At 41.4% G+C, this 72,089-nt stretch overlaps 4 pseudogenes; 2 read left to right on the top strand and 2 right to left on the bottom strand.

Moving 5' to 3' along the window:
* Nucleotides 1-31,932: 31,932 nt before the first annotated feature.
* On the bottom strand, nucleotides 31,933-32,052 carry LOC135051461 (5S ribosomal RNA; annotated as a pseudogene).
* Nucleotides 32,053-32,158: 106 nt separating this feature from the next.
* Nucleotides 32,159-32,278, bottom strand: LOC135051402 (5S ribosomal RNA; annotated as a pseudogene).
* Nucleotides 32,279-36,269: 3,991 nt separating this feature from the next.
* Nucleotides 36,270-36,389, top strand: LOC135051401 (5S ribosomal RNA; annotated as a pseudogene).
* A 106-nt stretch (nucleotides 36,390-36,495) lies between these two features.
* Nucleotides 36,496-36,615, top strand: LOC135051460 (5S ribosomal RNA; annotated as a pseudogene).
* Nucleotides 36,616-72,089: the final 35,474 nt, after the last annotated feature.

The following is a 72,089-nucleotide window of genomic DNA, read 5'->3' as shown; positions in this document are numbered from 1 at the left end:
ACAGTCAGATGCATTTTGGCTCTGAATGCATGGGATGCACTTATCTTATCTAAAAAATGGCAGTATTTCTCATCCATTCATATGCATATATTCACACAGCACCACAGCATAGCGATGTGGATTCACAGTAGATTAATTGGCTTTTGACAAAAAAACAATATGAATACCAACTGTGTATGTGATCTACCGTATGTTATATAGATTGTAAGCTTGTATATGCATTAACAGTTAGTTATATAGCGCACACATATTACACAGAACATTATAGATAGTTTTTCCGAAACTCACACATGTCCCTGCCCAATAGTAAGTGCTAAAATGCCATCATTATGTGTTGCACCAGGCCTCCATTGCCTGTAGGTACTGTAGCTTCTAGTAAATGTAGTCAGGCATTTAAAAACAGCATAAGAACTTGTAAAATGGAAATTAAACAGAAAATGTAAATAAATTAAAGTAAACTGGCACCTATAGGAAAAAAATATGGGATAGTGATAATGCTTATAGTGCTTATGTGGAGATGTATTGTAAGAGCCAATATCCAGCTTTTTCTAAGTCCCGAGTAGTGTAGATCACTTTCCCTGCATTACCCCACTGCTGCGTGCTCCAGTTGCCTGTGTGCAGAGTCCTCTGAGTGTGCCTGGCCACATCTGGTCATTAGCAGTGACGTCACGTTGTGGTACAGCACACGTGTCCCTAGCGGTCAGGCTTAAGTCTCATTAAGCTGCATCTACAAGGGGCATCTTCCACTTCAACATACACATACTTTGGGTATGTATTTAAAGTACATCTGCCTCTTCTTCCACTTCAAAATACACATACTTTGGGTACATATTTAAAGTACATCTGCTGGTGTCTCTAAAAGTAAGGGACCTACAGTAACATCTAAGATACTCTCAAATCTAGGATGAACCTGAGACTTTAAAATAGATGACACATGAACGCTATTTTTTGCTTCCTTTGGGTGGATAAATTTATGGTATTATTGCATAAACTGCATACAACTATGTAAAGTCATACTGTTGTTTTCTTATATTTCTTATATGTTTCTGGTGACCTGCACATGTGCAGTAGACTCTGCCAGGGACGTTGAGGAGGGGTAAAAATTATTTGGTTTTGGGCTTCCTGGAGAGGCCCGGTGCCCCCCCCCATCCTTCCTCATGTGTCAGCTGGCAGCAGTCTCTCTCCGTCCCCAGCAGTCAGCATATGCCGCTGTGTACTGTGCTGCATGGGTTTGGGGAAGCTGTTGTGGCTGAATTACAGCAGTTCTCCTCTGCCTGTGGGAGGGGGGATGCAATCACAAAGATTGCACCCTCCCTGAATCAGCCCCTGGCTGAAGGTTCCATTTGCAGCATGAAAATATTCTTTTATATAAGAGAAGGGTTTGTTTAAAAAAGGGGACATGGCCACAACACCCATGATTAGGCCATGTCCCCTGCATTACATGGGCCGGGCCTCCCTCTCTATACCTTTGAACTCTGACACAGTGCCAGCGTCTACTCTGCACCTATAAGAGTGGGAAGGGTTGCACAGAGACACCCTCTTCTTCTAAAACACCCTTACTTGTAGCCATGCATTAGGGCTGTCTAAAGGCAGGTATGGAAACCATTGCTTTAAAAGAAAAAAAGAAAAATTACAAAATAAAACAATACAGTATTTAAAATCATGACACTAAACAATTATTAATCACTACAAAATAACAGTCTAAAACATTACACTATTCCCTTGCAACACATTTGTTTTATTATTTAATTTCATTTTGGAGCCATTGCTAAATAGTCAGACTAATAACAGTTGATACACAGGGCTAGATCAACAGTATTAAGTTTACATAAACAATTCTCTATACATTTGTAAAGTACTGTATAGGAAATTACTTTGCTGACAAAATAGAATAAAGCAAAATATTTCTAGATTGCAACTGAAAACAAAACAATTCATAATGTACTGTATATTAAAACTAGTGATGAGCGGGTTCGGTTCTTAGTTCTTCCGAACTTCACGCTCTGAGTCCTGCTCAGGTTTTCCCACCAGACTTGGAAACCAGAACGAGGCAAAACGTCATCATCCCACTGTCGAATTCTTGCTGATTTTGGATTCCATATAAGGAGCCACGTGTCGCCGACATTTTCACTCCAGTCCTGTAGAGTGTAGCGAGAGGATGTGTCTCCTCAGTGTCTGTGCGGAAAAAGTGGCGTGGCACATGGGGTGGTGACCTTCTCTTTTGTATCATTCCAGTGGTGCTCTCTTGTGCTGCATCAGTCCAGAGGTGGTGTCTTGTGCTGCCTCAGTCCAGTCACAGTGGTGGTGTCCTGTGCTGCCATGAGTCCAGTGCTGCTGTATAAGTCCAGTCTAGTGGTGCTGCCTTGTGCTGTATAAGACAGTGATGGTGTCCTGTACTGCCATAAATCCAGTGCAGCCATATAAGTCCAGTCCAGTGGTGATGTCTTGTGCTGCATCAGTCCAGTGATGGTGTCTAGTGCTGCATCAGTCCAGTAACTCCAGTGGTGGTGTCCTGTGCTGCCATAAGTCTAGTGGTGGTGTTCTATGCTGACATAAGTCCAGTGCTGTTGTATAAGTCCAGTCCAGTGGTGCTGTCTTGTGCTTCATCAGTCCAGTGGTGGTGTCTTGTGCTGCATCAGTCCAATCACTCCAGTGGTGGTGCCCTGTGCTGCTATAAGTCCAGTGGTGCTGCTGTATAAGTCCAGTCCAGTGGTGCTGTCTTGTGCTGCATCAGTCCAGTGATGGTGTCCTGTGCTGCCATAAGTCCAATGGTGGTGTCCTGTGCTGCCACAAGTCCAGTGGTGGTGCTGCTGTATAATTGCAGTCCAGTGGTGCTGCCATATAAGTCCAGTCCAGTGGTGCTACCATATAAGCCCAGTCCAGTGGTGCTGCCATATAAGTCCAGCGGTACTGCCATATAAGTTCAGATGTACTGTGGTAGAGGTCCAGTCCAGTGGTGCTGCCATATAAGTCCAGTCCAGTGATGCTGCCATAAAAGTCCAGTGCTACTGCTGTATAAATCCAGTAGTACTGTCGTATACGTCCAGCGGTACAGCTGTATAAGTCTAGGAGTACTGCCGTATGAGTACAGGGGTACTGCTGTATAATTCCAGTGGTACTGCCGTATAACTTCAGCGGTACTGCCATATAAGTCCAGAGGTGATATCCTGTGCTGTATATTATTTACTCCAAATAAAGGGGTTATTAATATTTAATCCAAATTATTTTTACAGGGTTTGCCCTGTGTGGTGTAGGGGTACGCTCTCCTGTGCTGCATATTATTATAATAACTCCAAATAACAGGGTTATTATTATCCAAACAATTTTAAGAGGCTTTGCCGTGAGTGTGTGGTTTAAAGGTATGCTCTCCTGTGCTGCATATTATTATAATAACTCAAAATAAAAGAGTATTATTATCCAAACAATTTTTACAGGTTTTGCCGTGTGTGTGGGTGGTGTAGGGTTATGCTCTCCTGTGCTGCATATTATTTTAATAACTCCAAATAAAAGGGTTATTATTATCCAAAAATTTTTTACAGGCTTTGCCATGTGTGTGTGGTTTAGGGGTATGCTCTCATGTGCCGCATATTATTATAATAACTCCAAATAAAAGGGTTATTATTATCCAAATCATTTTTACAGGGTTTGCCCTGTGTGGTGTAGGGGTACACTCTCCTGTGCCACTCATTGTTATATAACTCCAGAAAAATAATGGAGAACAAAAATTTGAAGATAAAATAGGGAAAGATCAAGAACCACTTCCTCCTAGTGCTGAAGCTGCTGCCTCTAGTCATGACCTAGATGATGAAATGCCATCAACGTTGTCTGCCAAGGCCAATGCCCAATGTCATAGTAGAGGGCATGTAAAATCCAAAAAGCTAAAGTTCAGTAAAATGACCCCAAAAAATAATTTTTTATCATCTAAGTAGAAATGTAAACTTGCCAAAATGCCATTTTCGACACAGAGTGGCAAGGAACGGCTAAGGCCCTGGCCAATGTTCATGACTAGTGGTTCTGCTTCACATGATGATGGAAGCCTTCATCCTCCCTCTAGAAAAATGAAGAGTGTTAAAATGGCAAAAGCACAGCAAAGAACTGTGCATTCTAAGATGGTATCACAAATCCCCAAGAGAGTCCAAGTGTGTTGGCGATTGCAAAGCCTGACCTTCCCAACACTGGACGGGAAGAGGTGGCTGGGGGTCATTCCGAGTTGATCGCTCGCTAGCAACTTTTTGTAGCACTGCGATCAGGTTAAAACTCGGCAAAACTGCACATGCATATGCTCCACAATGCGCAGTCGCATCATACGTGTACTGGGTGATGAATTTAACGAAGAATCCATTTGCACAGTCGATCGCAAAGTGATTTGCAGAAAGAGGGCATTTATGTGTGACAACTGACCATTTTCTGGGAGTGTTTGGGAAAATGCAGGTGTGTCCAAGCATTTGCAGGGCGGGTGTCTGACGTCAATTCTGGGACCAAAATACTGCAGCGATCGCAGCAGCTGTGTAAGTCCAGAGCTACTCAGAAACTGCACAAACTGTTTTTGTACCGCTCGTCTGCAAAGGTGTTCATACACTTGCAAAGCGAAAATACACTCCCCCATAGGCGGCGACTATCTGATCGCAGCGCTGCAAAAAGTTGCTAGCGAGCGATCAACTCAGAATGACCCCCATTGTGAGGTGTGAGGTGTTCAGAATAGAGTGGAAATTAATGTTATTAAGGTTAATAATACCATGGATCAAAATTACCCCCAAATTCTGTGATTTTAGCTGTTTTTACATTTCTCTCAAAAATCATCCAGATCCAAAACCAAAACCAGAAAGGGAGGTTTTGGCAAAACCAGTCCAGATCCAAAACATGAGCGGGGATCCAGATATAAAACCAAAACACAAAACACATCTCTATAAAAAAAAAAATTAATAAACCCATGGTTTCTCATACTGTGACAGAGGGCCTAATTCAGAGGGGGACGGAGGTACTGTAGAACACAAGCAATCAATGTATTGAATCTGTGACCGCACTGCCCAGTGGTTAGCTCTGGCAGATGCAAGTCAGAACTTCATGGTGAGACATGAAATTCTGACGGGAATTTCTAGGGGCTGGATTTCCTCAAACAGGCATGTCAAGGGTTTGCTGGTGGCAGGGGCTCTAATGTCCAATGGTGCTATTGATATCCACTCGATGGTGTGACTATTTGCACATTGCATAGAATTAGAGCCACATCCAATGGGCATCTTAGTACTCAGTTCATCAGCTATGGCATTAGCATACATTCACAGAAATGGCTGTGACAAAAATCACAGCCGCAGCTGCATTAGTGTCCACAATTGCACACACAATTACCCCTAAAATTAAATATCATTTTCACAAGTGTGTTTTCTCTAATAATGATTTCATCTGTTTAAAGAGTTTTATATTCATTCTTTTTTTTGCATAATGTATTGATTTTTTGCAAAATTATTTAAAAAAGGAAAGAGATATTGAAATAAAAAGGAAGGGAGGGGTATGGGAGCACTGCAAATATTGAACAGCAGTGAAATCAACAGATAGCATATAAGAGTGGACATCATTGTACAGAGAGTTACGAATCAATAAAAAGAAATGGGAATTATAAGGAACTGTTCAGAAAGTAAGACTGGAATTTGGTGCCAGGAGAGGGTGGGAGAAAACATGGGTGTGTTAGTACAGAGTAGTGTAGATCACTTTCCCTTCATTACCCTACTGCAGCGTGCTCCAGTTTTCTGTGTGCAGTCTCCTAGAGTTCTCTGAGTGTGCCTGGCCGCATCCGGCCATTAGCAGTGACGTCACTTTGTGGTATAGCACACATGTCCCCAGCGGTCAGGCTTCAGTCTCATTAAGCTGCATCTCCAAGGGGCATCTTCCACTTCAACACTCACATACTTTGGGTATGTATTTAAAATACATCTGCTAGCGTCTCTAAGAGTAAGGGACCTAACATCTAAGATACTCTCAAATCTAGGACGAAACTGAGACCTTAAAATAGATGACAAATGAATGCTATTTTCTGTTTCCTTCGGGTGGATAAACTTATGGTATTATTGGATAAACTACAGTACATGCAACTATGTAAAGTAGAGATGTGCGGCGGACACTTATCTGGTTTTGTGTTTTGGTTTTGGATCTGGATCTCCGTTCATGTTTTGGATTTGGATTGGTTTTGCCAAAACCACCCTTTCGGGTTTTGGTTTTAGATCTGGATTTAAAAACAAACATAAAAACAGCTTAAATCACAGAATTTGGGGGTATTTTTAATCCTACGGTATTACTAACCTTAATAACATTTATTTCCACTCATTTCCAGTCTATTCTGAACACCTCACAATATTGTTTTTAGGCCAAAATGTTGCACCAAGGTCGCTGGATGACTAAGCTACAGTAAGCGACAGAAGTGGGCGGCACAAACACCTGGCCCATCTAGGAGTGGCACTGCAGTGGCAGACAGGATAGCAGTTTTAAAAACTAGTCCCCAAAGAGCACATAATGCAGAGGGGAAAAAAGAGGTGCAAGATGGATTGTTCTTGTGACCTCCCAAACACCTTTATGTTGATTAAACAGGACATGCACAGTTTAATAAACCCATGATTTCAGCAACAGGTGGTCCCCCTGGAAAAAGCTCGCCAAGTTCTCCAAATCATAGCTAGCTACAAACATAACACCTCCATATTTGATGACTTTTCACATTATGAGAAAAAGTAAGTGGAAGAGGACAGTGTCAACAAGGTGATTAAAAATTAGAGAGGCATACGCAATCAGGAACAGCACACATGCTTTCACCTCCACTCCTATACTGGTGTGGAACTGAAAGGACTTCAACCAAGCAAATATTTAATTACCACATTACTGGACAAACTGAAAAACTAGGGGCCAAAGACTCCAAATTTGTACCCCCTTCTCCATGTTCAGGGATTCAGATAATCTCAGATTTAATGCTGGTATGCAAATAAACTGGTGTATACAACAGGATCAAGATTTTATATTTTTCCCTCCACGGAGTCTGTAGACGTATTTAGTAGAGATGAGCGGGTTCGGTTCCTCGGAATCCGAACCCGCCCGAACTTCATGTTTTTTTTCACGGGTCCGAGCGACTCGGATCTTCCCGCCTTGCTCGGTTAACCCGAGCGCGCCCGAACGTCATCATGACGCTGTCGGATTCTCGCGAGACTCGGATTCTATATAAGGAGCCGCGCGTCGCCGCCATTTTCACACGTGCATTGAGATTGATAGGGAGAGGACGTGGCTGGCGTCCTCTCCATTTAGATTAGAAGAGAGAGAGTGAGATTGATTTGAGACAGAGACACTTGATTTACTGGAGCTTAGGAGTACTGTAGAGAGTGCAGAGTTTAGTAGTGACTGACCACAGTGACCACCAGACAGTGCAGTTTTATTTAATATAATCCGTTCTCTGCCTGAAAAAAACGATACACAGTGACTCAGTCACATACCATATCTGTGTGCACTGCTCAGCCCAGTGTGCTGCATCATCTATGTATATATCTGACTGTGCTCACACAGCTTATAATTGTGGGGGAGACTGGGGAGCAGTGCCAGTTATAGGTTATAGCAGGAGCCAGGAGTACATATTATTAAAATTAAACAGTGCACACTTTTGCTGCAGGAGTGCCACTGCCAGTGTGACTGACCAGTGACCTGACCACACTGACCACCAGTATAGTTAGTAGTATACTATATTGTGATTGCCTGAAAAAGTTAAACACTCGTCGTGTGACTTGTGTGGTGTTTTTTTTTTATTCTATAAAAAACTCATTCTGCTGACAGACAGTGTCCAGCAGGTCCGTCATTATATAATATATACCTGTCCGGCTGCAGTAGTGATATATATATATTTTTTATATCATTATTTATCATCCAGTCGCAGCAGACACAGTACGGTAGTTCACGGCTGTAGCTACCTCTGTGTCGGCACTCGGCAGTCCATCCATAATTGTATACCACCTACCCGTGGTTTTTTTTTCTTTCTTCTTTATACATACATACTACATCTCTTTATCAACCAGTCTATATTAGCAGCAGACACAGTACAGTAGTCCACGGCTGTAGCTACCTCTGTGTCGGCACTCGGCAGTCCATCCATAATTGTATACCACCTACCCGTGGTTTTTTTTTCTTTCTTCTTTATACATACATACTACATCTCTTTATCAACCAGTCTATATTAGCAGCAGACACAGTACAGTACGGTAGTCCACGGCTGTAGCTACCTCTGTGTCGGCACTCGGCAGTCCGTCCATAATTGTATACCACCTACCCGTGGTTTTTTTTCTTTCTTCTTTATACATACATACTACATCTCTTTATCAACCAGTCTATATTAGCAGCAGACACAGTACAGTAGTCCACGGCTGTAGCTACCTCTGTGTCGGCACTCGGCAGTCCATCCATAATTGTATACCACCTACCCGTGGTTTTTTTTTCTTTCTTCTTTATACATACATACTACATCTCTTTATCAACCAGTCTATATTAGCAGCAGACACAGTACAGTACGGTAGTCCACGGCTGTAGCTACCTCTGTGTCGGCACTCGGCAGTCCGTCCATAATTGTATACCACCTACCCGTGTTTTTTTTTTCTTTCTTCTTTATACATACATACTACATCTCTTTATCAACCAGTCTATATTAGCAGCAGACACAGTACAGTAGTCCACGGCTGTAGCTACCTCTGTGTCGGCACTCGGCAGTCCATCCATAATTGTATATCACCTACCCGTGGTTTTCTTTTCTTTCTTCTTTATACATACATACTACATCTCTTTATCAACCAGTCTATATTAGCAGCAGACATAGTACAGTATGGTAGTCCACGGCTGTAGCTACCTCTGTGTCGGCACTCGGCAGTCCGTCCATAATTGTATACCACCTACCCGTGGTTTTTTTTTCTTTCTTCTTTATACATACTACATCTCATTATCATCCAGTCTATATTAGCAGCAGACACAGTACAGTACGGTAGTCCACGGCTGTAGCTACCTCTGTGTCGGCACTCGGCAGTCCGTCCATAATTGTATACCACCTACCCGTGGTTTTTTTTTTCTTTCTTCTTTATACATACTACATCTCATTATCAACCAGTCTATATTAGCAGCAGACACAGTACGGTAGTCCACGGCTGTAGCTACCTCTGTGTCGGCACTCGGCAGTCCATCCATAATTGTATACCACCTAACCGTGGTTTTTTTTTCTTTCTTCTTTATACATACATACCAGTCTATATTAGCAGCAGACACAGTACAGTACAATAGTCCACGGCTGTAGCTACCTCTGTGTCAGCACTCGGCAGTCCATCCATAATTGTATACTAGTATCCATCCATCTCCATTGTTTACCTGAGGTGCCTTTTAGTTGTGCCTATTAAAATATGGAGAACAAAAATGTTGAGGTTCCAAAATTAGGGAAAGATCAAGATCCACTTCCACCTCGTGCTGAAGCTGCTGCCACTAGTCATGGCCGAGACGATGAAATGCCAGCAACGTCGTCTGCCAAGGCCGATGCCCAATGTCATAGTACAGAGCATGTCAAATCCAAAACACCAAATATCAGTAAAAAAAGGACTCCAAAACCTAAAATAAAATTGTCGGAGGAGAAGCGTAAACTTGCCAATATGCCATTTACCACACGGAGTGGCAAGGAACGGCTGAGGCCCTGGCCTATGTTCATGGCTAGTGGTTCAGCTTCACATGAGGATGGAAGCACTCAGCCTCTCGCTAGAAAACTGAAAAGACTCAAGCTGGCAAAAGCACCGCAAAGAACTGTGCGTTCTTCGAAATCCCAAATCCACAAGGAGAGTCCAATTGTGTCGGTTGCGATGCCTGACCTTCCCAACACTGGACGTGAAGAGCATGCGCCTTCCACCATTTGCACGCCCCCTGCAAGTGCTGGAAGGAGCACCCGCAGTCCAGTTCCTGATAGTCAGATTGAAGATGTCAGTGTTGAAGTACACCAGGATGAGGAGGATATGGGTGTTGCTGGCGCTGGGGAGGAAATTGACCAGGAGGATTCTGATGGTGAGGTGGTTTGTTTAAGTCAGGCACCCGGGGAGACACCTGTTGTCCGTGGGAGGAATATGGCCGTTGACATGCCTGGTGAAAATACCAAAAAAATCAGCTCTTCGGTGTGGAAGTATTTCAACAGAAATGCGGACAACATTTGTCAAGCCGTGTGTTCCCTTTGTCAAGCTGTAATAAGTAGGGGTAAGGACGTTAACCACCTCGGAACATCCTCCCTTATACGTCACCTGCAGCGCATTCATAATAAGTCAGTGACAAGTTCAAAAACTTTGGGCGACAGCGGAAGCAGTCCACTGACCAGTAAATCCCTTCCTCTTGTAACCAAGCTCGCGCAAACCACCCCACCAACTCCCTCAGTGTCAATTTCCTCCTTCCCCAGGAATGCCAATAGTCCTGCAGGCCATGTCACTGGCAATTCTGACGAGTCCTCTCCTGCCTGGGATTCCTCCGATGCATCCTTGCGTGTAACGCCTACTGCTGCTGGCGCTGCTGTTGTTGCTGCTGGGAGTCGATGGTCATCCCAGAGGGGAAGTCGTAAGCCCACTTGTACTACTTCCAGTAAGCAATTGACTATCCAACAGTCCTTTGCGAGGAAGATGAAATATCACAGCAGTCATCCTGCTGCAAAGCGGATAACTGAGGCCTTGACAACTATGTTGGTGTTAGACGTGCGTCCGGTATCCGCCGTTAGTTCACAGGGAACTAGACAATTTATTGAGGCAGTGTGCCCCCGTTACCAAATACCATCTAGGTTCCACTTCTCTAGGCAGGCGATACCGAGAATGTACACGGACGTCAGAAAAAGACTCACCAGTGTCCTAAAAAATGCAGTTGTACCCAATGTCCACTTAACCACGGACATGTGGACAAGTGGAGCAGGGCAGGGTCAGGACTATATGACTGTGACAGCCCACTGGGTAGATGTATGGACTCCCGCCGCAAGAACAGCAGCGGCGGCACCAGTAGCAGCATCTCGCAAACGCCAACTCTTTCCTAGGCAGGCTACGCTTTGTATCACCGCTTTCCAGAATACGCACACAGCTAAAAACCTCTTACGGCAACTGAGGAAGATCATCGCGGAATGGCTTACCCCAATTGGACTCTCCTGTGGATTTGTGGCATCGGACAACGCCAGCAATATTGTGTGTGCATTAAATATGGGCAAATTCCAGCACGTCCCATGTTTTGCACATACCTTGAATTTGGTGGTGCAGAATTTTTTAAAAAACGACAGGGGCGTGCAAGAGATGCTGTCGGTGGCCAGAAGAATTGCGGGACACTTTCGGCGTACAGGCACCACGTACAGAAGACTGGAGCACCACCAAAAACTACTGAACCTGCCCTGCCATCATCTGAAGCAAGAAGTGGTAACGAGGTGGAATTCAACCCTCTATATGCTTCAGAGGTTGGAGGAGCAGCAAAAGGCCATTCAAGCCTATACAATTGAGCACGATATAGGAGGTGGAATGCACCTGTCTCAAGCGCAGTGGAGAATGATTTCAACGTTGTGCAAGGTTCTGATGCCCTTTGAACTTGCCACACGTTAAGTCAGTTCAGACACTGCCAGCCTGAGTCAGGTCATTCCCCTCATCAGGCTTTTGCAGAAGAAGCTGGAGACATTGAAGGAGGAGCTAACACGGAGCGATTCCGCTAGGCATGTGGGACTTGTGGATGGAGCCCTTAATTCGCTTAACAAGGATTCACGGGTGGTCAATCTGTTGAAATCAGAGCACTACATTTTGGCCACCGTGCTCGATCCTAGATTTAAAACCTACCTTGGATCTCTCTTTCCGGCAGACACAAGTCTGCTGGGGTTGAAAGACCTGCTGGTGAGAAAATTGTCAAGTCAAGCGGAACGCGACCTGTCAACATCTCCTCCTTCACATTCTCCCGCAACTGGGGGTGCGAGGAAAAGGCTCAGAATTCCGAGCCAACCCGCTTGCGGTGATGCAGGGCAGTCTGGAGCGACTGCTGATGCTGACATCTGGTCCGGACTGAAGGACCTGACAACGATTACGGACATGTCGTCTACTGTCACTGCATATGATTCTCTCAACATTGAAAGAATGGTGGAGGATTATATGAGTGACCGCATCCAAGTAGGCACGTCACACAGTCCGTACTTATACTGGCAGGAAAAAGAGGCAATTTGGAGGCCCTTGCACAAACTGGCTTTATTCTACCTAAGTTGCCCTCCCACAAGTGTGTACTCCGAAAGAGTGTTTAGTGCCGCCATTCCAGAAAATGTGGAGAAGATGATGTTCATTAAAATGAATTATAATCAATTCCTCCGCGGAGACATTGACCAGCAGCAATTGCCTCCACAAAGTACACAGGGAGCTGAGATGGTGGATTCCAGTGGGGACGAATTGATAACCTGTGAGGAGGGGGATGTACACCGTGATATATCGGAGGATGATGATGAGGTGGACATCTTGCCTCTGTAGAGCCAGTTTGTGCAAGGAGAGATTAATTGCTTCTTTTTTGGGGGGGGTTCAAACCAACCCGTCATATCAGTCACAGTCGTGTGGCAGACCCTGTCACTGAAATGATGGGTTGGTTAAAGTGTGCATGTCCTGTTTATACAACATAAGGGTGGGTGGGAGGGCCCAAGGACAATTCCATCTTGCACCTCTTTTTTCTTTTATTTTTCTTTGCGTCATGTGCTGTTTGGGGAGGGTTTTTTGGAAGGGCCATCCTGCGTGACACTGCAGTGCCACTCCTAGATGGGCCCGGTGTTTGTGTCGGCCACTAGGGTCGCTTATCTTACTCACACAGTCAGCTACCTCATTGCGCCTCTTTTTTTCTTTGCGTCATGTGCTGTTTGGGGAGGGTTTTTTGGAAGGGCCATCCTGCGTGACACTGCAGTGCCACTCCTAGATGGGCCCGGTGTTTGTGTCGGCCACTAGGGTCGCTTATCTTACTCACACAGTCAGCTACCTCATTGCGCCTCTTTTTTTCTTTGCGTCATGTGCTGTTTGGGGAGGGTTTTTTGGAAGGGCCATCCTGCGTGACACTGCAGTGCCACTCCTAGATGGGCCCGGTGTTTGTGTCGGCCACTAGGGTCGCTTATCTTACTCACACAGTCAGCTACCTCATTGCGCCTCTTTTTTTCTTTGCGTCATGTGCTGTTTGGGGAGGGTTTTTTTGGAAGGGACATCCTGCGTGACACTGCAGTGCCACTCCTAGATGGGCCCGGTGTTTGTGTCGGCCACTAGGGTCGCTTATCTTACTCACACAGTCAGCTACCTCATTGCGCCTCTTTTTTTCTTTGCGTCATGTGCTGTTTGGGGAGGGTTTTTTGGAAGGGACATCCTGCGTGACACTGCAGTGCCACTCCTAGATGGGCCCGGTGTTTGTGTCGGCCACTAGGGTCGCTTATCTTACTCACACAGCGACCTCGGTGCAAATTTTAGGACTAAAAATAATATTGTGAGGTGTGAGGTATTCAGAATAGACTGAAAATGAGTGTAAATTATGGTTTTTGAGGTTAATAATACTTTGGGATCAAAATGACCCCCAAATTCTATGATTTAAGCTGTTTTTTAGGGTTTTTTGAAAAAAACACCCGAATCCAAAACACACCCGAATCCGACAAAAAAAATTCGGTGAGGTTTTGCCAAAACGCGGTCGAACCCAAAACACGTCCGCGGATCCGAACCCAAAACCAAAACACAAAACCCGAAAAATTTCTGGCGCTCATCTCTAGTATTTAGTAAAAATCTCGTGGGTTTCTTTTTACCATTTTTAATTGAAATGTTATTTACATATTTTGTGTCCGATGCCTTTTTTTGTTTTTTTTACAGCTCCCAGTTACATGCATGTGAGCATACCTGTGTGACCCAGTTACACGCATATGAGCATACCTGTGTGTCTTGTTTATTTCTTTCATACTTAATTTTTAAATAAAGCAGCCCCTTAGATGTTTTAGCAGCCGTTCCTGAGCCACCACAGCAGCCCCGGATAGGGTAAATTGAGTTTGGTTTATTACAGTAAAGTACTAAGCAGGACTGTGCAGTGATTTTTTTTGTTATTGAGCCCATGCCCTAGTGGTGCTTACCACTCTACAGTCCAAGCTCATTTCATACTATAAGTAGGACTGTTGGAGGAAGCAATGCTAACCTCTGTGCCCACAGAATGCCTCACCTTGGCAAGCCACCACAAGACTCCATACTGGGCCTCATTCAGTATCTGATTGTGCCTCACAGGATTTCCTTGCCCATCTAGTGCTGCAGTGCAATGGAAAGCTGATGCAATGCAAGATCACTGAAACTCTGTTATTCTAACACCGCAAGGTCTTGCGATACCCTATGCAGCCCTTAGGAAAAGAACCCTCTACAACAAATGCACTTTTCATATATAATAAATAATCCCAAAATGTGGAAAATTTATAATAAATCAAAATTAAGGTTGACTAATTGGAGTTATTCAATTGAGAGAGTCCCTAACATGAAATAATTGAGAAGAACCTCTCTCTAATGCTCCGGCAGAAAATCTCTCTTTTACCTCTCCAGCAATTGTGCTAAATTATGATTCTGTCTCTTCTGAGTCTGACTGACTTTGGCCACAAATGTGGTCTCATTTTAAAACACTTTGTCAAAATTGCAATTTCCATTTCCACCTTTTTGCTATGTTTTCACAAATATGTTTGTGATGTTGAAACTCGACTCATATTCTGCTCAAGGCTTTAATTTAACCCTAGTATCAAGTACAGCAGCACCCATGGAATTATATGGCAGCACCCCTGGACTTATACAGCATAGGCAGCACCCCATGAGCATTACAAAGCTTAACAGACAGGCAACAGCACCCCTGGACTTAATCGGCTGTGGGGCAGCACCCCTGGACTGATAGGTCAGAGGGACAGTACCATATATAGGGCAGCACCCCTGGAATGATGTGACAAAGAAAAGACGTGCAAGATGGAATTGTCCTTTTTTCCCACTCTTATGTTGTATAAACAGGACTTGCACATTTATAGAAACCAATAATTTTAGCAACAGGGTCTGCCACACGACTGTGGCTGAAATGATTGGTTTATTTGGGCCCCCACCAAAAAAGAAGCAATTAATCTCTCCGTGCTCAAACTGGCTCTACAGAGGCAAGATGTCGTCCTCATCCTCAGATTTCCCCCTTAAGTGTTTACATCTTCATCCTCACAGACTAATAATATTTAAACAAACCACATAATTTAGGTGTCAGTGGACTGCTTATGCTATTACCCAAAGCTTCAGACCTTGACAATGACTTATGATGAATGGCTGCAGGTGGCATATAAAGGAGGATGTTCCTAGGTGGTTAACATCCTTACCCCTACTTATTACGGATTGACAAAGGCAACACACAGTTTGACATCTGTTGTCCGGATTTGTGGAGAAATAATTCCACACCGAAGAGGTAGCATTTTTGGTATTTTGCCCAGGCATGACAATGGGCTTTTTCATCCCATGGACAACAACTGTCTCCACTGGTGCTTTATTTAAACAAACCACATCACCATCAGAATCCTCATTGTCAACTTCCTCCTCCATGCCAGCTACACTAATATCCTCCTCATCCTGTTGTACTTTTACAGTGACATCCTCAATCTCAATATCATTAACTGGACTGTCGGTACTCATCACAGCACTTGCAGGGGGCATGTAAATGGTGGTAGGAGCCTCGTCTTCCCATACAGTATTGTAAAGATCAGGCCTAGACATCGCAACCACGGACACACTTGGAACTCTCCATGGGGATTTGTGATACCTCTAAATGTACAGTTGTTTTTTTCCTGTGCTTTAACGAGCCTTAATTTTTGTGATTTTTTGAATGAGGAGGGTTTCTATCTTCATGAGAAGCTGAACCACCAATCATGAACATAGGCCAAGGTCTTAGCCTTACCTTGCCACTTCGTGTTGTGGCTGGCATATTGCCAATTTTACATTTCTCATCAGATAATTTTTTTAGGGGGTTCTTATTTTTTGCTTCTTGGGTTTTACATGCCCTCTATGACATTGGGCATTGGCCTTAGCAGACAATGTTGATTGAATTGCATCATCAACGTCATGACTGGTGGCAGCAGCAGCTTCAACATTAGTACTAGGAAGTGTAAGTGGTTCCTGATCTTTCATTATGTTTTCCTCCAAATTTTAATTCTCCATTTCAAAGGACAGCATCCCTTTATTATTAGATTTATTTTCACAGTACCCCAGTATTTTTACAGCATACATGTCAGTACCAGCACCCCTGTATTTTACCAACACCACTGTAATTTTACAGCATACAAGAGAGGGCCAACACCCCTTTATATTCATAGCACACCAGTATTTAAACAGCATATAAAGCATACAGGACAAAGCCAGTGTATATTTATTTTTACAGCACCCCTGTATTTTTACAGCATACAGGACAGTGACAGTACCCCTGTACTTTCACAACACCCCTGTAATTTTAAAGCATACAAGAGCAGGGCCAGCACCCCTTTATATTCACAGCACCCCTGTATTTTACTGCATACAGGACAGGGCCAGTGTACATTTATTTTCACAGCACCCCTGTATGTTTAGAGCATACAGGACAGTGCCAGCATCCCTGTATTTTCACAACACTGCTGTATTTTTACAGCATACAAGACAGGGCCAGCACCCTTTTATATTCACAGCACCCCTGTATTTTACAACATACAAGACAGGCCAGTGTACATTTATTTTCTCTGCACCCCTGTATTTTTACAGCATATAAGACAGGGTCAGTGTACTTCTATTTTAACAACAGCACCCCTGTATTTTTACAGCATACAAGACAGGGCCAATGTACTTTTTTTTAACAACATAATTTTTACAGCCTACAAGACAGGGCCAGTGTACATTTATTTTAACAATATCACCCCTGAATTTTTACAGCATACAAGACAGGGCCAGTGTACATTTGTTTTCAATGCACCCCTGAAATATTACAGCATACAGGGCCAGTGTAAATTTATTTTCACTGCACCCCTGAATTTTTACAGCACACAAGAGAGTGCCAGTGTACATTTATTTTCATTGCACCCTTGAAATTTTACAGCATACAAGAAAGGGCCAGCACCCCTGTATTTTCACTGCATACAGGAGGACATTGCCCCTTTCCTCTGTACAACAAAGTAACAGCCAGGACAGCAACACCCATATAAAGCTGCAGCACTACTAACAGCACATGAAACAAAAGTGAAAGCTAGGACAGCACCTCTAACATCACAGGGACACCACAGTGACTGGACAGCACCCCTAGAGAGCACACACTGAACCCCCCTGACACCACCACTCACAGAGACTGACAGAGGTCTCTCTCCCTCACTCTCCAAGTCTAGAGTGAAAATGGCGATGATGCGTGGCTGTTTATATGGAATCCAAAACCCGCGAGAATCTGACAGTGTGATCAGAGCCGGTGGAACCTGCTCAGCAAAGGGATGCAAAGCAGGTAGGCACCAAGGCTGGAAAGGCACTCTCCCTGCTCTGTATTCTGTGCTCTGCTGCCAGCTTATGGAAGAAATGAGGACGGAAGTGATGCAGCCAGCGGGGGAGGAATATATGAACGAAAGGCGGAAGTCCATGAGCCAAATGGGTAAATGAGGCGGCAGAAAGGGTGGAAGTGATGTAGATGGAGGGCGGAAATGAGTATCCATCTCCATGGGAACCAGTAACAGAGGGAGCTATATAAGCAGGACACAAGGTGCATTCAGTTATCCTGATGAAGCCTGCTCAGACAGGTGAAACGAGTTGCTTGGAGAAAGATATACAGCGCTATATACTGGATAAAGACAATATAACTTCTTTATTATACAAAATAAAATATTTGGTTGCAACCATAAATATAATTAGAAAAAAATAAAATATATATATATATATATATATATATATATATAAAAAAGGGCAAACACAGCACAGCACTTCATTCGGTATATTACCACTTGTAGAGGCCACACACAGTCTCCTGTATAGAATCCTTTGGAAAATATTGCCACAGTCCAAGGGGTGTAGATATCACACATATCCACAAGAGGAGTTTGAGACCATGCTTTCAGTAGGACTATAATTGTCCACAATCAAGCTTCAAAGGCTCTCCATCCACTCCGTATGGACCCTACATTCCACAAGTGATATCTACACCCCTTGGACTGTGGCAATATTTTCCAAAGGATTCTATACAGGAGACTGTGTGTGGCCTCTACAAGTGTTAATATACCGAATGAAGTGCTGTGCTGTGTTTGCCCTTTTTTATATATATATATATATTATTATTTTTTTAATTTCTAATTATATTTATGGTTGCAACCAAATATTTTATTTTGTATAATAAAGAAGTTATATTGTCTTTATCCAGTATATAGCGCTGTATATCTTTCTCCAAGTATTTATTCTAAGGGACTAACTATCTCTGTCAACAGCTGCTTGGGTTAAACATCACATTTTGAAGCGCCGGGCTTATTACCTTGGTAATTTCTCCCCTGCAGGTGAAACTAGTTGATCTGAGAGCACCATACCACGTCTGCCAGCGGACACTTGATGCTTTGGTTTCCTCTGATAAACGGATTTACAAGTAAGCTGTGGTGATTCCCAACTTCCTAAAGTGACTTCTAACCCTTGTTCATTAATGACTTGGAATAATTTATGGACTTTTAAGAGTTTCATTTGATATAAGTTCAAAAAGGACACTTTAAGATATTTGGACATATATTCTACATTGTATAATGGATACAATTATCTGGCATTGAAAAATCTGTTGCCATTTATAGGTGAATAATTTGCTAAGGCGTTTCACCTACCATATTAACTATATGTTATATGTTGTTTTGTCTATATGTAGTATACCAGTATTAGGACTCACTATTTCATATACTTTTAATATTTTTTAAGATCATTTATGCAATTAATGAAATTTGTGCATATATATTTTTAACATTAAAAAATAAACAATTATTTATTACTACAAGGATGTGTAATTAATATATTTTTAGTATAAGTGTAACATCTGATAATCTAGCGCTTGGAGGTGATTTTGTTTTGTTATTCTATACCAATCTATCTCTATATATGTGGGAGTGGATTTCCATTATATGTATAAAACCTAGACAGATAATTGTGAGTGGGCACCCACTGTTGTTGGAAATGAATGCCACGGTGCCCTCCTTATGGATAATGTAGTCATGCAATGGTTCCCTGGGATGGAACTGGCATGTCACCTTGAGAAAAATGCCCTGCTCGGTGTTGAATTGTTGGTGCACAATGCCTTCTTTTGTATCATAATACACTAAAAATATCTTTAATCAAGACTGCTGAGTGCTGCCTGTTTTTTTCTACAAGGATATGCCAGGCAGATCCTAGGGAACCATTGCATGACTATATGTGTGTTTGTATGTATATATATATATATATATATATATATATATAGTGCTCAAAGTGGGGTGGTATACAGCAGTCACTTTGAGCACTGGCAGGTCACCTACAGCGGGAAGATTTTCTGTGGGGCCACTTGTCATCTGTAGCCCTATCCCCCTAAGCATGTTTTTGAATTACAGGCATCCTACTGGCACAGCTATTAGAGCGGTCCATCTATATTGTGAGAAGAGGCTCCAATTCCCTACACAGCAGAAAGGGAGCTGCAGCACACATACCAGTGATGCAGCACACATCGGAGGCAAAGTGGGTCAGCGTTTGGAAGAAAGGTAAGTTACATTAAGCACTGCACTCCCAGCTGCCACCTGCCACATTTGTTTTATTGTAGAGGGGATGGAGTGGAGACAATCGGGGTTGGCTGGGAGACAATCAGGGCTAGCCTGGGGAAAGACTAGACAACTGAGAGGGGTATTCAGTAGCAATTGCTATTAAGATGCGATCGCAACTCCCCTCTTTCTCCTGCAGTGCACACACACAGGACCCACTCTGTGCAGGTGGGGATATGCGATTGCATCTCAGTTATGCAAATGCCTCTGCATGATTGACAGGCAGAGGCATTTGCAGGGCGGTACAGGGCATCAGGGGAGGTGACGCGCATTTGGTCAGACATGGGAAATGGAGGCATGTTTGAGGCAGCTCTACGTCTGCCTTTGCTGCCTGGCTGCAGAGATAGGGGGCATCCACAAATCAGCCCGGTGTTGGGCAGCACTCAGGATGCGATTTTATCATTCGAAATTTTGAAATTGGTACTATTGTGTGGCATTGCCCCACCCATTTGCAGCGTGCAACTTTGGCGCGCACTGTCCCTTTACTGAGTATGGTAGGGAGGGTGCAAATTTATAGTTTGCAGGGGGGCTCCAAACACCCTTGCACTGGCCCAGAGCAGGATGATGAAATTTTGCCTCATTCTGGTATCCAAGTCTGTGGGAAGTCCCGAGCTGGGCATGGATCTACACTCGGCTTGTGAAGTTTGGTGGGGTTCAATACCCTGAGAACAGAACCCGCTAATCTATAAGTCATACTGTTGTTTTCTTAAATTTCTTATATGCTTCTGGAGACATGCACATGAGCAGTAGACTCTGGCAGAGGTGTTGATGGGGAGGTACAAATTATTTGGTCTCGGGCTTCCTGATAATGTCATCTGTTTAAAGAGTTTTATATTCATTATTTTTTAGCATAACATGTACTGATTTTTTGCAAAAACATTCAACATAGGAAAGAGATATTAAAATAAAAAGGGAGGGAGGGATATGGGAGCACTGCAAATATTAAACAACAGTGAAATCAACATATAGCATATATGAGTGGACATCATTGTACAGAGAGTTATGAATCAATAACGAGAAATGGGAATAATAAGGAACTGTTCAGAAAGTAAGACAGGAAATCGGGGCCAGAAGAGGGTGGGAGAAAGAATGGGTATATTAGTACAGGGTAGAAATGGGAGGAAGAGAGATTTCTAGAGTTATAAGGGACAAACTATAGGAAGGAAAGGAGTTATGTTATGAAAATAATTGGTGGTCCAAGTGGGCCAGCCAAGTATCCCTTATTATGGAAAATTAAGAGTGGCGGTCGTGGAGTACAGTAGTAATATGTTTGAATGTTGATTAATTTAATATGCATTCAACAGCAGAGTATCTAGGTAATGAATGACTGACTCCACTTTAAAAAAAAAAAATCATCATCATCATAATACAATAGTGTTATAATTTTTTCTCTGTGGTTCAATCAAAAGTTCCATTATCCAAATGCATTAAAATAGTGTTCCTGTAGGGGATATAACTAGGCAAGGGTGTGTTATCCTTAATTATTAGTAAACAAAAGCAGCATGGGAAGAAAGTAAATATTCAACAAGGGATTGCCAGGATTCCTGATACTGGTAGAGCCCTCACTCTGTCCCCTATCTGTAACACTCTCCCAAGCAGCACATCATGCTTAGACACTACATACCACACTTATCCTCTAGAAGGTAACACTGTGCTGTAAACTGGTACCAGTTTCATAATGGTGAGAGAATTGCTTATATATTTATTAGAGATTGGAACTATATTTGTGGCATAGATAAATGGGACATCTGTTTCCAGTGCACCCATTTCCTCTTTAGTGCTGCAATTATTATTATTACATGTATTATTGTCACAGGTTTTTAGATTATAATAGTTTCATATACTAAAGTAATCAGAACTGTATAGGTGTTTTCCCAGGCTTAAAGTTACTATAATATTAAATTGTATACAAGTACAGTATATATTAGCAATGAATTTGTAACCTGCTACACTGCTCATAAAATAGATCATTCCTTAAGTGGTGTTTTTCTTTTATATATGACTGTCAAAATGTGGTGTTGGATGCAAGGCTACTTTCATTGGAGAATTAGTAGTTTTTTTAACTTTACTAAACAGTATTTTAAAAATGAATACCACATTTGATCCAAATTTCTCTGATAAACAAAATTCAGTGCAACATCAATGTGTCATAATAAAGTCTTATTCTGTTTTGCCTTGATCTTTTGAAGCCAGATTCCAATAGTTAATCCACCATTAGATGTATTTGTTACAACTTGATTTGGTATCACCAGGAAGCAAAGCTTCTATTCTAACTTTCTTTTATGCATTCCAAGTTCTTTAAGTTCTGCTATCTTTAAAAAAAAGTTTTGATCTAAATCATAATCATAATTACAGAGGACAAGTTGCATTTCTAAAAAAATTCTAAAATGACTTTAGCCCATATTTAGGGGGAAATGTAATAAGGTGTGAGAATCAGGATGTGAGAGATTTTGTGAGAGCTATCTTGGTTTTTTAAAGTGGCAATCATTTATAGGTTGATTTTGCCATGTAAATGATTGCTACTTAAAAAAAAACAGGAACACTCTCACAAAACTTCTAACATCCTGATTCTCACACCCTATAACATTCCCCTCTTAGTCTTTCTTTATTGAATGTATCCTTAATGCTGTAAGTGGGTGGTATGGTTGGTATCTCTTGTGTGCTCTCCTCAGATGTCTCATCTCTGTAAGGATGGTCCGTCAGTTTAGTGTAGTATGGAAAGGAAAGAAAAGGACAAAATATCAAGGAGATCAGCAAGGTCCCTGCATGATACGGTGGGATCTCCTTACTTTAACAGGTGTAGTACCTTTAGAAGATGAGAAATTACACTTTTAGTTTCAGATTCCAAGTTTAACCTATGGGTGCTTGCACACGAGGTGGAAAGTGTAATCTTCCATGATTGCAAGGCTCACTAGTGCCTGCAAAGAAAGGTGATAGAAAAAAAGGAAACACAGACAGGTTTTCACCCCTAGATATTCTCTCAACTTGCCTAATTGTCTGTGGTGAAAGAGGGAGACACATACTCTGAGTTCACTACATCTGGACTATAGTACAACAATGCAGGCAACTTGTAACTATGTGCTTTTTACATTTCTCTCTGTATACCCTACCAGCTGACCCACTCTATTGTATAACCTGGAGCCTTCTTCTTTATATCTTATTGTTATTTTCAATTTTTTTGGGTGGGAACCTGAAGCACAGTATGGGATATTCAGTTAGCCCTCCACATCTATATTGCCAAATGAGCCTACTGCCCTACTTACTAATGGGGATTGGGCCTATTGCATGACATAACCAAAAGGCATAAGTTTACTTTGCATTACAACTTTGGAGAGCTGGCCTAGTGGTCTAGAGCCTCACTCTTCATCATGGATATAGGCATAAGCAGAGAGGCAGCATTTGCTGGATGGTGCACCCTGCTTTTCCACTCCCTACTACTACCTCATCTATATACTTATTCTATGCTCTCTTATTGTGATTGGTAATCTTGGGGACCCTTGCACTGATTTAACAAGGTGACCCAGAATATCACCACAAAAGCAGAAGCAATACACAAGGAACACGCTCACTCGCTGTACTAATGTCTAGCACACAGTGAGCAGCAGCTGTTCTGCTGGTACCAAAGACAGGTGTGTCTCCATGCTTATACCTGTACACTGGTAAACAGACATATGGGGTAAAATTGCAAGGAATGCCTGTTTTTCTTAATATTTACATACAACATTAATTCAATGAAAAGTTTTCTTTGCAAGGAGTGGGAGTGTTATACTGGATGGTGTATGAGACATGACAACAAAAGACATAATACAATAAGCATTTCCTCCTATACTAAATGGAGGAATTAATATTTTTTATTTTTCAAACCAATACTGATTTTTCTACTTTGCTGATACTCAAAGAGTTTCTCTGTACAGTTGTGATTTTTCTGCTCTGCATATCTGTATGATTACAGTGATATACATTATTGACAAATAACCAGACTTGTAAATCTGGTGATCTGCACTGCTGTCTATTTGCTACATAGCAAGGGTATATAACCAACTAAGATATTAATCTGATTAGTATAGGGTATCAGTAACCCACTTGATATTTAACATTATATAATAACAATTCGCTAAGCTTGCCATTCTGAGAACCATCTCATTTCTCAAACCTGCATATGAGCAATTATGTTTTTTACCTATATGTAATGTCTGTGTTTTTCTGTCTGTCATTTGATATACTCACCCCCCCTTTTTTTAACCAATCTAATAAAAGTTATTTTTTAAATATATCATACAACATAAGAGTGCCCCCAAAACCAGAGAGTTTATTTTTCTTTCCTTTGTGTCAATGGTCTAAAGATGCAACTGGGATGAGCAGGCAGCCATAGCGTGCAATTGCATGCCAAAGGTTAAACCTCCTTGCCCTTCGCACCATTGTTTGCAACCATTGACAATGATATTCCAGCTTCTCAGTGACTTGTCTTGTAGCTGCACTTCAATACTGCACTTCAATACTATCTTGGCTGCACTTCAATACTATCTTGGCTCTGCCATCTCTCCTGGGGCTCTCTATCCTGTCCATTGCTGTGGGTCACAGGCTGCATCAGCATATTCCTTCTTTTTGCTAAAAGTTTATTTCAAGGGGCAGAAACCTATGCATTTCTGACTGATACTGATTTATGCCCAGAATTTAACATTCTGCCAAAGGTACATAGCAATCAATAGGAAATATTCCCTGGTACAACTAATTTATTGGCTTATGTCACACCTGAGGGCTGAGGCTGACCTGGGGAGGCCTCAGGCATAGGATCTGGTGTGTATGTGAACCTGGGTAATAGTAGGGGGTTCCTGGACATACAGGGAACCCTTAGCACCAGCTCCCGAAAGCGTGACCAAGATGAAAATGTAATAAAAGTTAAGATCTTTATTAAGCACACAGTTCATTAATCACAACAGCAGTCAGATGCAAGAATTAATCCTCAGCAATTGGTAGTCACAGTATACATTTAGCAGCACAGTTCCTCAGATGTGGTGGTAATAAGTATGCTATTTTGTATGGTAAGAACTCGATATGGCACAGTATTGGAAGACAATAAGATGGTAAGTCCATAGAGATTACAGATAGCCACTGTACTGATGAGATGAACTGATACTGAACAGAAGATGACTCACTGGAAGCTGGAGTTGGTGACGAAGCACCAAGGAAGGCTGAGTTCTGGAGGACTGCCGAGGATGCTGGGTAGAACTGGCACAGATGGTGAGGATGCAATGGAACTCACCAATGGTGACAAAGTTGGATGTTGGATCACCGATGGTGAACTGGAGTTCGATGTGGGAACACCGCTGACGAATGGAAGTGATGTAGAAATACCACTGACAAATGGAAGCGATGTAGGAACACCGCTGATGACTGGAGATGGTGTAGAAATACTGCTGGTAACCGAAGGCAATGTGGAAGCACTGCTGATAGCTGGAAACGATGTGGGCTCACTGCTGAGTGCTAGAGACGGCGATGGAACAATGCTGGTAACAGAAGGCAATGTGGAAACACCGCTAGACTCAGGCAGCACCGCAGGATGGAAATAGGTGCAGTTTTCTTTATGTGGAGCAAGGTCACAGGAGCTGGAATAACTGGAGACAGCAACCAGGAACAAACACAGACTGCAGAGACATCAAACACTGGGTTAGACAACCATAGCACTGACAACAGGGAGCCTTGGTTCAGGATATTCATACCTGCTGGGAAGCAGGTATTGGCTGAGCAATCAGAGAGGATTTTGTGTATAGCAGATTGGCTGTGGAGTCATGTGAGTAGCCCAAACATGGCTGCACCCATGTTTGGCACTGGAGGGAAAATTCTCTTTGTAAATAACATGTGGGAGCTTGTAGCAATGGTGGCAGCAGCAGAGGCCGCGGAAATCAGGAGATGCCATCAGATAGGACAGGAGAAACATGCTGGATAGCTGACATGTTAGCGTCGCCGGGATCACTAGGGAGAGACTGTGGAGATGCCATGCAGTGTACTGCATGCAGAAAGCACAGATGGAATCCAGGCTTGGAGAAAAGGGACAATCTCAGAAGACAGTTGGATGGTAGGATGGTAGGTAAGCGTGTTTAGTCACCTGGATCATCACAGCACCCCACTTCTTAGGGGTGGCCCCATGACACCTCTTAGGCTTACTGGGAAACCTGGCGTGGAAAGCCTTGATCAACTTTGGAGCATGGACATCCGATGCATTTGTCCAGGATCGTTGTTCTGGCCCGTAACCTTTACAATCAATCAGACATTGAAGATGACCATACCAAAAGCGTGAGTCCAGAATCTTTGCCCCTTCGTGACAGCTTATAATTTCCCTTCTACTAAATACACTGCTTTTTCTTTCATCTGTGCATTTTAGACTTGTATACATATCATGTGACATCTCTACATGGTATAGTGTGAAAAGAGACACTATTGTATGAGGTAATGTCATTAATGGGCACTGCTGCAAGGTGTAATTTGAATTGGGGGTACTATTGTGTAGCCATACCCCTTCTTCCTAAGACCATGCCCCTTTTTTGGCATGTGCTCCTTAGCTTTTTCAAATATGGGTCACACCAGTCCCTTACTTTGGATCCCTAGATACACTCCTGGTGGTTAAGCTCCTCTGTGGTAGAAAAGTCACTTTTATAAATTGCCAACAAAAGATTCTACACTGGTTCTGAAACAAAGATAAGAAGAGTTTAAGTAAACAATTTTCAAGTTCTCACCCAAGACAGTATTTTCATCAGTAACTTATTTTTAAAAGAACTGGCCTCTAAAGCAGCCAGCATTTAATGTCTGTGTCTGTTTAACAAATAGACTATGCTTCTATTTATTTCTGATGGAGCTTGTAAGTTTTGTATCTCATATTAAACTGTGGTGTTTTTGTGCGGCTGCTTTATCGCTAAGTTTAGACAGCCAGCTCCCTGCAGCCTTTGGACAATATTGCTGAAAAATGAAAATATTTATTTCATTTATAAAATTAACTGTAATGATGATATTTGAACACAAATGATGTAAATAATGCAGGAACTAAAAATAATCTACAAATTACATGCTTTTCATGTTTTTGCCAATTTTGCTTAATATCCAAAACCAATATCAAAATCAAAACAAACAAGGAATTTTTGGCAAAGGCAAAACCAAATTCAAAATAGTTTTGGAGACAAAACCAATATTATTATTATTATTATTATTATTATTATATCAAGATGTTTTTAGGAACCTTTGTGCATTCATGTTTTTAGATTATTGTGTTTATACTGTATATCACATGCTTTTTTATTGGAATAGTATTATTTTACTACATTGACAAAATACTACACTTAGCACTGTTCATTTCTTCTTCTTGGGTTTATTGGAGGCTGGCACCCTCTTTGAACTAGCTGCTTCTTGACAGTGCTCTTATGCATATTGTGCAATGGAAAGATACAGCATAACCTGTATCTATTAGCATGGGCAGATAACGGGTCTTCAGTAGTTTGTCTGATGAAGAAAAATACAATGAACAAGTGGTGTCCAGGGAAGAGTATCCAAGGAGGAGTTGTAGAGTGCAGCTGGGGTGCAAGAGAAGTAGGTAAGGAGAACAGGAGGGATGAGGACCCTGCTCATCAAGCTCATATTCTATAAGGAAGGAGGGAGACAAATGGAATACATTACGAGTAAGCAAATGAAAAAGAGAGCTAAGGGCAGGAAGCAGACATGGGAGAGTTGGAGGGAGCAAGAGTTTAAGGGACTCTATGTTGAGACGTGGTTAAGTGTAGGATGGAAACCAAAATGAAAACCAAAACATGAGGGTCAGGATGCATCTCTAATTTTGAACCAAGGGTTTTAAAGGATGTTCTAGACTTATTTTTATGATGAATCTAAATAAGCAGATTTTCCTGTAAAGCTTAATTTTCTTGTTTTGGTATGGTTATTTTCCTTAATACAAAATGTATACAATCTAAGTTATTTTAATAATAAGCAGAATTTGCAGAATTAGTAATGCTGGCAGGATAAATTTGATCAGAGCAGCAGGCTACAGGTTGAACCCTATTACCTGTTCAAACTAGAGATGTGTGGCAGGCACTTTTCGTGTTTTGGTGTTTTGGTATTGGTTCTAATTCCCCTCTCGTGTTTTGGTTTTGGATTGGTTTTGCCAAAACGACCCTTTCATGTTTTGGTTTTGGATCTGGATGATATTTGAAAAAAAAAACATAAAAATGGCTACATCACAGAATTTGTGGGTAATGTTGATCCTACTGTATTATTAACCTCAATAACATTAATTTCCACTCATTTCCAGTCTATTCTGAACACCTCACAATATTGTTTTTAGGCCAAAAGGTTGCACCGATGTAGCTGTATGACTAAGCTAAGCGACACAAGTGTACGGCACAAACACCTTGCCCATCTAGGAGTGGCAGTGCAGTGGCAGACAGGATGGCACTTAAAAAAACTAGGCTCCAAACAGCACATCATGCAAAGAATAAAAAGAGGTGCAATGAGGTAGCTGTATGACTAAGCTAAGCGACACAAGTGTGTGGCACAAACACCTGGCCCATCTAGGAGTGGCACTGCAGTGGCAGACAGGATGGCAGATATAAAAAAGGCCCAAAACAGCACATAATGCAAAGATGTAAAAAGAGGTGCAATGAGGTAGTTGTATGACTAAGCTTATCGATACAAACAATTGGCCCATCAAGAAGTGGCACTGCAGTGTCAGACAGGATGGCACTTTAAAAAACTAGTGCTTAAACAGCACATGATGCAAAGAAGAAAAATAAGTGCACCGAGGTTGCTGTATGACTAAGCTAAGCGACACAACTACCTGGCCCATCTAGTAATGGCATGCAGTGGATGAATGTTGAAAGTGGCCTGCAATTTTTCAGTCCACAGACAGCATCTCCTGCACGCCCCTGTCATTTAAAAAAAAAATCTGCAATTGGTGACTTAAACGGAAGTACCCCTGGACAAATACAGCAGTACCCCTGGATTTATACGGCAGTGTCAGACAGGATGGCCCTTTAAAAAACCATGCCCCAAACAGCACATGATACAAAGATGAAAAATAGGTGCACCAAGGTTGCTGTATGACTAAGCTAAGCGACACAAGTGTGCGGCACAAACACCTGTTCCATCTAGGAGTGACAGTGCCGTGGTAGACAGAATGGCACTTAAAAAGTAGGCCCCAAATAGCACATAATGCAAAGAAGAAAAAGAGGTGTACGGCAGGATCACTGGATTTATACAGCAGTACCACTGGAAATATACGGCAGTATCACTGGACATATATGGCAGTATCACAGGACTGGACTTATACACCAGTACTACTGGAATTTTAAGGCAGGATCATTAGAATTATATGGCAGGATCACTGGACTTATATAGCAGGATCACAGCAATTATACGGCAAGATCACTGGAATTATACAGCAGGTTTACTGGATTTATATGCCAGTACCACTGGAATTATACTGCAGGATCACTGGATTTATACAGCTGTACCACTTGACATATATGGCAGTACCGCTGGACATATATGGCAGTATCAATGGATATTTACATCAGCATCACTGGACATATACGGCAGTATCACTGGACATATACGGCAGTATCACTGGACTGGATTTAACATCAGTACTACTGGAATTATATGGCAGGATCACTGGATTTATACACCAGTAACACTGGATTCTTACTGCAGGATCACTGGAATTATATGGCAGGATCACTGGAATTATACTGCAGGATCACTGGAATTATATTGCAGGATCACTGGATTTATACGGCAATACGCCTGGACATATACAGAGTATCAATGGACATATATGCCAGTATCTCTGGACTGGATTTATACGACAGTGGAATTACTGTATATGACAGGATCACTGGAATTATACGTCAGTATCAATGGTATTATACGGCATGATCACTGGATTTATACGCCAGTACCACTGGAATTATACGGCAGGATCACTGGAATTATACGACAGGATCACTGGATTTATATGGTAGGATCAGTGCAATTATACGGCAGGATCACTGAATTTATACGCCAGTACCGCTTCACATATATACGGCAGTACCGCTGGACATATACGGCGGTATCAATGGACATATATGGCAGTATCACTGGATTTATATGCCAGTATCACTGGAATTATATGGAAGGATCACTGCAATTATACAGCAGGATCACTGGATTTATACGGCAATACCGCTGGACATATATGGCAGTATTAATGGACATATACGGCAGTAAACCTGGACTGGACTTATACACCAGTACCACTGGAATTATACGGCAGGATCACTGGATTTATATGCCAGTACCACTGGAATTATACGGCAGGATCACTAGAATGATACGGCAGGATCACTGGACTTATACCACAAGATAACTGCAATTATACGGCAGGATCACTGGAATTATACGACAGAATCACTGAATTTATATGCCAGTACCACTGGAATTATACGGCAGGATCACAGGATTTATATGGCAGAACCGCTGGACATATACGGCAGTACCGCTGCACATTAATGACAATATCAATGGACATATATGGCAGTATCACTGGACATATATATATGGCAGTATCACTGGACTGGACTTATACGCCAGTACCACTGTAATTATATGGCAGGATCATTGGAATTATACGCCAGTACCACTGGACATATACGGCAGGATCACTGGACATGTACAGCAGTACCACTGGACATATACGGCAGCACAGGGACACCACCACTGGAATGATGCAGGACAACACAGCACCACTGCAATGGACTGGACTTATACAGCAGCACTGGACATATGGCATCAGAAGACATAACCAATGTGACTGGACTGATGCAGCACAACACAGCACCACTGGACTGGACTTATACAGCAGCACTGGACATGTGGCAGCAGAGAACACCACCATTGTGTCTGGACTGATGCAGCACAAGATACCACCACTGGACTGATGCAGCAAAACACAGCACCACTGGACTGTACTTATAAAGCAGCACTAGACATATGGCGGCAGAGGACACCACCACTGTGACTGGACAGATGCAGCACAAGACACAGACACTGAGGACATTGAGGGTGAAGATACATCCTCTCTCTACACTCTCCAATGCTGGAGTAAAAATGGCGGCGGCGCATGGCTCCTTATATGGAATCCAAAACCCGCGGGTATCCGACAGCGGGATGATGGCGTTTTGCCTCGTTCTGGTTTATGAGTCAGACGGGAAAACCCGAGCCTGACTCGGATCCGGGCTCGGTTGGTGAAGTTCGGGGGGGTTAGGTACTCTGAGAACCGAACCCGCTCATCTTTAGTTCAAACATGAGCCTAGTTTCTATGTGTACAACAGCTTCAACTCAGTCTGCTTGTAGTTTCCACAAAGTTACTAGCTAGTGAATTTTTGCTAATTTTACATCAGTGTTTTGTATATTTATATATGTGGTGAGCTACATTCCAGAAACCTAAATTTACACCATTACAAAAAAAAAAGAAAAAAGAAAAATATAAAACGTTATTTTGAATGTAAAGTGGGTGATCAATTGTTAAGGATGCAGGTAGGTTACAATAAACACTCTTGATTTTTATAAGTTTGACAGTAGGACACATAAAACCATTACAATCAGAAGGATTAGCCAAAACATACCTCATTTGTTCCGGGTAAGCTGTAACAGTAAATGTTGTAAATGGTTTACTTGTTGACCCTTATAAAGTACAGAAAAAAGTGTTTAGAAAGTAGACTCTTTTTTGGGAGCACTCTAATTCAGAGGGTAGAAATATAATTAATTAATTAATACTGGTAAAACCATTTTTATTAGATTATACATTAAAAAATATTTTTAGGAGTATTTGCGTGAAAAATTAGAAGCTTTGCGAAAATATAAAACACATTATAATTGGTACGTGATATCCGTATCACAGTGTATCGGTTGCCGGAAATTAATGACTGTGGTTACAGAGTTCATACATCATTGCACATTGAGATTTATGTAATGTATGACCATCATTTATTCAGCAAGTATCCATTGTGGATTACAGTAGATGCTGAGAATTAAATCATAGGTCATATGAAAGTCAGGTGCCCCGTAGTATGTATATATGTAATTATATATGGGTGACACTTTCTAGGGGAGTCAATTTATTGCAGTACCAGGGTGTTCAGAGGTGGTCTCCCATCCTAGTACTAACCCGGCCTTTCACTGCTTAGCTTCCAAGGTCAGAAGAGATTGGGCATCTCCAGTGATGTATGACCGCAAATATTGTACTCTCCCTCTAAGATCACCAAAAAATGTGCAGCCACTTTGTTATAGGAGTTCCAAAGTGCCCAATGTTTTGGGTGTGGATGGCAATATAGGGGAGTAAAATTGTTGCAGTACCTGGGTGTTCAAAGGTGGTCACCCATCCTTTTACTGACCCGGCCTTTCACTGCTTAGCTTCCAAGATCGGAAGAGATTGGGCATTTCCAGTGAGGTATGACCGCAAATATTATACTCACCCTCCTCAATCATCCAAAAAATTATATTTTGATTGTCAAAAAGTAGCAAGTTATATATACATAAGGTGCAATAAAAAATTGGGATAATATGTAGCCACCTGGCTTATTCACCCTGTAACAATCAGCCACAGGTAACAATATACACATGAGTGAAGGTCTATTGTGTGGGTATAATTTCTAAACACCACATAATGTCCACAATTAGGACTGGCCCATCACTCCATATATACATAAGGTGCAATAAAAAATTGGGATAATATGTAGCCACCTGGCTTATTCACCCTGTAACAATCAGCCACGGGTAACAGTATACACATGAGTGAGGGTCTATTGTGTGGGTATAATTTCTAAACACCACACAATATCCACAATTAGGACTGGCCCATCACTCCAGAAAAAGCCCTAAGAACGCCATAAACGGTCGGACCACAAATAATTTTATAGGTGCAGGATATAATTATGCTGCACAGAGATGGGTTAATTTGTGGTATACCCTATTCGCACTTGACCAAGCAATAGATTAGAGGTGCCTGATGCATAGAGCCTCTAATGAATACCTGCATGTATTGTGGAAAAGCAGGCTAGAAATAGGTGCTTATTATTCGTTTGCACATGTGTTGATGTGCTTGAGCATAATATGTTCAAAGTTCTGAGCATTTGCTGCAATTAGCCATTCTTATATTTCAAAAGGAAAAGAAAACAGTCAGTGATAATTGTAGAATTGATATCAGCTTGCTATTGATGTCTATAGCTAATGAGGAATTTCCCAATTGAAGGCCTTGATACTGGAGGTATACAATCCATATGGTATTGCTAATTGGGACAATTGATCCTATGTTGTTCTTTAGCATAGTATGATGATAAGACTGATAACTAAATTGTCACTTGTGGTAGCTGCTGTTAATTCACAGAAAGGAAGGAAGAAAGAAAAGAGAAGAGTGAAAAGAGAAACTTTTTTTGTTTGCTGACAGGCTCTTGTCAGTGCAGATTGCAGTGAAAAAAGGGCAGGGTATACGATACCAGCTCCGGACTGGGTAGTGTCCCTGTTGGACCCGACTCCTGCCGTGCCCGTGCTCCTAAGGTTTCAGGGGCTGCAATGGCGTGTGGTCGAGGTCTCCTCGTTCAGAGGACGGAGCTTGCGGCCGTTTCCATGGTGATCGTTCTCGGGATTCCGGCTAGTGCGATCACGTGTGCGCATCACGTGATCGCTGTACTTCCTCCTGACGTACGTTTCGCATTCAGTGCTTGATCACAGGATGTGCTGTATTAGCAGAGAGTTACAGTTTTTCCATCTTGATGGCTTATAGAGGTATATAGTGCCTCAACATCTAGCGATACCAGATATTGATTATCCTCTAATTTTAAATCGTATATTTTCCTTAAGATGTCAGTCGTGTCCTGGACATATGAGGGAAGATCCAATACAAAATGCCGAAGGTGTAAATCAAGGAAAATACTGGCTCTTTCTGTCAAACCCCCTATACCCGACACGATAGGTCTTCCTGGTGGGTTATGGATATTTTTGTGGATCTTAGGAAGCATGTAGAACGTTGGAATTTTGGGATTCTGGATTGATAAGTATTCATACTCCTGTTTGGTAATTATTCCTTGTGTTTGTGCTTGATTGATAATGTTGTCATAAATCATCTTATAATTCTGAAGTGGATTAAGTAGAATCCGTTTATAGCAGTTGGTGGTTTCCAGTTGTCGCCTTGCTTCCTTGATGTAGTCCGTTTGAGGCCAAATAACGATGTTGCCCCCTTTATCAGAGGGCTTAATGACCACATCATGCCATGTCTGAATTTCCTTAATTGCAGTTCTTTCTTGTCGGGTGAGGTTGGAGGATCCCAAGTATTTGTTTTTATTGATGTGAATTTGATCAAACTCTTTGGCTACTAGTTTCATAAAGACCTGTACTTCAGGGCAGATTTGTTCTTGAGGAAAATATGTTGATTTTTTCTTACAGATTGGTCTAGTATTGGAATCATCTTCTGTTTTTGAACCTTGTTCATCTTCCAGTTCTTGTAACGCTGAGAGTGCTTCTTGTTCTATCTGGAATAGACCTGGAGATAAAGTGTCCGATGTTGCTGCATCATTAGTCTCTACTTCCAATTGAGCCAATGGAGAGTGCGTCTCTTTGTTGGAATATAATTTAGTTAGTAGTAATTTTCTGCCAAAAAGTTTTAGGTCTGTTTCTCCTTTGAATCGATCAAAGTGTTGTGTAGGGGAAAAGGTTAGACCTTTTTGAAGTATGTGTTCTTGTACTTCTGTAAGTATATGCTCTGACAGATTAATAATCTTGAGTTTGGAGTCATTATTTTCAGTGGTTGGGGTTACCACCGGTCCGGTTGATGTTGTCTCCTGTATGTGTTGCGGGTCGTGGGGGGTGAGAAATCCCATTTTTGTGGTCCCTTTCTTCCTCTTGTTCCCCCGCCTTGTCTTCCTCCTCTTTGTCTGCCTCTTGCTCCCCGAGGGTCGCCTAAAAAAGATAAAGTTGAGTTTGGAGGATTGCTCGCTGTATCACTTCTAGTACTGGAGTATCTGTTGGTGGTGAAGTCAGGGGTTTCTTGCCATTTTATAAGGAACATCCATTATCCATAATCATGCAATCAAATGATCCTATGTGGGCTGACACAGAGCTAATTAACTACTGGTCCAATCAATCACCAACACTCTCGTTTAAAAACTGTAACTCTCTGCTAATACAGCACATCCTGTGATCAAGCACTGAATGCGAAACGTACGTCAGGAGGAAGTACAGCGATCACGTGATGCGCACACGTGATCGCACTAGCCGGAATCCCGAGAACGATCACCATGGAAACGGCCGCAAGCTCCGTCCTCTGAACGAGGAGACCTCGACCACACGCCATTGCAGCCCCTGAAACCTTAGGAGCACGGGCACGGCAGGAGTCGGGTCCAACAGGGACACTACCCAGTCCGGAGCTGGTATCGTATACCCTGCCCTTTTTTCACTGCAATCTGCACTGACAAGAGCCTGTCAGCAAACAAAAAAAGTTTCTCTTTTCACTCTTCTCTTTTCTTTCTTCCTTCCTTTCTGTGAATTAACAGCAGCTACCACAAGTGACAATTTAGTTATCAGTCTTATCATCATACTATGCTAAAGAACAACATAGGATCAATTGTCCCAATTAGCAATACCATATGGATTGTATACCTCCAGTATCAAGGCCTTCAATTGGGAAATTCCTCATTAGCTATAGACATCAATAGCAAGCTGATATCAATTCTACAATTATCACTGACTGTTTTCTTTTCCTTTTGAAATATAAGAATGGCTAATTGCAGCAAATGCTCAGAACTTTGAACATATTATGCTCAAGCACATCAACACATGTGCAAACGAATAATAAGCACCTATTTCTAGCCTGCTTTTCCACAATACATGCAGGTATTCATTAGAGGCTCTATGCATCAGGCACCTCTAATCTATTGCTTGGTCAAGTGCGAATAGGGTATACCACAAATTAACCCATCTCTGTGCAGCATAATTATATCCTGCACCTATAAAATTATTTGTGGTCCGACCGTTTATGGCGTTCTTAGGGCTTTTTCTGGAGTGATGGGCCAGTCCTAATTGTGGATATTGTGTGGTGTTTAGAAATTATACCCACACAATAGACCCTCACTCATGTGTATACTGTTACCCGTGGCTGATTGTTACAGGGTGAATAAGCCAGGTGGCTACATATTATCCCAATTTTTTATTGCACCTTATGTATATATGGAGTGATGGGCCAGTCCTAATTGTGGACATTATGTGGTGTTTAGAAATTATACCCACACAATAGACCTTCACTCATGTGTATATTGTTACCTGTGGCTGATTGTTACAGGGTGAATAAGCCAGGTGGCTACATATTATCCCAATTTTTTATTGCACCTTATGTATATATAACTTGCTACTTTTTGACAATCATAATATAATTTTTTGGATGATTGAGGAGGGTGAGTATAATATTTGCGGTCATACCTCACTGGAAATGCCCAATCTCTTCCGATCTTGGAAGCTAAGCAGTGAAAGGCCGGGTCAGTAAAAGGATGGGTGACCACCTTTGAACACCCAGGTACTGCAACAATTTTACTCCCCTATATTGCCATCCACACCCAAAACATTGGGCACTTTGGAACTCCTATAACAAAGTGGCTGCACATTTTTTGGTGATCTTAGAGGGAGAGTACAATATTTGCGGTCATACATCACTGGAGATGCCCAATCTCTTCTGACCTTGGAAGCTAAGCAGTGAAAGGCCGGGTTAGTACTAGGATGGGAGACCACCTCTGAACACCCTGGTACTGCAATAAATTGACTCCCCTAGAAAGTGTCACCCATATATAATTACATATATACATACTACGGGGCACCTGACTTTCATATGACCTATGATTTAATTCTCAGCATCTACTGTAATCCACAATGGATACTTGCTGAATAAATGATGGTCATACATTACATAAATCTCAATGTGCAATGATGTATGAACTCTGTAACCACAGTCATTAATTTCCGGCAACCGATACACTGTGATACGGATATCACGTACCAATTATAATGTGTTTTATATTTTCGCAAAGCTTCTAATTTTTCACGCAAATACTCCTAAAAATATTTTTTAATGTATAATCTAATAAAAATGGTTTTACCAGTATTAATTAATTAATTATATTTCTACCCTCTGAATTAGAGTGCTCCCAAAAAAGAGTCTACTTTCTAAACACTTTTTTCTGTACTGCCTTACATTGACTCTGTGGAGCACCACTGAAAGCAACAACCAGGTGGGGCCAAGATTGACTATCCATACCCCTTGTTGCTATATCTAGAAGCAATTCGAGATAATTCAGTTTTTCAGAGGCTACTAATTATACTACTAATCTATTTGAGGACTTGTGCGGTTCCCAAAAACTCCCCTTTTTTTCAAGACCCTTATAAAGTGCAAGCTGTGTTCACATACTTGAGAAATAAGTTTTCCTAGAACAGTGATGCAAAGATTAAAGAACATTTTTTAATAGGTCTAAAATCAGAGAAGAGTTAAAAGATGGGAGATATGAAGGAGAGTTTAATGAAGTTTAAATAGTTGTGTGTCAGAGTTTCAAAAGTGTCTGCACAAACATTTTGGTGAATCACAAAGCTAAAAATAATTCTGAAATAATGGAGACCTACTTAAATATTGCATAGGAATGGGGTGCAATACTGTATATCATTAAAGGCACATTTCTAAGATTCTCACCTTGCAGTGAACGGAGCACATGGTGAGCATTCTCATTAGTGCATTTCTAACAGGGAAAGGTATTACTGAGACAAGTGGTTCCCCATGTAAATATTGTAAGTATGTAAATATTTAGCTTTTTCAAAATGAATTACATGCCATTCAAAACCTAACATAATAAATAAATTATACATATTATTATTATTAATAATAATAATAATAATTATTACTATTATTATTATTACTACACATTATTTAAATAAATGTAATATTTATATATGTGAAGACAAAAAAACACACAGAGATGCTTAGGCAACAAGCAGGATAGAAAAAGCATGTACCAAAAGTACGATAGCAAAGATGAAAAAAAAATGTAATGCTATGGATAATATATATGATTAAATTTGCTGCTGATAGAATTTACGGAATCTCATTTGCTTATATACAGCAGTGCAAGTATGGCGGTACTGTCTGGTGCAGCGTACCATTAAGAATTTGACAGCCGGTATGCCCACTGCCATAAGCCACCATTATACAGGAACTACTTTGCTGAGCAAGACCATGGTGCTCAGTGGAATGACAGCTCCAGGAATGCAGGGAGCACAATGCTAATCGTGGAACATCACATCATGCTCCCTGCCATGAAGGGGAGCTGCTGATCATGCATGAAGAGGCCATGCAGGTTATAATACAGGAGACAGGGGGCAGAAGGCTGGAAAGACAATGGGCAGGAGGCTGGAAAGACAATGGGCAGGTGGCTGGAAAGACAGGTGGGGTATGAGGCTGGAAAGAAAAACAGGGGGTAGAAGTCTGGAAAGATAGGGGCAGGAGGCTGGAAGACACAGGAGGCTAAAAGGGATATGTGGCTGGAGATGGCACAGGAGACACAAGACTCAACTGACACAGGTAACATGTACCTGGAAAGGCATGGCAATGGATGAGACACAGAGCAGTAGGCTGTGGTTAAAGGGAACAGCAGGCTGGAGGGGACACAGGGGGCACAAGTCTGTTTAAACTTCTGTTGCATGATTCCTACACAAACAATGATCTACCAGACCATAGGATTTCCTACATGAATAGTGAATAGTTACTGAAGACACAGGCTACCCAGGAAGGATCAATTTCTTTAGAGGTTCCCCATCGCTGAGAGGAAAGGTAAGGTGTATTTTTATTTTGCACACAAATGCTGTGACTGTGCCAAATATATTAGAATTGTACATAGAACATGTGCTGGAGTTATGGAATTGCAGAGAGAGAGAGAATCCAATGAGTTGTAAAATAAAGGATGTGGAAAATCAATTCCACAGATGACATCTTTTGTGTTGCAGCTCATTGCTCTGCGCTCTGTCTCTCTCTCTCTCTCTCTCTCTCTCCAATTTCAAACACCAGCACATATGTATAATTATTTGGCAATTACTATACAAACAGCATATTGTGAATGTTTTAAGCTGGGACGAAACTAGGATTTTCAACACCTGGGGCAAGGCAGTAATTTGGCACCCCCAAACTGTCACACCATTTGCGGGATGTAATGAAGTTCGAGTTTGGCGGACATACGGGATGCCGGCCAAACTAACTCTTTTTAAAGGGGCAATAATGTACAAAGAATTGTTAGCCTTGTACATGATTGCCCCTTTAAAAAAAAGTATGAACTCGGACTTCATTACATCCTGGCCCATATTATTGAATAACAAAACATCAGTGGCATAGTGTGTTACAGTGTATTACATAGTTTTATCCCATAGGAATTCCATTGGATTACTTCTTGCTGTGTGTCTGGACACAACCCCACACAGGTTGGCATTGGTTCTGTACTACATAACCTGTAGGCTTCAGTGACAGGAACTTAGCATGGTATATAACACACATACATAGAAGTGCCTGATGCCCTCAGTGAAAGGCTGATGGCTGCTGGACATATGAGTATACACACACACTGTGCCCCCATATATATACACACACATACTGAGCTACCATACACACACTGCTCCCCATACACATTCATGCACTGTGCTCTCATGCACACACTGTGTCACCATGTACACATACATACCATGTGCTCCCATACATATACACACACACAGACTGTGCCCAATACATATAAAAACACACACTGTGCTCCCATACATACAGTATACACACACAGTTTGCCCACATACACAAAGACACACACACTCACTGTGCCCCCATATACACACACATTGTGACCCCCATATACATAGTTGAACTCACCAGCACCAGTCACGAGTGACTGCGTGCTGTTCCTTCCCACTGCCCTGCTTCTGCTCTTGCTCACATCCCTTAAATTTTACCTGGGCCCAGCAGACCACTCATGAGCACTGACTGTGGTGTAGCTGCAGAGTCCTGGAGCTCTCCTGCTAGTATGTTGCAGCTGCCTGTGTCTGGGAGGAGGGAAACTCATATCACTGTGAGGCTGAACACCAGCCTGTGCACTGGTGGCCCCCTGAGTGCTCTTTCTGTCCTACTTGGACAGTGGAGGAGAGAGGTGATCCTCTCCACTGATGATAGGAGGCCCCTCTAATGCTCTCTCTCTAATCCTAATCATCTAATCTAATCATGTGCACCCTTTGCCCCTGCCTAGTTTTGGCCCTGTTTTATGGACATAGTGCAGTTTTCCATTTTGGCCCTCAGATGGCTGAGAAATGAATGGCATGTCATGTAGCAACATCCCTGTGATGTGTGGTCATGCCCCTTGTGATGTGTGACCGTACCTATTATTTGCATACAGATTACCTGTAAAACAAAAAAACTTTTACTTGCACCGCTGCTGACATATGAACATCACACCTAACATGCAGAGGGTATCCGGTGTCTAGGTCGACCACTATTGGTCGACAGTAACTAGGTCAATAGGGTTTATAGGCCAACATGTTCTAGGTCAATAGGGCAAAAGGTCAACAAGAGTTTTTACTATTTTTTTCTTTTTTTGATCTTTTTCATACTTAACAATCCACGTGGACTACGATTGAGAACAGTAACCTGTGCCAAGCACAGCAGTAGTGGAGCAAGGCACCTTGCCTGAAGCATGATGAGCAAAGCGAGCCATGCGAGGGGACACGGAGCACTAATTGGGGTTCCCGGTCACTGTGTAGAGAAAACGACACCAAAAATAAATAAAAAAAACTCATGTCAACCTTGTGATCTGTCAACCTAGACCATGCAGACCTAGAATCCCTGTCAACCTAGAAACCCTGATGACCAATAGTGGTCGACCTAGACACTGTCATCCTCAGTGTGGCCGACCTTCCATACCACACCCCATGCAGAGTACATGTGCATATGCCTTAAATTTAATTTAATAATAATAATAATAATAATAATAATAATAATAATTATTATTATTATAATCTGTCACCAGAGTCTGCAGAGTAAGCATGAAGATAGGTTTGGGTAACAGTAGACTCTATGGCTTAGAACACAGCATAAATCAAGCCCTCCTCCCCATACAGGTCATCCCAATTCTCTGTCATCAGACCCTGCAGGGGGAGCTTGGAGTTGGGAATCAGGGTACAGTGGAGCCCTCTGACTCCGTGGGAATGTATGGAAGGGGAAAGGAAAAAAGCCCAACAACAACAGCTACAGTTACCATGCATATAATTTAGCATTTTTATGCTCACAAACAGCTGCATGAGGGGTCCAAAATACCAGTTTTGCATATAACATAAAAAAAAATTGATCATACAGACATGCACAGAATAGTAGAAATTCATCTAGTTGGAAGAGCATATACTGTGCAGATATCTCATCATACATCTCTGTTGCAGTGCAGTGCACTTTTTTATAACAGTGGTGGGGGTTGGGTTAAGGTCCCTTGCCCCAACCAAAGCCAGCATGAACCATTCATTTACAAACTGTAGAAAAGGCTGTACTGTGATTTCACACCCAGTCTGTGAAATCACAAGTCTCACATGGGGATGGGGTGGAAGGCTGTTTATGAATTCAATAGAGAAGAAAAGTCAAAGTCTCAGCATGCAGATTGAGCCACATTTATCTTGGTTTCTCTGCTGCGCCTAAGCAGACCATGGTTTATTAGCATAAACACTTCATCTATTGTTCTCAGCTGCATTACAATACAGAGAGAACAATACATCAGGGGATTAAGTCATTACAGCAGGGGATTAAGTCTGACTGCCCTGGCTCAATTTATCCTATTAAAGGCCAAGATAAATATGGCTCTATCTGCATATTGTAACAGTTTGTATTATTAAAGACTGCCTGTATTACTTGATTGAATGGTGGGTTTGAGGGACTTCAGGACTACTCTTTAAAATAATCACTGAACTCCAATATAAATAAATATAAGCATAGATAAAGGTATTTTTACATTAAGCTGACTGCATCTTTTTCTCAACTGAAAATGACAGTGAAAAGTAACAACCACTACAATCAGTGACATTACTATGTCACTTCAGGAGTGTATGGCTTGACTTGCATGGCTGTCTTGGTCTTTTGGTATTGTCAATGCTTAACATACACTTGAGCTTGGGTTTGATTTAAGGGAAGTGCAAAGCAATTAAGAATTCTGCTCATATCAATATCATACTGGAGATATATTTTAAGTCTCATTTTATTACACACTGTGACTTGTGCTGTGCACATTGTCCTTGCATTTTTGGCAGTGATGGGCAACAGTGATGCCACAATAGCTTGCCTTATAAATGAACTGTGTGTTCCAGGTGTGCTTTTGGAAATTATCACTTAGTCTTGGGATAGAAAAAAGTTGGCTTGTATGAAAAGCTGACTGTGCATCTTTCTTCGCAAACAAGCAGGAATACCTTTGGCTAATAGCAAACAGTGAAAGTCTCACTTATGCACACATATAGAGTACACACTGACTGTGCATCTTTTGCAGCAAAATAGAGGCAATATCTGTATTAAAGCAAGCACTGATAATAGCTCGATACACATTAATTGATGCTTAAATGAAAATGCAGGGCCTGCACTGATTCTGGGAATAAAACTCGATTTCAAAGGTATACTAAACATTGATGATACCAATAGGCCAAGACAGCCATGTAAGTCAAGCTGTGCACTCCTGCAGGGACATAGTGATGTCACTGATTGTAATGATTATTTTTTCTTTGCTCTGACTCTCTACGGTACTTTTAAATGCCATTTTCAGTTGGGCAAAAGATGCACAGTCAGCTCAATGCAAAAATACCTTTTTCTGTGCTGATACTTGTAGTTATTGCAAGTGATAGCAAGCCCCCTAGCTATATACAGTATAAACAATATCTGTTTGCATCAACTCTTTATACAAGCAGACTCTTTACAGTACTTAGACTAAGCAATCAATCCACCCCTGGAGACCACCATTTATTTGTAAAGCATGCCATCAATGCATCAGTACCTCTTATTACTGAAGAAATTACAAGGATTATGTGCATGGCACAAGTCACATTGTATAATAAAATAACTCTAATTGTGGTAAGGCTTGCAGATGTTTCAAATATATCCACCCTAATATAACATGCTTTATTATATTGTACATTTGAGATGAAAATAAAAAAGCATCTATAAAAGTAGTTATTGCATTGCAAGCATCATTTCACTTTACATTGGAGTCTTGTGAAACAGCGTTTTTCAAAAGTGACACCTGGTAGATGAACACCAGTATTGCACTCGCCGGAAATTAAATTCTTTACACTGTGACTGCATACACCACCCTGTGACTGAAAACACCACCCTGCGACCAGGCACAGGCCTATGTAGTGCAACTAGTTTTTGCCCCTACACACCAATACGGACAATAGATGAGTGTGACTACTTCTGTATGAAAATATTCTGTGCAATTAGATTTAGTAGCTGAGTAAATATGAGACAACCTAATTTTGGATTGCACCCAATTGCACCCAATTCAATGGCAAATATAACATTTCCAACGTTTAGTTGCTTGGAAGACAGCCATTAATTAATTTCACTATATATGTGATCTATGATTGTTTTCAGCAGTATTGAACATGTGGCCCAAACAAAATAAAATTAATTTTGCATAGGAATGCTTCATTTGTTTATTTATTAAAAACATTGCAGCCAAGGTGGCAGATAATTATACAGTTCAAAATATTTTAAATTACAGCTGATCAGACAATTTATCATCTCAACTCACCATTACCCCTTCACAATTTTCATGCACTTACTGCTTTCATACAGATCAGTTTATAATCTCCACTGCTGAAAGTTAAATACCAAATTACCACAAATTACCACAGGAGAAATGTGAATACAAATCTAACCTATGCTCATCCCCAAAAGTCTATTGAGATAAAACAAATTGTGTTCCCCACAGAACTGTCTGTTTTTGGAGTAGAAGCCATTTATCCAGCAGTGCAGGCAGAGGCACTTCAGCTGGCATAGAGGTACCAAAGCAGGCTGCTTACACCTGCATTTTTCCCTGATGACCTCATCAGAGGCTGCCTTCCTATTACTAGGATTTCCACTGCAACTGCTGCCACAATCATGAGGAGTTGTAGCCATCTTAGTGCAGGACACTGAAGCTCAGCTACTCATATCCAGGTCCCTTCTAAACACCCTCAGGTGTTGGTAAGTAACCATGTAGCCTGGTTTCTGTCACAACATTGCACAAGTAAACATAATGAAGTCATTTGCAAAGCATTCTATAAATAGTGTGAAATATTGCCAACCTGGAGTCAATTTTGACCAGGACTTTATTCTGAATACAATTGTTATCTGTGAACATCATACTCCATTGATGCAGATTAAAAACTGCAAAAGCCCCCAAAATCAAAACTGCTATATCAGAACTGTAAGAATAAGAAGTCATGGCCCAATCAGAATCTATGTCAGTCAGCCATTGTTAGACTGTTCAGTGGATAGTTTTCATGCTGTACAAGACTTACCATGAGGCAACAGTGTGACCTAACCATCATTCAACAAACGGTGGCAACCTACTCTAGTACAGAGTGACAATATGCTCACAAGAATATAAAATTAAGAGCCTATTGCTTGGAGACTAAATGCTTAAAGCAGTTGTACTGTAGTTAATACAACTACAGACACTGTTTTAGTGTAACTGTTGGTGGTGGCATCAGCAAAATATGCTAATGTTTAGCTGCTGTCACAGCTAAGGAGCTGGGGTCTATTTCTATGAAATCCAATCTGGCTCTTACTTACCCTCTTCTTTATTCCTATAGAAGATAAACATCTACAATCAGACTAAAATGAACTCTAAGAAATGAAATCTAAAGGAAAGCTACAGTAACAGAAAAAAATGCACAAAGCTTGCTAAAAAGGTGTAAAAACAAAAACAAAACACCTGTTAACACTAGAGATGAGCGCCTGAAATTTTTCGGGTTTTGTGTTTTGGTTTTGGGTTCGGTTCCGCGGGCGTGTTTTGGGTTCGAACGCGTTTTGGCAAAACCTCACCGAATTTTTTTTGTCGGATTCGGGTGTGTTTTGGATTCGGGTGTTTTTTTCAAAAAACACTAAAAAACAGCTTAAATCATAGAATTTGGGGGTCATTTTGATCCCAAAGTATTATTAACCTCAAAAACCATAATTTACACTCATTTTCAGTCTATTCTGAATACCTCACACCTCACAATATTATTTTTAGTCCTAAAATTTGCACCGAGGTCGCTGTGTGAGTAAGATAAGCGACCCTAGTGGCCGACACAAACACCGGGCCCATCTAGGAGTGGCACTGCAGTGTCACGCAGGATGTCCCTTCCAAAAAACCCTCCCCAAACAGCACATGACGCAAAGAAAAAAAGAGGCGCAATGAGGTAGCTGTGTGAGTAAGATTAGCGACCCTAGTGGCCGACACAAACACTGGGCCCATCTAGGAGTGGCACTGCAGTGTCACGCAGGATGGCCCTTCCAAAAAACCCTCCCCAAACAGCACATGACGCAAAGAAAAAAAGAGGCGCAATGAGGTAGCTGTGTGAGTAAGATTAGCGACCCTAGTGGCCGACACAAACACCGGGCCCATCTAGGAGTGGCACTGCAGTGTCACGCAGGATGTCCCTTCCAAAAAACCCTCCCCAAACAGCACATGACGCAAAGAAAAAAAGAGGCGCAATGAGGTAGCTGTGTGAGTAAGATTAGCGACCCTAGTGGCCGACACAAACACCGGGCCCATCTAGGAGTGGCACTGCAGTGTCACGCAGGATGTCCCTTCCAAAAAACCCTCCCCAATCAGCACATGATGCAAAGAAAAAGAAAAGAAAAAAGAGGTGCAAGATGGAATTGTCCTTGGGCCCTCCCACCCACCCTTATGTTGTATAAACAAAACAGGACATGCACACTTTAACCAACCCATCATTTCAGTGACAGGGTCTGCCACACGACTGTGACTGATATGACGGGTTGGTTTGGACCCCCCCCAAAAAAGAAGCAATTAATCTCTCCTTGCACAAACTGGCTCTACAGAGGCAAGATGTCCACCTCATCTTCACCCTCCGATATATCACCGTGTACATCCCCCTCCTCACAGATTATCAATTCGTCCCCACTGGAATCCACCATCTCAGCTCCCTGTGTACTTTGTGGAGGCAATTGCTGCTGGTCAATGTCTCCGCGGAGGAATTGATTATAATTCATTTTAATGAACATCATCTTCTCCACATTTTCTGGATGTAACCTCGTACGCCGATTGCTGACAAGGTGAGCGGCGGCACTAAACACTCTTTCGGAGTACACACTTGTGGGAGGGCAACTTAGGTAGAATAAAGCCAGTTTGTGCAAGGGCCTCCAAATTGCCTCTTTTTCCTGCCAGTATAAGTACGGACTGTGTGACGTGCCTACTTGGATGTGGTCACTCATATAATCCTCCACCATTCTATCAATGTTGAGAGAATCATATGCAGTGACAGTAGACGACATGTCCGTAATCGTTGTCAGGTCCTTCAGTCCGGACCAGATGTCAGCATCAGCAGTCGCTCCAGACTGCCCTGCATCACCGCCAGCGGGTGGGCTCGGAATTCTGAGCCTTTTCCTCGCACCCCCAGTTGCGGGAGAATGTAAAGGAGGAGATGTTGACAGGTCGCGTTCCGCTTGACTTGACAATTTTGTCACCAGCAGGTCTTTCAACCCCAGCAGACCTGTGTCTGCCGGAAAGAGAGATCCAAGGTAGGCTTTAAATCTAGGATCGAGCACGGTGGCCAAAATGTAGTGCTCTGATTTCAACAGATTGACCACCCGTGAATCCTTGTTAAGCGAATTAAGGGCTGCATCCACAAGTCCCACATGCCTAGCGGAATCGCTCCCTTTTAGCTCCTTCTTCAATGCCTCCAGCTTCTTCTGCAAAAGCCTGATGAGGGGAATGACCTGACTCAGGCTGGCAGTGTCTGAACTGACTTCACGTGTGGCAAGTTCAAAGGGCATCAGATCCTTGCACAACGTTGAAATCATTCTCCACTGCACTTGAGACAGGTGCATTCCACCTCCTATATCGTGCTCAATTGTATAGGCTTGAATGGCCTTTTGCTGCTCCTCCAACCTCTGAAGCATATAGAGGGTTGAATTCCACCTCGTTACCACTTCTTGCTTCAGATGATGGCAGGGCAGGTTCAGTAGTTTTTGGTGGTGCTCCAGTCTTCTGTACGTGGTGCCTGTACGCCGAAAGTGTCCCGCAATTTTTCTGGCCACCGACAGCATCTCTTGCACGCCCCTGTCGTTTTTTAAAAAATTCTGCACCACCAAATTCAAGGTATGTGCAAAACATGGGACGTGCTGGAATTTGCCCATATTTAATGCACACACAATATTGCTGGCGTTGTCCGATGCCACAAATCCACAGGAGAGTCCAATTGGGGTAAGCCATTCCGCGATGATCTTCCTCAGTTGCCGTAAGAGGTTTTCAGCTGTGTGCGTATTCTGGAAAGCGGTGATACAAAGCGTAGCCTGCCTAGGAAAGAGTTGGCGTTTGCGAGATGCTGCTACTGGTGCCGCCGCTGCTGTTCTTGCGGCGGGAGTCCATACATCTACCCAGTGGGCTGTCACAGTCATATAGTCCTGACCCTGCCCTGCTCCACTTGTCCACATGTCCGTGGTTAAGTGGACATTGGGTACAACTGCATTTTTTAGGACACTGGTGAGTCTTTTTCTGACGTCCGTGTACATTCTCGGTATCGCCTGCCTAGAGAAGTGGAACCTAGATGGTATTTGGTAACGGGGGCACACTGCCTCAATAAATTGTCTAGTTCCCTGTGAACTAACGGCGGATACCGGACGCACGTCTAACACCAACATAGTTGTCAAGGACTCAGTTATCCGCTTTGCAGTAGGATGACTGCTGTGATATTTCATCTTCCTCGCAAAGGACTGTTGAACAGTCAATTGCTTACTGGAAGTAGTACAAGTGGGCTTACGACTTCCCCTCTGGGATGACCATCGACTCCCAGCGGCAACAACAGCAGCGCCAGCAGCAGTAGGCGTTACACGCAAGGATGCATCGGAGGAATCCCAGGCAGGAGAGGACTCGTCAGAATTGCCAGTGACATGGCCTGCAGGACTATTGGCATTCCTGGGGAAGGAGGAAATTGACACTGAGGGAGTTGGTGGGGTGGTTTGCGTGAGCTTGGTTACAAGAGGAAGGGATTTACTGGTCAGTGGACTGCTTCCGCTGTCACCCAAAGTTTTTGAACTTGTCACTGACTTATTATGAATGCGCTGCAGGTGACGTATAAGGGAGGATGTTCCGAGGTGGTTAACGTCCTTACCCCTACTTATTACAGCTTGACAAAGGGAACACACGGCTTGACACCTGTTGTCCGCATTTCTGGTGAAATACCTCCACACCGAAGAGCTGATTTTTTTGGTATTTTCACCTGGCATGTCAACGGCCATATTCCTCCCACGGACAACAGGTGTCTCCCCGGGTGCCTAACTTAAACAAACCACCTCACCATCAGAATCCTCCTGGTCAATTTCCTCCCCAGCGCCAGCAACACCCATATCCTCCTCATCCTGTTGTACTTCAACACTGACATCTTCAATCTGACTATCAGGAACTGGACTGCGGGTGCTCCTTCCAGCACTTGCAGGGGGCGTGCAAATGGTGGAAGGCGCATGCTCTTCACGTCCAGTGTTGGGAAGGTCAGGCATCGCAACCGACACAATTGGACTCTCCTTGTGGATTTGGGATTTCGAAGAATGCACAGTTCTTTGCTGTGCTGCTTTTGCCAGCTTGAGTCTTTTCATTTTTCTAGCGAGAGGCTGAGTGCTTCCATCCTCATGTGAAGCTGAACCACTAGCCATGAACATAGGCCAGGGCCTCAGCCGTTCCTTGCCACTCCGTGTGGTAAATGGCATATTGGCAAGTTTACGTTTCTCCTCCGACAATTTTATTTTAGGTTTTGGAGTCCTTTTTTTACTGATATTTGGTGTTTTGGATTTGACATGCTCTGTACTATGACATTGGGCATCGGCCTTGGCAGACGACGTTGCTGGCATTTCATCGTCTCGGCAATGACTAGTGGCAGCAGCTTCAGCACGAGGTGGAAGTGGATCTTGATCTTTCCCTAATTTTGGAACCTCAACATTTTTGTTCTCCATATTTTAATAGGCACAACTAAAAGGCACCTCAGGTAAACAATGGAGATGGATGGATTGGATACTAGTATACAATTATGGACGGGCTGCCGAGTGCCGACACAGAGGTAGCCACAGCCGTGAACTACCGCACTGTACTGTGTCTGCTGCTAATATATAGACTGGTTGATAAAGAGATAGTATACTCGTAACTAGTATGTATGTATAAAGAAAGAAAAAAAAACCACGGTTAGGTGGTATATACAATTATGGACGGGCTGCCGAGTGCCGACACAGAGGTAGCCACAGCCGTGAACTACCGCACTGTACTGTGTCTGCTGCTAATATATAGACTGGTTGATAAAGAGATAGTATACTCGTAACTAGTATGTATGTATAAAGAAAGAAAAAAAAACCACGGTTAGGTGGTATATACAATTATGGACGGGCTGCCGAGTGCCGACACAGAGGTAGCCACAGCCGTGAACTACCGCACTGTACTGTGTCTGCTGCTAATATAGACTGGTTGATAAAGAGATAGTATACTCGTAACTAGTATGTATGTATAAAGAAAGAAAAAAAAACCACGGTTAGGTGGTATATACAATTATGGACGGGCTGCCGAGTGCCGACACAGAGGTAGCCACAGCCGTGAACTACCGCACTGTACTGTGTCTGCTGCTAATATATAGACTGGTTGATAAAGAGATAGTATACTCGTAACTAGTATGTATGTATAAAGAAAGAAAAAAAAACCACGGTTAGGTGGTATATACAATTATGGACGGGCTGCCGAGTGCCGACACAGAGGTAGCCACAGCCGTGAACTACCGCACTGTACTGTGTCTGCTGCTAATATAGACTGGTTGATAAAGAGATAGTATACTCGTAACTAGTATGTATGTATAAAGAAAGAAAAAAAAACCACGGTTAGGTGGTATATACAATTATGGACGGGCTGCCGAGTGCCGACACAGAGGTAGCCACAGCCGTGAACTACCGCACTGTACTGTGTCTGCTGCTAATATAGACTGGTTGATAAAGAGATAGTATACTCGTAACTAGTATGTATGTATAAAGAAAGAAAAAAAAAACACGGTTAGGTGGTATATACAATTATGGACGGGCTGCCGAGTGCCGACACAGAGGTAGCCACAGCCGTGAACTACCGTACTGTACTGTGTCTGCTGCTAATATAGACTGGTTGATAAAGAGATAGTATACTACTAATATTATATATACTGGTGGTCAGGTCACTGGTCACTAGTCACACTGGCAGTGGCACTCCTGCAGCAAAAGTGTGCACTGTTTAATTTTAATATAATATTATGTACTCCTGGCTCCTGCTATAACCTATAACTGGCACTGCAGTAGTGCTCCCCAGTCTCCCCCACAATTATAAGCTGTGTGAGCTGAGCAGTCAGACAGATATATAATATATATAGATGATGCAGCACACTGGCCTGAGCCTGAGCAGTGCACACAGATATGGTATGTGACTGACTGAGTCACTGTGTGTATCGCTTTTTTCAGGCAGAGAACGGATATATTAAATAAACTGCACTGTGTGTCTGGTGGTCACTCACTATATAATATATTATGTACTCCTGGCTCCTGCTATAACCTATAACTGGCACTGCAGTAGTGCTCCCCAGTCTCCCCCACAATTATAAGCTGTGTGAGCTGAGCAGTCAGACAGATATATATAATATTATATATAGATAATAGATGATGCAGCACACTGGCCTGAGCCTGAGCAGTGCACACAGATATGGTATGTGACTGAGTCACTGTGTGCTGTGTATCGCTTTTTTCAGGCAGAGAACGGATTATAAAGTAAACTGCACTGTCCTCACTAGTAAACTCTCTCCACTCAGTCTCTACACTTCTACAGTAACAGTACTCCTCCTAGTCAGCTCCAGTAAATCTCTCTCAGTCTCTTATAATCTAAATGGAGAGGACGCCAGCCACGTCCTCTCCCTATCAATCTCAATGCACGTGTGAAAATGGCGGCGACGCGCGGCTCCTTATATAGAATCCGAGTCTCGCGATAGAATCCGAGCCTCGCGAGAATCCGACAGCGTCATGATGACGTTCGGGCGCGCTCGGGTTAACCGAGCAAGGCGGGAAGATCCGAGTCGCTCGGACCCGTGAAAAAAAACATGAAGTTCTGGCGGGTTCGGATTCAGAGAAACCGAACCCGCTCATCTCTAGTTAACACAAAAAAATTCTGAACTCAAACTTAAAAATACAGAACCTTACATTTTTACCTGTAAGCATCAAACTAGCATTAACTTTATGCATTACACTGGCATCTGCTTTCACATACTGTACATTGAAGATTGCTGATAGGAAGATAAATGTGGGCAACAGAGAACGGATCCACAGAATAAAGTGCCATCTAATTTAATCATAATTCATAAGCAGATTTACTTATAAAAAGTTTTGTTATGATTTGCAAATCCTTGACCAGCTTTTGGAAAATAGACGATCTGCAGCATCATAACCAATATAACAGTACTGTACATCTATTAAATCATTGAAAAATATAGTGTTTAAATAATACTTTATATAACACTTTTAAAGAAAATTTAAGGTGGCTTTTATTTGCCATTTATTCCAGTTATTATTTGAATTGTGTTTAGGACTAAACACAAAAAAATAATTGTTCATTGACAGTTCATTACCTCCGAATTACAGACATAGAAGAATATTCTAATGCAGAACAAAAGTATATATAAGTCTTGGTGAAAACATGTTAATCACAGTACTCTGGTATAGAGAACAAAAAAAATGTCAATATGTAAATTTACTTGTGTTATCTAAAATCATTAGAGTATCTCCTTAATTGATGTATCCCTAGAGGTTCCATTACTGCTTCGCAGTGGTGATTAACTGCTTGTCCTATTTCATCATTTTATAAACCAACTTCTTTTGAAACAGTACAGTTTGGAAATTATCTAGCTTGATAATTATTAAATGACCCTATCACTTGCAATACCCACAGTGATGTGTTTCAGGCCCTAGAAGCTCAGCAGGTTTAAGCAGTAAGGGCATATTTTAATTGGTTTGGTATTATCAAATGATCTTAGTAATAAAGCTGTCAAAAAATAATGTTTTTAATTAATAGTTGTAGTATTGGGAGACTGTTGAACACAATTGTTGTAATTTGAAAGTAACCATGTGCTTTGAACATTTTATCTTTAAGTGGACAAGAAGACGATACATGAAATGACTACTATAATATGCCCTAATCTGATTTAGAAAATAAAAAGCAAAATTCAATAATTGCGTCTTAGTCAATTAAAAGAATTAAATTCATATGTAAACTATATACAGGTATTTGAATATTTTATGAGAATAATTTCTGCAAATAATATATAATTGAAAATGTTTTTATCTAATATTTTAATAGCTATAATCAATACCTCAGACATATGCTTTTATCATGGGTGCAATGTGTGCAGTGCACATGGACCCTGGTCCAGGGGGGCCCCCACTGCACATACTCTACCCATTTGTAATACTTACCTTTGCGGAGTCCAGCATTGGGTGCGCCGCACTCATGGTTAAAATCATTCATGCGCAGTAACCAAATTGGTCTCTGGAATATGGCGAGCACCGTGTTTCCAGAGAACTGTGCATGCGCAGTAGACTCCGGCACAATGCTGAAGACTACTGCAATGTACAGAGGAGGGGGCCCACCTAGAGGTGCACACGGGCCCCCTCCAATGTTAAACCACCCCTGACCTCAGAGATATGTAAATGGTTTATTCATTATGAATTTATGTACTGACTGTTAGATATACTGTGTGTAGGTGTTGATATTGCAGTGTTGTATAGGTACACACCAACGGATCACTCTAACTATGCTATAATTCAAACTATATATCTAAAAACAACCTAGATACTTAACCAGTGGTGTTGGTTTATTGATAAATAGCAGGTACAGTTGTACTCACTGTACACTTGTAATGGAGATGAACTTGAACTGATAAGGATTTCATACAGCCCACCAGTCAGTGAATATATTCTGAAAATGGGAAGCATTTGCAGCTTATGGGTTTAATTCAGTGGCAGCATTCACAAGCTGAAGGCCAGTGCAGTGTGTGCATGTGCAGTAGCCGCACTGCACGTGGGCACACAGTGAAATGCGATGGCATCTCACTTGTACAATCGATTCTGCCTGATTGACAGGCAGAGGTGGTTGTGGGGCGGTCGCGGGCATGTCAGCAGTATTGGGACATCGTTGTGGTGGCGTTGGGGGGATGTTGTTTGGAACGTTGCCGGAGCGGCGTGAGACGGCTGCATGATGTTACATGCAGCCGCTGTAGCCAAAAACATGGTGGGTAGCCATCTGCCTTCACAGCTAGGCTGCTTAGGCAGAGAGCTACTTGGCAGGTTTATAAGCATTACCACTGTGCAATGCTTTCTCATGTCTGTGCGGGGGCAGGACCCAGCATGTGGGGCGGACTTGCCTTGTGCTGGGCGTCCCTGGCATGTCAAAGATTTTGATCGTAGATGTGCTTTTTTTTGCACATCTACGATCAGGTCTGAATTAGGCCCTATATCAGTAGTGATCTTGCACATGCTCAATAGTGATATTAGTATTTATATTGGTATAGGGCATGAAGCCTCCTGGAGGACAGGAAGGCTGGAGTCTATGCAGTAGATCACTCCTCTTTCAACACAGTAACACAGGCAAATAATAATGCTAGTGGTTAAATAATATTGTAAATTAGCAATATTACAGAGTTGCATTAATTGAAATTTACATTGTTATTTGTTAAAAAAATGAAAGAACTATAATAATTCACTCAGAAAAGGCAATATGCAGGAGTAATCAAAGTCATCATGAAGCGTTCTACAGTAAATTGTTTCAATTCATTTGGAAGACTGGACAAACAGCTTTTTTGGTACATTTTGACCATTTATCTTTGTTATTTGTCTAATGTATGCAGGTGTTTTCTATGACAGTTCTAGAAACTTTAGTCCAAAGAGAATATTATTTTCCGTTTTCTAAATAAGTATTATTCTATGACTAAAATATATCAATTTACGTTTATTAATTACATTTGTTGAGACTCACTATTTCATTTTCCTCTGCTTTGTCGCTGTAAAATGGAAATTTGGTGATTATATATGTGAGTGACAAGCAGCCGCCATTCACAGTCTTAGAATTTCTAATTATTGGAATGTCATTGTTAAACCAATTATTAGTAAAAATGTTAAGAACACCCCAGTTTTTACTGGTCTTATTTAAAATGTAACCAAATAAAGTCCAGTGAATGTATTGGTACAGAGGTAGCTGGCAAACTGCTAGAGGTTAAAAAGAAGTTTACGTTAGCAGGAACAGAGAATCAGTAGCAACGAAACTTGCCTAGCCTATGAAGCACAGCCAGTGGACTGCTGAAGACTTACAGAAGGTTTTACGGACCAATGAATCCTAATTTGAAATCTTTGGTTCCTTATGCAGAGTTTTTGTACAATGTTTAATGTTTCGCTTATACACCTTGAGAAGTGGCAGCTTTGATAGGTCACCAAATATAAATAAATACCTGTGACACCAACTGTCAAACATGGAGGAGGAAGCATGATGGTATGGGACTCCTCAGACTATGATCTGCACAGTGTGACTGACACTCTGAACGAAAAGAGCTAACACAGCATTTTGCAGCACCATGCAATAACTACCTGGTTAAATGTTCAGAATACAAATAGATGACCCAAGCTATGTCAGAACTGCTGGTGATGAAAAGAAGAAGACTGGAGGCTTCAAATCAAGCAATGGCCAGCATAGAGTTAAACTCCATTAAAATAGTTTGGAATCAACAGTACAGAAGGATGAAATTAAAGCAATCTGCTGTACTAGGGGCCTATTTCAGACCTGATCGCAGCAGCAAAAATTGTTCTCTAATTGGCATATGCACTGCAGGTGGGTCATATGTAACATGTGCAGAGTGATTTAGATGTGGGTGGGGTGTGTTTAAACTGAAATCTAAATTGCAGTGTAAAAATAAAGTAGACAGTATGTACCCTGCACATAACCAAAAAAGCTCACCCAAATCTAAATTTCTCTGCACATATTATATCTGCCCACCCTGCAGTGCACATGGTTTTGCCCATTAGAGAACAATTTTGCTGCTGTGATCAGGTCTGAATTAAGCCCTAGTTCAACAAAATTTGTTTGATTTCTTTTTTTATATCGTGTTGTTTATTCGTTATTTGCTTTCATTTTCCAGTACATTAAGACAATAAACAGAGAATTTCAATTAAAAATGGATATGTTCTAAAACTTTTAAATGGTAGTTTGTATATAAATAACCATTTATACCCCAGGTTCCAGCAGGAAATAAAACAGGTCCAAGTAAATAGTGCATGTATATTAAATGATCATCATTTAATATACATTTATGGAGGATAAATGATTGTTCATTTGCTTTTCAAGGACCACATATGTACAGTGTGTGTGTGTGTGTGTGTGTGTGTGTGTGTGTGTGTGTGTGTGTGTGTGTGTGTGTATGCGTGTAGTTAGGTTATCAGCTATTATCCCATCTTTATTCATATATATGAATAATAAAAAACTACAGTAAGCATGACAACCTGTAAATACCAAGGCTGTAACAGGTAGTGTGATAAATGACATTTTTATATTGTGGTCCGTATTTTGTGGTAGATGTATGGTGACAGTTTGATTGTCCAATAACTGTAGATAGGTGGAACTCAGTAGAGAGCAGAGGCTAAAGTGACGGGGATGGATGAGGTGGAACTGAGTTCCACCACCTGTAATGGTAGGGTGAACTAGTTCCAACACCTGCATTGCCAGGCACAGTAATTCTAACAGAAAACCTGCCCCATCGCTTATATCAATAGATGATTCAGGTTAAGCTAGTGTTACTGATGAGCTGCAGATACCTCCCCATTCCTTGGGTTTGGATGGCTCTATGGTCCTCCTCCATCTACAGCCTACCCCTCCTGTTACTCACACACGCTATGTCTGTTGGACAGTATTCATACCCTCATCAGGTCCCAGCGGCTTCATTTTCCAGCACACCATTCAGATGAAGCCAAGCTTATCTTTGCTTCTCTGCTGCGCCTAGACACACCATGGTTGATTAGCAGAAACCATTCATCTATTGTTTTCAGCTGCAATACAATACAGAAAGAACAATAAATCAGGGGATTAAGTCATTACCCCTCCTGGTACTCACACACACTGTGTCTGTTGGATGGGTGTAGTACGGCTGACCGGCGGTCTCCTGACCGCCGGTCAGCTTACAGACGCCGGGATCCCAGCAGCATACCGACGCTGGGATCCCGGCGGGGAGGGGCGAGTTCAGCAAGCCCCTTGCGGGCTCGCTGCGCTCGCCACGTTGCAGGCTCGGTGGCGACCTGCGGTCGCCACGGATTCTATTCCCACTCTATGGGTGTCGTGGACACCCACGAGTGGAAATAGTCCCTGTTGGTCGGCATGCCGACCATCGGGACAGTGACCCGTCGGGCTGGTGGAGGAGGTCATGTGACTGTCGGTCAGCTGACCGGCGGTCACATGAATACCACCCCTGTTGGACAGTATTCATCCCCTCATCAGGTCCCAGTGGCTTCATTTTCCGGCACAGCATACAGTATATGATTTCATGCTGTCATCACTACTGAATTGAAGAGGAGCCATGAAGATGAGCAGGCTCTGTGCATGTTTAATACAGGATGAGAGGGGGCTAGAGGGACAAGAGAGGTAGTGAAGCTGCTGGAGGGATACAGGTGGTGAGCTGCTGTTGTGACAGAGGCAGAGATGTATATAAGGGGCACTACTGTGGGCATTATGTGTGTAAGGGGCACTACTATTATGGGCCTTGTGTGTAAGGGGCACTACTACTGTGGACATTCTGTATACAAGCGGCACTGCTATGGTGATTATGTGTATAAGTGGCACTACTGTGGTGATTATGTGTAAGAGGCACTACAACTGTGGGCATGATGATAAGGGGCACTACTACTGTGTAAATTGTGTAGAAGGGGCACTACTGTGTGGCATAACATGTGTATAGGGTACCATTATGTCGTGCAATGTGAACAAAGGGCATTACTGAAGGATATAACCTGAAAAAGGGGCATTAATATGTGGTGTAATATGAATCAGGGGCACTACATGTGGTGTAATGTGAATAAGATTGTGCTACTGTATGGTGTAATTTGACTTGGGGGAACTATTACTGTATGTGACCAAACTGCTTCTTTATGAGATCAATGTCCCTTTATAAAGTATGGGAAGTCGGGCACTAATTTACGGTTTGTAGCAGGGGTGCCGAAAACACTAGCACTGAACCTGGCTACGCTTAATGTGGGGGGGGGGGTGGTAGGTGGCGGGGTAAATGAGTTCCACCACCTCTCCAGGACCACTTTAAGCCCTGGTAGAGCGGTAGAACTTGAGTTATGTATTGTTAGCTTTCAATTGGTAGATGGCTGTAAATTTGTCTTTTTGTTTTACTGAATTTACATTTCTTCCTCCCCTTAATGTTCTTTGTAATTTTGTCAGCTTTAAGAATGGTTGCTATCTTGCTGCACTGATGAGGTGCACTCCTTTTAAATATATGCTCCTTTCAAAGCCTACTGGCTTCAGGGGCATGATCCTGCCAAGTGCTCCTTGCATGTGCTTTTGGAATGTGAGTCAAAGACCTCTCACATCTCTACAAGTGTTATTAGAAAAAATGTGCACATGGACATGTTGCTTGCATTGAAGTCAAGTGGTTTCACTGATCAGATGACCATTCTTTATTTTGCCACCATAGTTTTTTTTATTAAATATAATACATCTCACCAATGTTTTTGCCACTTATGTCTCATGTCTTTATTTATATATGGAATATTTAACTCTTATGATTATTGATTAGTGATTTGGGAAAGTATAAGCCAATGTGGTGTTTAATCAACTTTTTGAATATATTTTTTTGTATTTCATTTAGCTGTATTTCTGAAATGCAATTAAAGTGATTTATTTAAGAATAGTCATTTTTTTTCCATAATTTCTTTTTGTGATATTCATACTTGGACTGTAGATTTATTGTATAACTTTTCCCAGACATTTACCCTATTAATTGTACTCTGAAATAACTATAGTAAATCCAGTTGATGAACTTCTTTTCTTTAAACTTTACCCAAAAGTGAAATAAAATTTAAAGTTTCAGGTAGAGAAAAGATTTGTAAAGATTGAACAGACTTTAATTAAGCTATGGTTCAATTGGTCAACAGTTACAGTAGTACTACTCCTTTTACACAGAAGTGAATAGCTGTAACGTGCCTTATATTTATCTTATATTTTTACATACTAAAGACTAGTCCATATGCATTACTGAAAAAGATTATAACATCGATAGATAGATAGATAGATAGATAGATAGATAGATACTGCAGATAAAAAAAATCACATAACCTGTGTAAATCACAGAAGCTCTGCACTCACTATGGGGCAGATGTATTAACCTGGAGAAGGGAAAAAGAAGTGATAAAGCAGTGATAAGTGCAAGGTGATAATGCACCAGTCAATCGTTACGGATTTGAAAAATTACAGGAGCTGACTGGCTGGTGCTTTATCACCTTACATTTATCACTGCTTTATCACTACTTTATCCCTTCTCCAGTCTTAATACATCTGACCCTATATACGTAATAGATACTCCTAGTTCACAGGTTCTCAGCCTTGGTCCTCAGGACCCCACACAGTTCATGTTTTCAAGGTCATCTGTTGATTTTTAAAATGTGACAGTTGGTGATACACAGTGCAAATACTGAATGACCTGGAAAATATGAACTGTGTGGGGTCCTGAGGACCAAATTTGACTACTGGTAACCATTGAATTTTCTATACTTTGGTCAATGCAAAATAGAATGGCATAAGAATTCAAAATGAACACAGAACTATATTATTCACAAAGATAGTACTCACTACCTTCCATCTTTTCCATGCCCTCTTCTACTTTACAGATCAGATCTTGAAAGTTCTTCCATGTAAACTGGTCCCTTACTCTTCATTCATGAGAGCCAAACAATATGGAACTGTGAAAGGCAATGTCAGTAATTACGATATAAATGGTCAAACCTCCTCTTACACAAACTCTAGGTCTGGGTTGCAATAGGCAAATAAAGGGATTGTTTTTTCTATTAGCTATTAAAGTTAGTATCAGCACTTAAGATAAAAGTGGTCAAACACCCTCTTACCCAATCTATAAAGTACCCTTCTCAGCACTGGAGATATAATACTCTGTTATTTTCAATTCTGTTGTTTTGGGTAAAGCTGGGAAACCCACTAGTTCTCCTTAGGTCACAAAGATTGGGTATCCATTGGTGCCACCCTTACATTCAGGATTACTGTACTTGTCATTTATATATTTGTACTCTCTTGACCACAGTGTGTCCTTTTTCATTCACTGCTCTCACAGACTGGTTATAGTAGTATGTGTATGCTACTCTATAGCTTATCCCCAGCTCTTCCAACATCAGACACCAGCTGTCACATCACACTCTGACCGTATCCTTCTCTTTTCCAGGCTGCTACTCAGCAAAATACACTGCATATACACTATATGCTCTTTTCTGGGCTTGATGAGAAATCTACTGGTGAACGTCAAACAAATCCTCATTGGCTCACACCTACAGTATCAGTAAGGTAAGCAGGGTCAGCAGAAGTAATAAATCTGTGATTGTAGAAAATCACACTTCTACCATCTAAGATAAACTCTGCCAACAAAGCCAACAACAGATGTATAAATTATAATGTACTGTATAGTACCTGTGATGTTTTCCTGGGCCTCCCACTTGGGGATTTGGTCTTAGCTACAACTGATACACAAGTCACAGACCCATGAGTTGATTCCTAGCAGGGCACACTGGAAAATGGTGAGATAGTTACAGTAGATTCAGAACACAGAGCTGATGCATAGAAGCCAAAAGAATAATAAAAAGAGTGTGTTGCATGTCAAAGTCATACACAGGAATGGATAAAGCAAGTTGTTCAGAAACAAACCAGTTCATTCACATATACCAGTAGCAGGAAACAGGGTACAGTAGCATAGTGGAAATATAAGCAATGTACTCCACAAACAGCCATATGTTTTAGTATGCAGCACCTCCATTGTGTATATGTGTATTTATCCCAGTCTGAATGCAGAAACATGCACTGCACTGGACTTAAGTAGTTTAATTTTATTCCCTCTGTTCTACATCTACCTGCACAGAGTGTTTTAAGTACTGGGATCATGCATTTATAACTAAATTATTATATATCCCCTGAAATTTTACATAAGATACACTGCCATAACTCACCTAGTACTGACTCTACATTTTGCTAGTTACTGTATATATTAAATTACATATTAAATACATTTTATAATAATTTTTGGCATGACACCCATACTGTACTATTGTAGATGTACATCTTACCTAAACTAAGGACTAGATATTTTGAGATTAGTTTGGGGGACGAGACACCACTTGATAACTTCACCTTTAGTATCATCTTTTGTAAAATACAGTTTCATATTTCATTTATTACCATGACTTCTTATAGATGTATGTATGTATGAACAGTGATTTGTTCAGTCATTGACTAGAAAGAGTTTTATTAAAATTAACAGTATAGGACAAAAGAACTGCATATAAACTATCTAATGTGAATGTTTTAAAAATAGATGGTGAAATAATAGAAATACATTTTTAATGATGGAAATAACCATACTAGATACAACTAGAGATGTGCGGCGGGCACTTTTTGTAATTTGTGTTTTGGTTTTTGTTCTGGTTCCATGCTCATGTTTTGGATCTGGATTGGTATTGCCAAAACCACCCTTTCGTGTTTTGGATCTGGATGATTTTTGAAAAAAAAACACAAAAACAGCTAAAATCACAGAATTTGGGGGTAATTTTGATCATATGGTATAGTAACATTTATTTCCAATCATCTCCAGTCTATTTTGAAAACCTCACACCTCACAATATTGTTTTTAGGCCAAAAGGTTGCACCGAGATGGCAGTATGACTAATCTAAGCGACAAAAGTGAGTGGCACAAACACCTGGCCCATCTAGGAGTGGGACTGCAGTGGCAGATAGGATGGCACTTTAAAAATCTAGGCTCCAAACAGAACATCATGCAAAGAAGAAAAAGAGGTGCAATGAGCTAGCTGTATGACTAAGCTAAGTGACACAGCACAAACACCTGGCCCATCTAGAAGTGACACTGCAGTTGCAGACAGTATGGCACTTTAAAAATCTGGGCTCCAAACAGCACTTCATGCAAAGAAAAAGAGGTGCAATGAGGTAGCTGTATGATAAAGCTAAGTGACACAAGTGTGCGGCACAAACAACATGGGACATGCTGGAATTTGCCCAGATGAAATACACGCACAATATTGGTGGCACAGGAGAGCATACCCCTAACCCACACACATACATGACAAAGCATGTAAAATTAATTTGGATAATAATAAACCTTTTATTTGGAGCTATTATAATAATATACAGCACAGATGAGCATACCCCTACACCACAAAGGGCAAACCCTGTAAAAATTATTTGTATAATAATATAAGTAATGTATATAACCCTTTTATTTGGAATAAATAATATACAGCACAGTACACCACCACTGGACTGATGCAGCACAAGACAGCACCACTGGACTGGACTTATATGGCAGTATCTCTGGACTTATACAACAGTACCCCTGGACTTGTACAGCTGTTTCAGACTGAATGGCACTTTAAAAACTAGTCCTCAAACAGCACATGATGCAAAGAAGAAAAAGAGGTGCAAGATGGAATTGTCTTTTGGCCCTCCCACCCACTCTTATGTGTTATAAACAAGACATGTGCACTTTAACAAACCAATCACTTCAGCAACAGGGTCTGCCACACGACTGTGGCTGAAATGACTGGTTTGTTTGGGCCCCCACAAAAAAAGAAGCAATCAATCTCCCCTTGCACAAACTGGCTCTACAGAGGCAAGATGTCGACCTCATCCTCCGATTTCTCAGCCCTTTCAGTGTGTGCATCCTCCTACTCACAGAGTATTAATTCATCCCCACTGTAATCCACCATCACAGGTCCCTTTGTACTTTTAGGAGGCAATTGCTGGTAAAGGTCTTCCTGGAGGAATTTATAATTAATTTTGATGAACATCATCTTCTCCACATTTTGTGGAAGTAACCTCCTATGCCGATCACTGACAAGGTTACCGGCTGCACTAAACACTCTTTCAGAGTACACACTAGAGGGGAGCAACTTAGCTAAAATAAAGCCAGTTTATTCAAGGGCATCCAAATTGCCTATTTTTCCTGCCAGTATACATACGGACTGTCTGACATGCCTACTTGGATGCTGTCACTCATATAATCATCCACCATTCTTTCAATGGTGACAGAATCATATGCAGTGACAGTAGACATGTCAGTAATCATTGGCAGGTCCTTCAGTCCAGACCAGATGTCAGCACTCACTCCTCTCTGCCCTGCATCACCGCCAGCGGGTGGGCTAAGAAATCTTATCCTTTTCCTCACAGCCCCAGAAAAAATGAAGGAGGAGCTGTTGACGGGTCACGTTCCACTTGAATTGAAATTTTTTTCACCAGCAGGTCTTTGAAACTCTGCAGACTTATGTCTGCCGGAAAGAGAGATACAACGTAGGCTTTCAACCTAGGATCGAGCACGGTGGCCAAAATGTAGTGCTCTGATTTCAACAGATTGACTACGCTTGAATCCTGGCAAAGCAAATGAAGGGCTCCATCCACAAGTCCCACATATTTTAATGAATCGCTCTATCATAGCTCCTCCTTCAATTTCTCCAGCTGCTGCTGCAAAAGCCTGATGAGGGGAATGACCTGACACAAGCTGGCGGTGTCTGAACTGACTTCACGTGTGGCTAGTTCGAAGGGTTGGATAAACATGCACAAGACGGAAATCATTATCCACTGCACTTAAGTCAGGTGCATTCCCCCTTCTTTGCCTTTATCGTAGGTGGATGTATAGGCTTGAATGGCCTTTTGCTACTCCTCCATTCTCTGAAGCATTTTGAGTGTTGAATTCCACCTCATTACCATCTCTTGCTTCAGGTGATGGCAGGGCAGGTTCAGGTGTGTTTGCTGGTGCTCCAGGCTATGGCACGCCCTGGCTGAATGTCGAAAGTGGACCCCATTTTTTCGGGCCACCGACAGCATCTCCAGCATGCCTCTGTCATTTTTCAAAAAATTTTGCACCACCAAATTAATTGTATGTGCAAAACATGGGACGTGCTGGAATTTGCCCAGATATAATGCACGCACAATATTGGTGGTGTTGTCCAATATCACAAATCCCCAGTAGAGTCTAAGTGGGGTAATCCATTGTGCGATGATGGCCCTCAGTTTCCGTAAGATGTTGTAAGTAGTGTGCCTCTTATGGAAAGCGGTGATACATAGCGTAGCCTGCCTAGGAACGAGTTGGCATTTGCGAAATACTGCTACTGGTGCCACTGATGTTGTTGCTGAGGGAGGCAATACATCTACCCAATGGGCTGTCACAGTCATATAGTCCTTAGTCTGCCCTGTTCCACCTGTTCACATGTCTGTGGTTAAGTGGACAGTGGGTACAGCTGCATATTTAGGACACTGGGGACACTTTTTCTGACGTCTCTGTACATTCTTGGTATTGCCTGCCTAGTGAAGTGGACTCTAGATGGGATTTGGTACCATGGACACACTACCTTCATCAATTCTCTAAGTCCCACTGAACTAATGGCGGATACCGGATGCACGTCTATCAACAACATAGCTGTCAAGGCCTCAGTTATACGCTTTGCAACAGGGTGACTGCTGTCATGTTTCATCTTCCTCGCAAAGGACTGTTGTACAGTCAATTGCGTATTTGAAGTAGTACAAGTGGTCTTCCGACTTCCCCTCTGGGAAGATGATCGACTCCCAGCAGCAACAACAGCAGCGGCAGCAACAGCAGCAGTAGGCGTACCACTCAAGGATCCTCCGGAGTAATCCCGGTTAGGAGAGGACTCCTCTTTCTTGCCAGTGACATGGCCTGCAGGGCTACTGACATTCCTGACTGAGGAGGAAGTTGACGTTGAGGGAGTTGGTGGTGTGGCTTGCAAGAGCTTGGGTACAAGAGGAAGAAGGGATTTAGGTGTCAGTGGACTGCTTACGCTCTTACCCAAAGTTTCACAACTTGACACTGACTTCTGATGAATGCGCAGCAGGTGACGTATAAGGGAGGATGTTCCTAGGTGGTTATAGAACTTACCCCTACTTATTAAAGATTGACAGAGGCAACAAATGGCTTGACACCTGTTGTCCGGAATTGTGGAGAAATAATTCCACATTGAAGAGGTCGCTTTTTGGTATTTTGCCCAGGCATGACAATGGGCTTATTCATCCCAAGGACAACAACTGTCTTCCCCGGTTCCTGATTAAAACAAACCACATCACCATCAGCATCCTTTTCATCAGCTTCCTCCTCAGCGCCAGCAACATCCATTTCCTCATCCTGGTGTACGTCCTCAGTTACATCTTCAATTTGAATATCAGAAACTGGACTGTGGGTGCTACTTCCAGCACTTGCAGAGGGTGCGCAATTGGTGGAAGGAGCCACCTCTTCCCGTCCAGTGTTGGGAAGGTTAGGCATCACAACCGTCGACACACTTGGACTCTCCTTGGGGATTTGTGATACCATCTTAGAATGCACAGTTCTTTTCTGTGCTTTTTCCACCTTAACTCTTATCAATTTTCTAGCTGTAGGATGAGGGCTTCCATTGTCATGTGAAGCAGAACCACTAGTCATGAACATAGTCCAGGGCCTTAGCCATTCCTTGCAACTCTATGTTGTAAATGGTATAATGGCAAGTTTATATTTCTCCTCAGACCATTTCAATTTATTTTTGTGGGTCTTTTTACTGAATTTTGACTTTTTGGATTTTACATGCCCTCTATTATCACATTGGGCATCGGCCTTGGCAGACGATGTTGATGTCACTTCATCATCTATGTCATGACTAGTGGCAGCAGCTTCAGTGCTAGGAGGAAGTTGTTCTTGATCTTTCCCTATTTTATCCTCTAAATTTTTGTTCTCCATTATTTTTGGGAGTTATATAATAAAATATGTGGCACAGGACAGCATATCCCTACACCACACAGGGCAAACCCTGTAAAAATTATTTGGATTAAATATTAATTAACCATTTAAATGGAGTAAATAATATACAGTACAGGACAGTACCACTTGATTTATATGGCAGTACCACTGGAATTATACGGCAGTATCACTGCACTTATACACCAGTACCACTGAAAATATATGGCAGTACCACTGGAATTATACGGAAGTACCACTGGACTGGATTTATATTACAGTATCACTGGATTTATACGCCAGTACTACTGGAGTTATACGGCAGTATCACTGGAATTTTTTGGCAGTATCACTGGAATTATACGGCAGTACCAATGAACTTATACGGCAGTACCACTGGACTTATACAGCAGTACCACTGGAATTTATACTGCAGTACTACTGGAATTATATGGCAGTACCACTGGAATTATACAGCAGTATTACTGGAATTATATGGCAGTACCACTGGACTTATACGGCATTACCAACGGAATGAATTTATACGGCAGTATCACTGGACTTATACAGCAGTACCACTGTACTGGATTTATATGGCAGTATCACTGGATTTATATGCCAGAATTACTGGAATGATACGACAGTATCACTGGAATTATACGACAGTATCACTGGAATTATATGGCAGTATCACTGCAATTATACAGCAATACAACTGGACTGGATTTATTTGGCAGTATCACTGGATTTATATGCCAGTACCACTGTAATTATATGGCAGTATCACTGGATTTATATGGCAGTACCATTGGACTGGATTTATACGGCAGTACCACTGGAATTATACGGCAGTATCACTAAAATTCTAAGGCAGTATCACTGGATTTATATGCCAGAATTACTGGAATGATACGACAGTATCACTGGAATTATACGACAGTATCACTGGAATTATATGGCAGTATCACTGCAATTATACAGCAATACAACTGGACTGGATTTATATGGCAGTATCACTAGACTTATACGCCAGTACCATTGGAATTATACAGCAGTATCACTGGATTTATATGGCAGTACCACTGGATTGGATTTATACGGCAGTATCACTGGAAATATATGGCAGTACCACTGGACTGGATGTATACACCAGTGCCTCTGGATTTATATGTTAGTATAACTGGAATTATATGCCAGAACCACTGGACATATACAGCAGTATCATTGGAATTATACGGCAGTATCACTGGACTTATACGGCAGTACCACTGGACTGAATTTATATGGAATTATCACTGGATTATACGCCAGTACCATTGGAATTATATGGAAGTACCACTGAATTTATACGGCAGTACCACTGGACTTTTACGGCAGTACCACTGGATTTATATGGCAGTACCACTAGAATGGATTCATACGCCAGTACCACTGGATTTATACGGCAGTACCACTGGACTTATACACCAGTACCTCTGGACTTATACGGCAGTAATACTGGACTGGATTTATACACCAGTACCACTGGACATATACGGCAGTTTCACTGGAATTATATGGCAGTACCACTGGACTTATACGGCAGTATCACTGTACTAGATTTATACGGCAGGTATACTGGACATAAACGGCAGTACCACTGGACATATATGGCAGTACCACTGGACATATATGGCAGTATAACTGGACTGGATTTATATGGCAGTACCACTGGACATATACAGCAGTATCACTTGGTTTATATGGCAGTAGCACTGGACTGGATTTATATGCCAGTACCACTGGATTTATACGACAGTACCCCTGGACATATACAGTAGTATCACTGGATTTATATGGCAGTACTACTGGACATATATATGGCAGTATCACTGTAATTATATGGCAGTACCACTGGACTGGATTTATACACCAGTAACACTGGATTTATATGGCAGTACCACTGGACATTTATGGCAGTATCACTGGATTTATACGGCAGTACCACTGGACATATACAGCAGTATCACTGGAATTATATGGCAGTACCACTGGACATATATGGCAGTATCACTGGATTTATATGGCAGTACCGCTTGACATATATGGCAGCATCACTGGACATATATGGCAGTATCACTGGACTTATACAGCAGCACAGGGACACCACCACTGGACTGATGCAGCACAACACAGCAAAACTGGACATGACTTATACAGCAGCACTGGACATATGGCAGCAGAGGACACCACCACTGTGACTGGACTGATGCAGCACAAACAGCACCACTGTACTGGACTTATACAGCAGCACTGGACATATGGCAGCAGAGGACACCACCACTGTGTCTGGAGCGATGCAGCACAAGACACTACCACTTTACTGATGCTAGACAATACAGCACCACTGCACTGGACTTCTATAGCTACACTGGACATACAGCAGCAGAGGACACCACCACTGTGACTGGACTGATTCAGCATCAGACACTACACTGAACTGAGCAGCACAAGACAGCACTGGAATCACCACCCCACTTTCCCTCCACATACACTGAGGATGGAGACATGTCCTCTCAGTACACTCTTCAATGCCGGAGTGAAAATGGCGGCGATGCGTGGCTTCTTATATGGAATCAAACTCTGCGAGAATCTGACAGCGGGATGATAACGTTTTGCCTCGTTCTGATTTCTGAGTCAGGCGGGAAAACCAGAGCCAGGCTCGGAGTCGGGTTCGGGTATTGAAGTCTGGTAGGGTTCGGCTCTCAGGGAACCGAACCCGCTCATCTCTAGATACAACCAATATTTGATACATACATTTCGCTTTAAATTAAAAATGAAACTGATCCATGAGGTGTTCCAGTATGTGATCAAATTTAGAATATTATATCATATTCATCACTGTGACTTTTTGAGAGTTCTTCATAAGTTGTATTACTACTGTATGCTCATTAGACTCCACTTATCCCTTTGCATGTATTTACCATATTTTGGAACTTATGATACATTGCTGGACACTCATTCATCATGACTCTTTATGTGTTATTGATCTAATGGTAAACTAATTGTCGCCACATCAATTTTTTTCTTAGTTCTGATCAATGATGAAACTGATCCCTACAATTGAGGCAGTATCAGTCTAATATTGATGTTTAATGTCAATTAATTATGTACTAAAATGGACAGTGTATACTGAAATAGTTGATCAGTGTTTCAGCCAATAAACAGAACATATTCATTATGGTGGAAATGGGAAAAAAAAAGTTTTTTTTAGAAACCTTTACACTAGCTCTGTAGTCAATTAAGTTACTTATTTCTGCTTCAAAAATAATAAAAATAAAAGAAATATAACTATAAAAATATACTTATTTGGAGCATAGTGTGTGGTATACAAGATTTTTTCATAAATGTATACTTGCCTTATTCTGTTGCCTGATTTATAATATGAGCATATGCACTTCAACTTTTATTTACAACTAGACTTGTTGAACTAAAATGAGGGTCCTGGATATTGTTCTATTTGCACTGCCAGTGCTCTTCCTCCTTGTCTTTTGTTATGTTTCATTTCTTATGCAGATGTGATGGACTTTTATTTTAACTTTTTCATGTTTAGTTTTGTTCAGTTTACATATATCAACAGTATTTCATCTTAGCATATAAGTTATATTTATGGCAATTGATATAGCAGAAATTTTCCTCTACTTATTTATATACATAAATTGAATATTAACCAGACTTTTAACATTAATTGACCACGATTATCATTAGTATTTCTTTTTCTAAAATATTGACGCAAGCTAACAGCATCTCTTTAGTCTGTCTACTAGATTAATAATTGATTTATTTAATAAGTATTTTATAAAGTATTTATTATACTGTTTTCTTATGCAGATAAAATTTTAACACTTGTGTGATATGGCCAAGATTGACGAAGACACATAGATAATATTATAATGTAGTGTGTTGTACATGAATAAAATAATACTGAAAAACAAAATAAATTATTTCTAATGTATTTAAATATACAATAACTGTAGCAAGCATTTGCTGAAGAAAACAAGATATGTATGGGGAATGCTCCCTGGATAAAAAAAACAACTACTAATACCCCTTTCATATTGCAAATGCTGAGACCCACTCGGTAATTGGAAAAGGGTCCTTACCGGGTGGGACTTGGCATTTGACCCTTCACACTGCCATCTCGCTGCCATTCCGACCCGGCATATTGCCGGGTTGGATTGCTGTACAGGGACGGGGCAGTGGCATCATTGGGGGCAGGGCCAGAGGCAGGCTGGAGATGAGCTCATCTCCATTCCGCCTCTCCCTATGTAATGCACGAGTCTTAGGTCGCATCGACCTGGAAACCCGTTCACACTGCCACTGACCCAGTATTCAACCCGGGAATAACACTGCTTAATTCCCAGGTTGAATTGCTGGGTCAGGCTACCTAGGAATTTGCCAAGTGCCTTTTCACACCGCACAGCAAACTGTGTATTGCCCGATCGATACCAGGTTACTTGTGCGGTGTGAAAGGGGTATTAGAAAATTACTTTCTCTTTTAAAGAAGAAATATAAAACTTGTTCTGATCACTTTGATGAACCTTTATCATTATAAATATACTATAGCTACATAAATACATACATACGTGTATGTACCAATAAAGGCAATAACTGATGCTATAGCTAAAAAGATATACTTTACTAAGATATATTATTATCTAAATTATTATATTAACATGTAAATATTAAAACAGTTATGCTTTAATAAAAGAATAGTAAATGTAGAACTGATGTGAGTAATTAAGTAATCTCATTAAGTTCTAGAAAGTTAGTTAAAATTGCTACCAAGTAGATCATGTAGGGTAAATAGGAGAAAGGTGCAGTTATAAAAGTTAAAATGGCCACTGAACATTGAGTCATGTAGAGTAGAGGGGAGGGTCCTAAGCCAAGTTGGACATAAGCCATGAAGGGTACAACACATGCACATGCCTTCATGTGACATGTCAAGGACTTTCCAATAGATCTATAGATGTGAAGACAGAAAAGAATGACCATCTGGATGAGTCTTTGTGACATCATCTGATAGAAAAGTATAAATATAGAGGTAAAAATTGAGATTTTGGACTGAAGATCTAGTATGCCATGCTGCTGAGACACAAAATTATAAAGTCTTTTGTTGGCTGAATTGTTTTCTCTCTGTATTGCATTTGCACTCTGGTCATCTGATGTTAATTAATTATTCCTTTTAAGTAAAATGTATCATTATTTGTATCTTACTTTTGACTGAACATTGAAAAATATATACAATATTTCCTTTTGCTGTTTATTTGGCAATGAATTTTAAAACCTTGTTGACCATCAAATGAATGACTGAGTGTATTTATTTGAGCTACCCTTTAATGGGGGTTCTTTGTGGGAAGATTTTGAGTTCAAGTATTACTTCAGTTAATGCTTGAAGTACGAATACAGTAGGTAGTCCCAAGTCACATAAAGCTAAAGTAAAAAAAAGACATAATAAAAATAACACTACAGTATAATGTCTTAGATAATAGGGTGTGACACATGTGAGAGCATTAGGTGGATGACAAGGTTGTCCTGAATTTACATAAAAAGAGAGGTTTGATTTAAATGTCCTAATTCCGACAAAGAAAATAGTTCTTATCAAATGTCGGCTCTTATTCCAAGAAACAACAGCGGTATCTACCATGACTATCTGAATTCGGCATTTGACAGAGGGTGGACTTTAAAAGGTAAGCTGAAAATAAACTTTCAATTTACTTTTGGTTTTAAAACTGTATTTTTTTTCTGTGCACTATGTCAAATTCCGGCAGAGCCTGAAATTGTAGTAACTATTTCCTGCTTGTAAGAAAAAGTAACCTTATGAATGTAAATAATCAGACATATTTAATCCTAATTAACTAAAACTTCTAGAAGAATTATGAATTTTGTGTAGTCAGTTATTTGATACAGTGTATAGTTTAATATATAATGTACAGTGAAGCACATTACTCTGTAAAGTCCCAACCAAGCTCAACTTGTAACAGAAGAGGATTATTTTAACCTTGACATACAGTACAGTCAAAATTCTAATAATACAAGAGCTTAATCTAAAATCATTCATAACTGAGGTAACCTTATTTAACCTCATAGATGCATACATTTTTAGTGATAATTAGAGTATAATTTGTAGAGTCCTAGCCAAAACTGGTCTGAACTTTGCCAAAATGGATTACAAAGGTAAATGTGCCAAAGTTTCCAGGAATGCTGTGCAGCATGCACACTATTGCCTTTGTTGTATATTGCACTGATTGGCAGACAGTGTTGTGGATGTTGTATACAATTGTGTGATGTGTTTTGTATTCAAAAATGTTTACAGTTTGATGAAGAAAATGTGTGATACAAGTAGCGGAATTTTTCTATAAATATTTAAGCAAGATAGCAATACTATATTGCTATCCTAGTGAATGGAACTGAATTATGTAAGACCTGGAAAGGTTGTACTGGGAGTGAGATTCAATTTAGTTCAAAGGACCTGGGCAGAAGTCCTCGCCCAACATTGATAATTGTAATAGAAGTACATGTCACTGGTAGTGGGATACAATTGAGGCAAAAGCACCTGCCAAATATTCAAATTAAGAAGTACATACAAAGTTTTCTGCTATGTTGAGTTCATCCACAAGTAAAACTTTTCACAAAAATACATGCCACATTGCTGCAAGGATAGATAATTAAATTGATAGAAAAAAACATGAATTTTAAGACATACAGGTTTTAATAAGAATAAAAAGAGAAATCAAAGAACTGCAGCAATGGAGGATGAAGAACAGTCGTAGCTGATTTTTCAAACCAAAAAATAAGTTCTGTAATAACGATGCAGCCACTGAAGAGTACTTACTATGCTAGGGGATGCCAGACAACCTGATGGCACTGTGGTCATCAGAGTTCCATGGACTTCCATGAACTTCACTCACTTTGGGTTCAG

Source organism: Pseudophryne corroboree, chromosome 2 (genome assembly GCF_028390025.1).
Source record: "Pseudophryne corroboree isolate aPseCor3 chromosome 2, aPseCor3.hap2, whole genome shotgun sequence".
NCBI lineage: Eukaryota > Metazoa > Chordata > Amphibia > Anura > Myobatrachidae > Pseudophryne > Pseudophryne corroboree.
This window is presented reverse-complemented; position numbering and strand designations above follow the sequence as displayed.